A 72089-nucleotide genomic window follows, 5' to 3' on the forward strand; every position below is an offset into this window, starting at 1 on the left:
CATGGTCAAGCCCGCCTCACCTTTGTTCGTGCTGTTCAAGTTCCACAACGCCGGTTTGCCAAAAGGGCAGGTTTCACACATCTTCTCCATGACGATAGAGCTCAATGTAACGTTAATGTGTATTATTATGAAACTAAATATTAAAACTGGTGGTGCATGGAGGGGATTGCTGAGATGAAAGCGAAGCTGCAGGGGGCCATTTTTGGATGGATTTCAACGGGGAGGGCTCAGAAGTGCCAGGGAGCCCTGGGACGTCCCGGGAGTCTCCAGCGTCCCAGCCTGCCCCCAGTAGCCACCCCTTGCCTGGTGCTGACAGTTTCGAGCATTTCTTCCTGCAGAATCCTCTTTTGTTCCTTGGCCTTTCGTTTGCACAGATCTTCAGAAGTTAAACATCAATCTGCTGTCTTTGTATATATACCACTTACAAAAATTAGGGGATACTTCAAAAATGAATATAAAGCAATAAAATATCCCCAGAGACGGATTTAATGGCGGGCGCACAGGGCACGTACCCTGGGCCCCGACTTCTGAAAGGCCCCGCAAACCCCAACTTGACACTTTTTTCTAATGACAAGGGGCCAGTATTTTCTTCTGCGCCCATGGCCTCAACCAACCTTAATCCACCTCTGAGTATCCTCTAATGTTTGTGAGCAGTATATCTGAGCGGGATACTCTGCATCTGAAGCCATCAGATCCTGATGTTTATGATACCTCTGTTGTTTGTCCCCAGGTTCTTGGGGCTTAAAATGATTCTTTTATAGAATAAGGACACTTTTTTTCAAAGTTTTGAAATTTGTGGTGTTTCAGACTGAGGTTCCCAGAGGCAGCCTGTAGGTACCCGAATGTGTGTGGATCCTGTTATGGAAATGTCCCGGGGGAAGAGGGGCTTGGTGGGATGGGTGTGACTGGAAGCTATGAGACTGCAGCACAGCCGGCTCTGACAGGGACTCCGCTAGGCCTCCACTCACTCAGCCTCCCTCCCTGCAGTCTCTTTTCTCTAGCAGTAGCACAGGAACCACTGCCTCTACCTCCTACCGGTGCTGGGAATCAGGCACCACATGTCTATTCAGGCACAGACCAAAGGACTGAGAGGAGAGAGGTGGATGTGATCAGTGCCTCCAAGCAGATTTTATGAAGTGCTTGCTGTGTTTGTTCTAGGCACTGTTGTGGATGAGTCTATTTAACCTAGAAAACTATCCAGTGAAGCAGGTACTCTTATTACCCCCTTTTAACAGATGAGAAAAATGAGACACTGAGAAGCCAAAGAAGTTGACACAAGCCGGCAAGGGTTGGAGCCAGAATTCCAAAGCCAGCCGATCCTACCAGTATGATCCCACACTTGCTGCCCAGCAAGCTGGTGGGCAGAGGAGGCTAATTACAAGTTCCTCAGAACAAGGGCCCAAGCTGACACCACTGGGAAATTTGGGGTGTTGGTGCCAGAGTGAGGCCAGGGATACAGCAGTGTGTGGGAGAGATGGTCATACAAACAGCAGGGAAGCATGGGACCCTGAGCCTCCCGGGCTGTGACCAGGGAAGGATGGGGCCCCCTTATATATATATAGCATAGTGGCTATGAGTATGCACTCGGTAGGTTTGACTGTATCGCCGCAACTTGCTAGCTAGCTAGCTAGTGAAATGGAATGATGACAGCCGACCTCCTAAGCTTTATACGAGCACTCAGTAAGTGTTTGTTGTTATTATTGGTTCCCCTTTTTCTCGCTCTCACCAGAATCTTATTGGAATAGTGCTCTCCACCATCCACATGAAGGTGGTATGGACTGACCAGAGCTTCTCAAACTTTAATATTGTATGTGAATGACCTGGCGAGCCTAGTGAAATAAAGGTTCTGATCAGGAGGCCTGAGCCGAAGCCTGAGATTCTGCATTTCTAACAAGCTCCCAGCGACATCACTATGTCACGATGCTGGTCCATGAACCTCGTGCTTTGAGACATGAGGGTGAAGATAAGTTAATATCCTTTTATGACTTCCTGGAACAAAGTACTCGAAAATGTGTTCAGATAATACCTGTCATGTGGATTCTCTTCTCTCTTGGGCAGTATGATGCCATCCTGTTAATCAGTAAACATAAACACCTACCTCTGTGTAGGTTCGGGGAACTCAAGGCTCTGTGCTAATTCAGGGCGCCTGCCCTGAAGGAGCTTATGCTCAACAGCTAACCATAATTAGGTAGACAGCCACGGAAAGAACCGACCCTGGCTGCTAAATGCGGGCTACCCACAGTGAATGGGAGCAAACCAGCAGGGTGTATTTCACATTCTACGGAGAACTAACATCCACATACTTCCTTTGAAATGTTGAGGATTAACACATGCTCCAGATGGAGGATGGCATTAATAAGTCTTGACTTTTAATAAGAGAGTCATGTCTCTCTCTATAACGATATTCTCCCATAGGATATGTGAGGCTGGGCTGTGTTGTTTTCATAGTTGAAAGTCTCCTGCATTCCTCGGTAATGGAGGAACCACGCACTGAGATGTGGAAGTCATCTGGAACAGAAACTCACAGGCTTGCGGTCACACCACACCATTGTGGCCATTGTTTCAGGAACATGTTGGTTTCATTTGGCTGCATTTTGTGGGGCTTTCAGCTCCTGCTTTATTCCATTTGAAGATTATTATTTCCTATGGAAACAGTGATGTCAAGTAGATATATGGGTGGGGCTCTAGGCCATGAATCAACACGAGATAATTCATCACATGGGGTGCGAGTTATTAGGTTTAGGAATTGCCAGTTTGTGCAGGCCACCCGCCCCCAGCCCTGTGTTTTGGGTGGAGCGGTCTGGCAGGCTGTGGGTGGCACACTTGGGAGAAAGTGTCCATTTAAAATATATATTTTGAGCATCTTCTTGGAATAGATATATCGGCCTTGCTGACACAGGGCATGGTCTGCCCACAAGAGCAGTGGGGGAGAAGAGAGGGCTGACTTGATGGGGCACGCTGAGATAGGTGGTAGAATGTTGAAATGTTTTCTTGGCCCTGGCCAGTTGGCTCAATGAATAGAACGTCCACCCAACATATGAACATTCTGGGTTCTATTCCCAGTGAGGGTACACAAGAGAAGCTACCATCTGTTTCTCTCCCACTCCCTCTCCCCTTCTCACTCTTGTCCTCTTCTGTAACCAGTGGCTCAACTGGTTTGAGTGTCGGTCCTGGGCGCTGAGGATAGTTTGGTTGGTACGAGTACATCAGCCTCAGGCCCTAAAAATAGCTCTGTTGATTCAAGCATCAGCTCTATATGGGGGTTGTCGGATGGATCCTGGTCAGGGCACATGCGGGAGTCTGTCTCACTACCTCCCCTCCTCTCACTTAAAAAAAAAGAAATGTTTTCTTGAGTGGGTATTGCCCTAATGAGCAAAAACTTTTTTAAGAGATGAGGAATTTTTATCAGGTAGGGACACTTGGGAAAGGGAACTCCTAGGAAATGAAGCTTTCTGGGGGAAGGGGGTCCTTGGCCTTGAGCAGACACGGAGTTGGCAGGAGCTGTTATCGAAAGTCATGGGACCAGGAAGAGGCTCTTTAGGCCTGGCTCATGGGGAGGGGAGGTGTAGAAAGGACAGCCCAATATAAGCTTTTTTTTTTTTTTTTAACACGAGGTCCTAATTATGTTCCAGGCAATGTCTCCTTTCATTCTCCCAAATAAACTTTAGGGCATGAATAGTAGTGTTACTTCCATCTCACAGACTTGGAAACTGAGACTCAGGGAGGGTGAGAACTTGCTAAAGATCATAACAGAATGATGGAGCCAGAGGAAGCCATTTGAGTCCAGAACCTAATTTTTTAAATACCATCTGTGTCCTTAAAGAGAAAGATCGAACCAGAACCTTAGAATTCAAATGTATTCTGCTAAAAGTGTTCATCACTAGACTCATGAAACACACACCATGCCATGGTGACAGAGGGCCCATCTGGGCAGGGCAGAGGGACCTGGAGGGTGACCAGGTGTCCCCGCCAGCTTTCGCTGGTAGACCTGGAGCCCAGGAGAAAGCTCCACGACCACCACTTACAAAGCTCCTACCAGGGTTCCCTGCCTGGGCTACCGTCGAGCTGAGCCTCACAGCAACAGTGAGCAGCCCCAGATTATTCCATCTGACAGATAAAAGAGACAGAGGCGGGACAATTTTCAGTGATGTTATCAAAGTCACTCAGCCATGAAGGGGCTGTCCTTTGCTACAGAAGTTAGCTCTTGATTGCTAGGCTATACTGCGTGTGAGTCAGAGACCTGGTGGCTGCCGCCGAGCACCTGGTTCACTTGCGGACCAGGACTGTGACCTGGGCCTGCACACTGGCTCGCCAGGACAGCATAGGAGGCCCCTTTGACCATTGTCTTGGACAAGGTTGAGGGCAGACCGAGACCAGGAGAAACCCCAGCCAAATTCACACTGTTTGATAAAACATAGCTCGTTCCTTCTCCAGGGCCAGTTTCCCTCTCTGCACCCAGAGCCTCCGTTCTCACCCATGGCCTCCCAGCGCGGTCTGCTGCTGTACTGATCACCAAAACACATTCCCTGTGTAGGCGCTTCCCCGGTTCCAAACAGCGGGCCTTCATGGGGGGGGGGGGGGGTCGGCAGAGCCATTTATTTGACTTGAAGCTTGAGGGTGAAGTTTAGCGAGGATGAGGCTACTTCACAAATGCTGGTTTTGTTCTTAAACTCTATTCTCTTAAGTCTTTCCATGGGAATTGAAAACTTAGAGAAAAAGACAGGAAAGAAAAACAATCCCAGCAGAAAGCACACATGGAAACCCAACCCTCTGGTTCTCAGGCAACCGGACCTGAGAGGAAGGAGCTCAGAAGCCACAGACGGGAGCAGAGGCCCCGGGAGCCGTGCAGCCTGGTGAGGACGATGGGTGTGGGAAACGTGCTTTGCATGCTCTGAAGCAATACTTTACTGTGAAGTGTGGGGTGCTGGTTTCAATACGTAAAATACATGTCTTAGAAAATATCCAAAAGTAACATTCCAGAACTGGGGTGGGTCAAAAGTGAAATTTGGGATCGTGTAAGCTGATCAGCAGCACCCCGAAATCATACACTCTGAATTTTCAACCCCCGGCATGGGTGGCTGGTTGGAGGCCCAATTTCTAGATTTGCTTTTGAATGATTTTCTCTCAGGAAAGACATCTCCCACTGTCCTCTGCCACCTCTTTGCTTCTCCATCCCCACCCAGGGCTGTGACATATGTCTGTGCAGGTTGTCCCCTGCTCAGCGGGAGGGGAAGTCACTCACATCGAAGTCTATGTAAGTCAGACCATTGGTTCTTCAACCTGCTGTACACTGGAATCCCTCAGGGGACTTTAAACAGTACTAATGTCTTGTCCCCTCTCCAGAGAGCCTGACTTAATTGGTATGAGGGGCAGCCTGGGCATTAGGCTTTTTAAAGTTGCCCAGGTGATTCTAATGTGCAGACATGTTTGAGAACCACTGAACGAGACTGTGCTGTGGACGGTGTCCACTAGGGATGTGTGGTAGACAACATGCTAGCCCTTCACACTGGCCCTGCTCACCCTCAGACGTGATCTTCAATGACCTGAAACTGCTAGGAGGAGAGATCGCAAATGCAATACAGACTTCTCTGCCTTCTGAGTCATTTTTTCACCGGGGTTGAGCTTGAGGTTAAGGAGAGCACAGGTACTGACTCCTGAGTCTTTGAAGACTCCCCTGCACTTCCGGCACCCTTCCAAGGGACACAGGAGAGGCAGGGGTCTGATCCTGCTGAAAATTGGGAATATTTTAAGCCTGGTTTTGGAGGTTTCCCAAGTTTGGTGCTCTGCCCCGGGTGAGCATGCTGTTTTGATCCCTGGGCTAAGAGAATGATTTAGGCCTTCAGAAGAATCTGGCTTATTTCCCTTGGTGCCTAGGTCATTCTCTGGTTATAAATCAGCCACCATTAGCAGATGCATATTACTCTCTCTCAGGCTGCAAGGGAACTATGCAGTTTGTTACTGAATTAGCAACTTAATTGCACTAAATATAGCTCCAATGCCCCAAAGAAGTTATGGCAGCTCCCAAAGGTGTCTGGCTTTCCACAGCCTCCCCCACTTCCTCTGCCCCAAACTCAGGGAGCAAATTAAACCCTGAACAATTAAGTCTTATGAAAGCACAGCTTCTGGAATAAACTTACTTTGCTTTGCATATGTCAGTATCATCAAATCCGGCCATATGAATTTAATGTCACTGTTTCAATAACAACTAATATCCTTCAAATGGGAAGATGGGGGAGACCAAAAATCCCACAAAAACCAGAGAAATGAGACAAATATGTGACACATGCAAGTCTGTGGTGTTGTGGTTCAGTCAAAAGGTTGCCTGTTTTACAACTTAGATGCTCTGTAACTCATTGACGATCCCCTGCTGCGAGTACATGTCATTCTAAAATTACAAGTCCAGTTTCTTTGGCTGAAACCTTGCATCTGGTGTGTGTATTTATACTTGGCATTTCAAAGTTAATATTTTTGGTTCAGCAGAGGGATTCAAAAAAAACATTTTCTGAAAAGTTCCAAATTCTTGGGCAGAAAGTTGCATCTATACTGAGTGAGAGAGAGAACCAGTTATGGAAGAGGCCCCGAGTTGCTCAGCCAATATCTATTCTACTCTCTTTCCTTTGTAATAGAACAGCAGCAAAAGCAACTACATTTCCCAGGCTGCTTTGCAACTTGGTATGGGCACAGAACCAAAATCTGCTTGATAGGTGAAAAGTGGAAGTATCAATATAACCTAGAATTTCCAAGAAGGTTTTCTTTACAAGAGTTAATCAGATGTGAGGTGTGCCCTTTCTTCTCTTTGTTTTTCCTTCTGGCTTGTAGAATGTAGACATAATGGGGCCTCAGCAGCCATCCTGGAGCATGAGATGACTTTGAAGAGGAAAATGTGCTAAATGAAGACTGCAGAAAGGTAGGAGTCTGGGACGCTGGTGGCAGGGGATCAGCTCTGTACTGCCTACCTCTCAACTTTCCACATGTGAGAGATAAACAAACTTGTTTAAGTTAAAGTGATTTGGGTCTTTTAGTTGTATGAAAGTAAATCTAATTCTCAATGATAGATTAGAAGAGTAAAAATAATAGAAAGGTCATCTCTCCCTCTATGCCAGTAGATTTTTCCCATGTTAGTCACATTATTTAATGAGTGAACAGCATTGTTTGGGAAAAATGTAGGTAACTATTTCTTGAGCTCAGCAAAGTTAAGCAACTTGACTAAAGTCACCCAGCTAGTAAGTGACAGCCAGTATTCTAAGTTAGCCTCTGCTTTACTGGAACCTGCTTTCCCTATAAGGGGAGCAGGAGTTAACTACAGTGTGGTAGTGTTTGCAGTTCTTAATTAACAATATTTCATGTTGAATCCTCAAAAGGCTGTGCAGTGGTCAGGTCTGGCCTGAATCCATCCCAAACCCAAGGAACCTGTGAGAGATTTGTTTAGTCCAAAGATGCTACCCCTTCTGGGATTTGCTGGGCTTTGTAAGGCTTGTGTTCCTCTCTCCTTCATCCAAACGCCACCTCTGATGCCCCCAATAAATGGTAATAGACTCTATAACAGGAGAGAAGGGATAGCTCAAGTTTCCACAGAAAGTTACCTGTGCTTAGAGGTTATTAGTCAGGGGTGGTCCCACGGACAAGATTGTTGGCCTCCCACAACTGGGTTTTCCACTCAGTCAGTTACTATGTTGATAATGTAGCAGGACAGAGCACTCCACAGCTGAGGCAAGTAATTGGAGAAATGAGATACATCAACCCATCAAAACAAGGAGAGGGGTGAAGGAAGCCTCTTTGTTTACTTAGGCCAATCTTGTTCATTAAGTGTGGATGACAATAAAATTTACTGAAGAGAATTTAATTCCTGCTCTGGAAATACCAATTACATGGTCAGCTGTCTGCTTCTCTCTCTATACCAATCATAGTCTGCTATCCTAAAGCAGGGCCCGCAGCGTGAGGACAATGTTAGGCCCTGGAGGAGGCGAGTCCCTCCCTGGACGCACGGGCTCTGAGGGCATGTGTGCCCAGTGCCTGGCTCGTGGCCTGCCGACACGGTGAGCTTCCTGTGTGTTGCTCAGAGAGCTGAACAAATTTCTCAGTGTCTTTAATACTAACCCTGAATAATGTTTTTTCATCATCCCATCTTAAGATAGTGGCTGACATAAGAACTAAGCCCAACCTTAGAAATACATATGAAATAATTTACATAATTCACATGAAGCTGGGTCCTGTGTGGTTTGTCTTAGCATATTATCATACTTAAAGGAGGAAAAATAGGATTCTGCTATGTACACATAACAGAAAATAATAATAATAATAATAATAATAATGGTTTATACAAGATTGAAAAGTTTATTCCTCATTTGGAAGAAGTCTGGAGTCAAGCAGCATCACATTCATTGAGGATCCAGCCTTTATCCTTTTGCCCCATTCTTGTAACCAGTAGCCTTAATCCTCAAGGTCACTTCATAGTTCAAAGTCGCTGTTGGGACTTCTGCAATCACATACAAGTTATAGTGTTCGGGGATGAGAAGAAGCAGAAAGTCAAAAAAAGGAATTCACTCCCAGCTATCTCTTCTCCAGGTAGTCTTTCAGAAAGCCCCTTTGAAAATTGCTGCTTATATCCAATGAGCCAGAACTTAATCACATGGCCAAACTTAGCTGCAAAGGAGACTGGGAAATACAGTCTATTAACTGGGCACCTTGCCCCTCCCTGGACCCCTCAATAATATAGGCTAGCAGTTCTCAATCTTTCTAGTCTTGGGAACCCTTTAGACCCTTACAATTTATTGAGTAACCCAAAGAGCTATTGTTTGGGTAATATCTATTAGTATTTATCATATTAGGAATTAAAACTAAATAAAATATGTATTCATTACACTTTAAATATCTTACAGTTTTATTTGTCAACTATATACATCAGTAAAACTGGAATCAGCTCCAAGACCTCCAGAAAATGTTAAAATAAAAATAAAATTACAACTGTAAATCATTTACATATTAAATAACATGTATTTTCCAAAGCAAAAAATTAAAGTGAGAAGGGTATTATCAATTTCCATTTTTTGCAAACTTCTTTAATATTTGATTTAACAAAACACAGCCAGATTCTCATATTTGCTTCTGCATTTACTCTGTTGCAATATGTCGTTTTGTTTGAATTAAATAAAGACAATCTGGCCTCACATAGATATATGGTTGAAAATATAGAGCTATTTTAAAAGCTTTGCAGATAATTGTAGATATTATCCTTTAATGCTGCACCAAACTCACATGGTAGTTTCTGAAAGGCTAGTTGCAATGTGATATCTGAAATTGCATCAGTGAATACGTTGCACTCTCTTGCAGTAAAATCCATTGGTTTATCTTGCATGGTGAATGTATTTTTTTTTACCTGAGCATGATTTTTGTAATATCATATGGAAAATGTATATTACAGTTATGCAGACCTTTCTTTCAAATGTTGACATATTTCATTATATAAAACTTTTAAAATCACAATTTTTAAAATATCATTACTGATCTCAAAAGAAAAGTCCCCTTTGGGGGATGTTGTCAAGCTCATGGTGACAAATAAATGTTCTCAATAATTTTAATTTTCACTAGAAAGGTTGAATGTTATCATTGGCGACAAATATTGTCTGTTATTTCCCTTGGAGTGGCAGGCTGACTTTGTTCAGTTTTGAGAAAATGTCTGCCAGATGCAATAGTCTTAGCAACCATGGTGCCTGCTGCCACGGGCATTCAAGGCCCATAGAGTAAGCTAGGAAGTCAGGGTATGACTTCAGCACAGGGACCAGAAAAGTGCCCCCCCAAGAGTGAGTCTCCAGTGGCCTCCCAAGGGCACGAATGAGGTGCGGACACACTCTCGTCTAAACCTGTCCAGTTGAGCTTTGTAGACAGACTTTTGTTTTCCCTCCGCAATCTATTTTCCTTCTGAAGAATTCCAAGCATGTTTCTGTGGCTCCTGTTCTGGCCGATGAGGGATCGGGCTCCTTCCTGGCTGAAGTAGGGTCAGACCAGCCCCCGAGGTCCAAGGGAGGAGCCCAGCCTGACAGCAGAAAGAACAGGAGTGAAAGGGGCCCTGACTCCGTCTCACAGCCAGTCAGTGGGGGAAACTGGGCACAGCTCTCCCTGTGGTTCCTCTGACAGGGAACCAGTTTACTTAGGCTCTCCAAGTTTCACCTCTGAAGGTTCAAAGGTGGTAGCTCTTTGGTAAGCTAATTGCTGTGAACTGTTTTCCAGTTGTGAAGGTGGGGGCTGGGTTAAGAAAAACTATCAAAAAAGAAAAAAATAAATAAAGAACCGTGTGGAATCTGCTTCATGATGGTTGCATGCTGCTCAGTCAGTGTTTACCTAGTGTCAGGCATCAGCCAGCAGAGGACTTTAGCAACAACATATATATGTGAAGAATCTTCCAAACTCTGTTCTCTCCCCCGGAGACCTTACATGTGTGTGTCCATGTAAAAGTGCCGTTCCCATGGCACTGTGTCTGTCCACACAGATGAGTGTCTACATACCACACTAGTCCCTGTGTGTCTTCTGTGTCTATCCGTTACAGACATAAGCAGCAGTGGCAATGAAAATTATTTACTCTAGGACCAAGAAGATGATATTAACAGTCAAAGTACATGAAGTAAGATCATTTCTTTCTCTGCTCCCTCTATTCTAAACATAATTTTATGAGCAGGTACTTATGAACATGGTAAAAAAAAAATTATGAAATAGCATGGAGTAAAGTAAAAAATAAGTCTTTTCTCCTCTGCCCCGGAAATGATTATGATCAGTTCTTATGTATTCTTCAAGAGATATTTTGTATGTTAAAAAAGAATATACATGGGCATCCTCCTTTTTAAAAACATATTCTTTTGAACAAATGAACGGGAGGATTAAACAGGAAAACCTCTATCTTCTTACTCCGGTTTCATATTCAGCCCCTTGTGTGTAAGCACAGGCTCCAGCACATGTCTGTATCTGTGATTTACACACGTGTAGATTTTATGCTGGAGGACCAGTTCTTTGTTATAAAAAAAAACCCACTTCTGGAACCTAGAAAACGGATTTCCTTCCCATTTCATCTGGTTATTAATCTTTCTAAAAGCTCAAGACAAATAAAATTCCCATATCTGGGACCTTTGTGGTATCCCAGAGGCAGGTGAGAACCATTTCTGTGGAGTTGTCTTCACTTTCTGATTTGTCATCAATTCTGAAGAGTGATCTGGTAAAGGTTTATTTAGTACAGCTCTCTGTTGATTTTATAACCAACTGCTGACTGCTTGGGACATAAAACTCTTGCTGATTTACAAGTAGTAACTGGACAAGAAACCCATAAATCATATACTGTACTAAAAGAATATAGGGGAACACAAATGCACACGCACACATATCCACTTCCTTTTTTTTATATATTCACTGAGAGGAGGGGAGACAGAGATACAGACTCCCACATGCACCCCAACCAGGATCCACTAGGCAAGCCCACTTGGGGGCAATGCTCTGCCCATCTGGGGTTGTTTCTCGGTTGCTCAGCAACTGAGCTCTTCTTCGTGCCTGAGGTAGAGGCCATGGAGCCATTCTCAGTGCTTAGAGCCAACTTGCTCTAATAGAGCCATGGCTGCAGGAGAGGAAGAGAGAGAGAGCCCCAACTGGGGCTCTCAGTATCCCAGGCTGACATTCAATCCACTCAACCAGCCAGGCCCACATATTCACTTTCAAAGCAAAAGTTGTAGGCATGTGCAGAAAATATATTAATTTTTATTTTTTTTTTATTTTGTTTTAAATTTTAGACAGAGACAGGCAGACAGACAGACAGACAGAAGGGAGAGGAGGGGGAAGAGAGAGATGAGAAGCATCAAATCATAGTTGCTTCACTTTGGTTGTTTATTGACTGCTTCTCATATGTGACTTGATGGGAGGAGGGTGGGGGTGGGATCAAGCTGAGCAGTGACCCTTTGCTCAAGCCAGTGACCCTGGACTCAAGCCAGACACCTTTGGGCTTCAAGCCAGAGACCTTGGGCTCAAGCCAGTGATCTTAGGCTTCAAGCCAGTGACCACTGGGCTCTTGCCAGTGACCCCTCAGGATCATGTTGATGATCCCGTGCCTGAGCCTGCAACCAACCCCACGCTTAAGCTGGTAAGCCCATGCTCAAGACAACAAACCTGCGCTCTAGCCAGCAACCTCAGGGTCCCCAACTGGGGCTCTCAGTATCCCAGGCTGACATTCAATCCACTGCGCCACCACCAGTCAGGCTATATTCATTTTTAGTTTGAGACGAGTTAAGAACTCATTGGTAAGAGGCCCACAGTCAATATCCTCTGAAAGTTAAATTGTATCAGGTAATATTTTAATATAGAGCAAGAGGCTTTGATCTTTTTTTCTTAAGGAGGAGACTCCAGTTCCCATTTAGATATGTTCCAAGAAGTTTTTCTGGTCTCTAAAGGAAAAAAATCTCTTTTTTTTTCTAAAAACTTTTACTGATCAAGCCCAAAATGTTAAATGTTCTCAGTGTTTTCTGAAACTTTTGAAAGTAATCTGCAACAGATATTTCTCAACTAAGTACTCACTTAAAGGTCTTTTTCTTTTCATGTATAAATATATTTTTTCTGGGCCTGTGTTTACAAAGATCTCTAATAATATGCTAAAAATAGAAAAAAAAGGTTTCCAATTCCAATGATACCTAGAATTTCAGGGAACTGACAGAGAAGGAGATATAAAGTAAAAATCTTGAAAACCATTTTTGTTTGGAAAGTGAAATTTTATAAATATGAATCTGCTACCATGAATAGTGTGCCAACTGTTTATCTCCCAAATAATAGTGTACTGTAGCTAGAAATTTAGGATGCATTTAGCAAAAAGCTAACCTTGTTTGGATCATGATTCAAACAAAACAAGAGGTAAAAATAAAATAAAAAATAGAAAATTGGGGAAAGTTTAACACTGACTAGATATTTAATGACTTTAAGGAATTTTATAATTTTTAGGTATTATAATGGTGGTGTATTTTTTTAGTCTTTTTTTTTTTTAATACACAATGAAATATTTTGGGATGAAATGATTTATTTGATGGTTTGGATTTGCTTTTTAAAACTCCAGTTGGGAGATTGTGGGTAGGGCTATAAATGAAACAAGATTGGCCATGAGTTGAGGTTTGGTAATGGCTACATAAGGTTTCATATACTATTCTCCCTACGCTTGTGTTTATTTGAAAATTTCATAATGTAGAAAACAATTAAACAGCTAAATTGAGCTAGAGTGGTCCTTACCTCTTTGAAAAGTTTTTAATTTTTCATTTCACACTTGTGATTCAGCAGGACCCAAGAATGTGGTGGTGTAGAGCAGTGGTCCCCAACCCCCGGGCCGTGGACCAGTACCGGTCCGTGGGCCATTTGGTACAGGTCCGCAGAGAAAGAATAAATAACTTACATTATTTCTGTTTTATTTATATTTAAGTCTGAACGATGCTTTATTTTAAAAAAATGACCTGATTCCCTCTGTTACATCCTTCTAAGACTCACTCTTGATGCTTGTCTCATAAGCTCGACAATTATATTTTAAAATACCACAGTTTTTACGCTGGTCGCATAATTTTATTTTGTGCATTTATCCATCCACCCTAAAGGCCAGTCTGTGAAAATATTTTCTGACATTAAACTAGTCCGTGGCCCAAAAAAGGTTGGGACCACTGGTCTAGAGGGCTCTGAGGCCGCTGGGAACTGCTGCTTGGGGGCGCTGCAGACAGCACCCTGGTCACCTGGACAGATGAGGACTCCTGAGCACGAGGCCACAGTCACCTCTGTGATGTTTGTGGGAACCTCTCTTCTCCCAGTTGGTAAGGAAGCCTCTGCCCCACAGTCACTGTGAGGAGTTTGTTTGGAGGAGAAACACCAGCTACCCAGGGGTGTGGGGCTTCATCACAACCCTTCTCCTCTGATCTAACAATAAACAAGGCCACAGGGAGACCTGGAGGTCAGAAGCTGAAAACAGACACTCAGGGCCAGCTCTTCACAAACAAGAGGCTTTATTTTTATACTGTAAGCTCCTCCCCCCCCCAAAAAAAAAAAGAAAAGTAGGGAGAGCATTTAAAGGCCTGGCTTTATAGCAGCGAACCATTTGGTGCATTTGAAATTTAGACCCGCGCCTGGCTCAGTGAAGTGAAGGAGAAGGTGACCGACACCTCTGGGAAGTTCCCCAGCCCTGAAAGACACCTCCCAGAGCTCTGCCCAAGGGAGTGAGCACAGGTCCACATTGCGCGGCCCCCTGGTGGTCCCAGGGGAGGAAGGAAGTCCTAAGAATTTTGTGAAAGCTCCTTCTTCTTGGTGTCTGGACTCATTACTCAGGCCTGGATGACCCCTTCCTGTTCCATCAAGATTGTCAGTCTCTCTAGCCAAAAAGAGCCCAAAGGGGCTTGAGGAGGTGTTTCCAGATTACCCCAAGTTCTTAAGAACCTGTTTCCTTTGATTTATAAGATCTTTTAGCTTCATTTTGAATTCCATGTGGTGCACCGAATGTGTCTACCCGCCTGGCCCCATGGGGGCCGAGATGGAGAAGAGGGGTGTCTCCTGGTTTTCTGGTCATTTCGATCTGAGCTTTGCCAGCAAGATCAATATTAGACCTTATGTGCCTCTGGGTCTTGCTCTAACAGTTACTGTTTGGAATCAGGTCACAGATATTATTAAAACACTTGAACAGCTTCCCAATTGCTCTGCAAACACATACCAAAATGTTTGACAAGGCTGATAAGGCCCCGCAGGCCCTGGCCTGGACGCTGAGCCTTGGAGCACATGCACAGAAGCAGGCAGGCCACTTCCCACACCAATCATCTCAAAGTGAGTAGCATGGCCAGGGCCAGGTAAACTCTAATTCACTGACCCCAGGTCACGGTTCTCCATTCATCCCAATAAGATACTGAGAGAGAGAGAAAATGGCAAATGCCCAGACAACAAACCAGAAGCTCTGCCAAGAATGTGTCCTCAATGGTCGAAGAGACCAAGCAAAGACCTGGTGTCAGAGTCCAGGGGCCACTCACTGGGCTTCCTGTCACGTTGGCCTCTGCAACCCCCAAATTAAGTAACAGAAGGAGAGCATTGTGGGATTGTCCCGAGGAAGAACACTGGTGGGTGGAGTTTGTGGGGTCCTGGAAGGCAGCTCTCTCTCAGGACTGCAGCAACAGTGAAATAAAAAGGTTAGCACAGCCGGCGAGGCACCTCCTAACACTGTCTCCCACTCAGGGGATGTGCCAGGCATCTGCCTCCTCTTCTTTGTATAAGTATCGGCTACTTAGTTCCCAGGACAGTCGTTAGAACCTGAGAACACTAGTTGCCAGGCTGTCCATGTAAACAGTGCTCCCTGTCCTTGTTATGCATGACAAGGGCCTTTAAGTCACTTGCCCCAGCCAAACGATGTGACTCTCCAGACTAGTTCAAGTGCCTCTTAGAGCCCACAACCCCTCACTGGTGTCAGAGAATAATTGATCAGTATCTGTCTCCCCCTCTAGGCTGGAAGCTCTGCAGGGGCAAAGCCAGAGCTGCTCTTTTGTTGGTTTGGTCGTTCACTGTCACCTCCCCTCCCCCCCCCCATGGCCCCAGTCCTGACACAGAGTAGATGCTCAATCAGTAAATATTGACTGAATAAACAAATTCGCATTTTCTGATGCCCTGGCTGTTGTAGGCCAGTCTCCCAGCTTGAGCTCCTAAAGCTGTTAGCTCTCTGATGCGTTGTCCTCAGAAGTATTGGTTACCTCTATGGTTAGCAGTGTTTCACTGTCAGAATGGGGACAGTTACCTTGCTGCCGCCTGAAGCTAGAAACTTCCCAAGGCCACTTCCTTGCATCACATCAGCCAAATTGGCTGTCCTACCCTCCCAGCTCCCACACAGAGACATCTTTCCTAACATTCTTTTTCCCATTTGAGCCTCCCTCTATACCAAACCCAAGCACAGGAATATAAAGTTGTAGGGTGGGTGAGGAAGAGGAGGGAATAGGGTGAGGGAGGCAGGTATACAGGACTCCAAGTGTCACAGCTGTGGGCACATGCCACTGGTGATGTTCAACCGCATCCCTGTCACTCAATTTCCTGCTCAGAACCAATGGCCCTCAACTAGGAATCCAGTATTTTATGAATAAGTTGAGTAAAAGCTAGTTTCTGTGAACGGAATTATAATTTTCCAACACCTATTGAATGAAATGAATTCTCACATGAAAAGATTTTGATCTAGAGATACAAATCACAATAATAATATACCAGGCTTATATAATCATATCCTTGGAAAAGTAGATATTTCTGACAAAAATGAGTAAAAACCACTCCATATATAAACATGCTGCCAAAACTTTAAAGAATTATTAACTCCTGTCTTGCTTTGCGTAAGCCTCCCTTTGTAGCCTTGAGTGACCTTATCTTTGTAACCTAAGAAAAATATATTTCTTTTAAAACCTGATGCTTTTAATCGTTTCTTCCAAAGTCTATAAGTCTGTTCTGGTTGTTCGTTACACAGTCTAGATGCAGGACAATTAAGGGCACCAAGTTTTTGTTGTTGTTTTTATATAAAGGAGGTAAATTTGTCTTGGCTATAAAGATTGTTTCCATGATTCATGATTTTCCAGGTATTGACATGACAGCTCTATTCTGTCTAATTCACAGGACCCTTCTGTGGATGCTGAGAGAAGTCCCAGGGTTCCCACTAGGCCCAGGTAGTTCCTACTCAGCCCAGATCCCAACCTAGGGCGGACATATCAAGCTTCCACCTTGCCAACAAAAACATCAGCAGCCAGGAGTCACTGTGACCCAATGATAACTTAAGGATTTAGTGGCATCCTTGTTCTATTATTAGTTATTTTGTATGGTTTGGCCATGTATCTAATATTCTAACAGATATTCTTTATTTTATTTTATTCCATTTATTTATTTGTTTGTTTGTTTTGTGCAGCCTTTAAAATACCCCGAGTCCTCAGAAGACAACTTACAGCAACCACGTTGTTTGAGATATGCAAATCTACTTTGGAAGCCGAGAACAGGTGCTGGGAAAGCTGCAGTTCATCCTGTATTCTCCTCCCTGCCTCCTTCCCACCAGGACTCGCACTGCTGTGGAAACTCCCAAAGTCGCAGCAGGACTGATTTTCCCCTTGGCGGCTGGTGTGAGCATGGAGACACCCGTAGGAAAGGAGTGGGTGATGGATAAACAGGTAAGATTCCTGCTTCTGCTTCTGAACTGTATCCAGGGGATTTCTACCTGTATCAGAAGAGGTCATTTCTCCATCCCAGCCTAATTTTTACCAATTTGAGACATTTTACCTCCCATCCCCCCCTTAAAAGGTATCTGTCAGGCTGCCTGGGCTGCTCTGCAGTCTAACGTCTGAAGGTTACATACAGCATAAAACACTTCATCTGTCAGCAACAATGACTTAAATATATCCTCTCGACATTATAGTCTCTACCGGGGGTCGGAGAATATTTCCTCATAGGGAGGAGGAGAGACGCGGACAGCCTCCTCCTCTCTCGGCTGTGTCTCTCGTGGCTGCTCAGCATCAGAGCTGGACCTGAAACATGAGTGAAAACACAGATGTGTTACAGCCCACAGCACCGCTCCCAGAACCAGTGCCTCTGACCTGGCCATGGCCACACAGAGGCTGAAGTCGCCCACCACCTTCCTCACAGACCGAACATTGCCCAGATGCTGAGCGTGACTGCTGGGAGGGAAGGAGCCCACCACACACACCTACCTGTCGTTTCCCTCATCCACGAAGGAAGGGGGGTCCTGGTCGTCGACAAAGGCAGAGTTTTCTGAAGGGTAGATGGTGTGGTACAGAGGAGGGCTTGGCACGGCAACAGCCACCACTCTCGACGGGGTGAGACAACAAGGGTTCAGCACTGGCTGCAGGTAGGCGGTGTTCACCCCAATGGGCTCTTGAGGGCCAGGAGAGGGAGGGATGTACTGCACCACAGTAGCCCCATGGAAGGTGATGGGTTGGTTGATACCAGTGAACACAAACGATTGTCCTCCTGCCATCTGCTCCGAGTCAAGGACCCTTTCCTCATTTTCTTTGCACAACTGACAGGAAAGCATTTTGAACTTGCACACAGCAATCAGGATGAATGTCACCCCGACTGACAGCAGGATGGGCCCAAGGAGCTGGGTCCATTCAAAGTGGGAGACCCCTTGGTATTTGATCCAGCCCATGACGGTGAACGTGAGCCCCACCAGTCCCAGAAAGATGCCTGAGAAGAGTAAGGTGGCCCCTGCCTTGTCATCATCGGACACCTGGATGTCTGCGGTACTGGGTGTGTAAGGCGTGACGGAAAACACGTTGACAGGGAAGTCCTCCACGGGGCTGCTGCCCTGAGCCATCGTCTTCACGCAATTACCTGCTTCTTAGAAGGGAAAGGGATTATGAGAGCTTAGAGCAAAGGAATCGCAGGGTGAGATTAGTTTAGGAAGAACTTTGGGCTTTTGTGGTTAACAGAGTAGAACAGGGAGAGGCCTGAACTTTGTTTAGAAGAATAAAGGTCTGAGAAATGAAGCCTGAAGTTTTCTCATATGCTGTCAGCAATTGAAGGGCTCTATTTTGCAATTCAATAACAAGCTCTTTCTCTCATTCACATTCATTCATTCATTCATTCATTCAAAAAGTATTTATTTACCTGCCTTACGGCACTGTTCCAAGGCCCTGTTTGTGTCTTAACAAAACCAGAATTGTAGAAATGGCAAGGTGACCATCAGGGCCTCTGACCGTGCAGGGGCCATTGATATATCAAACCACATGCTCAGACACCTAACCCAGTTTACCTGCTGGATCAGCTCATCAGAAAGAGGCAGACTTGACTGTGTGTGTATTCCTTCCCACTTCTCACGGGCCATTTGCTTTCAGCATTTGGGGAGTAATTCCAGGTGCGAGACAGGAGAGTCCCCCCAGGAAACTTTCCCATGCACTGCACCACTGCCAGGTGTTGAGTGGGCATCAGGCATGACCTAGCGTGCTCCAGACCCTCCCTCAATGGTGGCAGCACAGTTCCCGGTCTGCAAGATGAAACAAAGAGCTGCTTTTTCAAGCCTACTGTGTTTTGCAATTAAACCCAAGCTGATTTAGAGAAGAAAGCTCCATCTTCAGTGCCCTTATCCGTCATTCATATCTAGGGACCCTCTTAAAAGCAACCTCACAAATTTCCTTCTCCACCCAACAGTAACTGTAGCCATCTTTCTTCCCTAGACAGACCTTAGGTAAACAGATGTTTCTCTTCATTGGTTAAATATTTATATTATATCAGCTCCTTTTTTGTAGCACCAAGCAGAAGGAAAACTGTTGCTCTCTTGCCCTAAATCAGGGCTTCCCATACTTCTCTGATGATAAAAATCGTCCAGGTCACCTTATAAAAAAGCAAAAATCAGAGCTCCCAACTCAGAAAAACAAAACAGAACCAGAATTTTCAAGGGAGAATAAGTGTCCCAGGTGGCTCTTGTCATCAGAAATCTTTGGAAACCCTACTCCAAGTTAATCCCAAGTGCTCCTGGGAAACCAGGAAACATTTTTCTCCACTACAATGCCTCTCCCTGCTCCAGCCTGTAATCTCCAACTTCATTGGCAACCCCCTCAGGTATCTTCCCAGATGTGACCTTGAGCAGCAAGGATAGAGTGTGTTGTAGTCGGAGCGGTCTACCCCATTTCAATCTGTTGCTCAAGCAAGTCACTAAGCTAACCCAGATACGAAAGGAAGGAAATTTGATTCTCCCTCTCTGGGAAGAATGTCAACGTCACTGTGCAGAAGAACACATGGGATAGAAAACATTATTGCCATTCTCTAGAAAATACAATCTTCCACAGAGGAATATTAACTTGTCACTGTTTAGTCTGTGATGCTACTTGAATTTTTGTCCATGTAGACATCAAGGGTATTCCAAGATTTTAGGTCAACCATGTTGTATCCTCACTCATTCATGATTGGTTAGAAACCTCATTCTTACTTACTGACAAGTTCTTGATGGGACCCATAGGGCCAACACTCCATCACAGTCATCAGTAATATCAAGTTCTGAATTTTCCCAAGTTTCTTGTATGCTTTCACTGTTTTGCAGACTTACACATCTCAAAACCCCTATTTTTAACCACCAATCCACATTCCTAAAGACTGTAATTTTGAAATGATTTTGTTTAAAGAGATGAAGGAAAAGTGACACTAAACCCACAAAAACAGTTTTCAGAGCTTGTTGGAGAACTCTCAGGAAATGAAACTAGCATGGTCATGTATTTGTTAACAAAACAGTAGCTTGACTATATCCTGGTGGAAAGTAAATTGCTTTGTGAAAGTGTGTGTGTGTGTGTGTGTGTGTGTGTGTGTGTGATTAGTTGGCTTTTTTGAAAAGTCAAAAATCTAGCTGCTCAGAGCATGATCCTGCAGGATAATCTGTTTTCACGGCAGCGTGGGTCATCATCACTTGATCTGACCAAAGATGAAATACCACCAGGTCTCTAATTACAAAATATCAAATATTTCAACTACCCAAAGCACATAAAAAGCAAAACGAAATAAAACAAAACCATGATAACAAAACCATGTTGGATAACATGGAAAAACAGTGATCTGTTAGTTTTGTTTTCAAATATGTGGATCAAAACCGTTCAAGATTTCCAAAATTCAAAAAGAATTTCTTCCCAAACATTTGGATACAAATGTCATTGTTTGGCTTCCCTTCTCCCTAACATGCTGTGGGAAGGAAAACTCAATAGGAGGGGTTGGGGGAGAAGAATAAAGCAGCCAGAAGGGGCTGGATGCTCTGCTCTGCACGGTAGAACCCTGACACTGGCCACCATCCTTCCACAATGACGAGAGAATCAACAAAAGCAGAAAAGGTCTGGAGGGTATGATTGGGTGGGGGAGAGCGGTCCTCGGATTCAACTCTGAATCCAGTCACTGTGAGGGGAAAACAGAATGCACAGTTCCTGACTCTGCTTGGAAAGCCAGGAGCCAGACTGATCCTGATGTCCCACACTGGGCAGGAACTTCCTCCATAACATGGCTGGTCATTAAGGCTAAAGCAGTAACCGTGGGCAGCTGTCATGGAGAGAGGCGGCTAGGGACTGAAAGCCATGCCCTGACCAGCTCTGCCTCGGAAAACCAAGGTTGCAGACTTGCGGGGAACATGCACAAGGCCACATATGCCACTCAGCCACCCCCGTATAGGACTTGTGGTGAGAGGATCAGTGAATAGAGTCAGGGCCCTGGATGGAACAGATGTGGAACCTCCACTCTGAGAGACCAAGCTGCACATCAGTGCATGTCAGGTGTCTGTTAGCCAATTGGAGGGAGGTGTTTGGGGGAAGTCTTGATAGTAGGGATCACCCACTAGTTGACCTGTTCCACTTACTTGAATTGTGTCTGACTATAGCGGCAGGTAGTTATTATAAGTCACCTTTTACAATAAAAAGACACGGTGGTTGAACCATAGCTATACTATGGCCATGCTGGAAACCAAAACTGTCCCCACACATTTTGCTTTGATACAAGAATCATAAGAATATTGGGGGATCAGGATCGTGGCTGTAGCGACCCTGCATGCATATCCCATCCTCTTGCTGGAGTGTCTCCATATCCTGGGGAGGGACGGCGTGTCAGCTCTGGAGATGATTAATCTCAAAAACAGGAAAGGATGTTATGTGATAGAGTAGCAGCCGAGGAGGACAGTCTGTTTTGCAAATCTGTTTTTAAACTGCTCTTCCATGAAGGGCACACGCTTGCTGACAAGTGATCTGTCTGCAGTTCTGAGCCAGCCTATGTCTGCCGAGGGGCTGGCGGTTCTCAACGTGTTCTCTACGACAACCATTAGATTTTTTTTCCCCAGCTAAACTGAATGTTACTTTGATGGAGTTGAAACTTAGGTCACAACCACTGACATTTTCAGCAAACAACAAGGTAAGCCTCCCAGGGGCACAGCTTGCGCTCTGAGAATCTTCTGGGTGGGGTAGGTCTGCATTGGGCAGTAGCTCCCTTCTGAACCCACCAATTTAGGTACTTGTGTATTTGATTTCTGTTGTGATTCTATAATGAGGTTAAATGACCCTCATTTAGTAGCTCGCAGTTCTATAGATCAGACTTTTGACTTCGCTGGAGGTTCTAGGGAAGACCGTTCCTCAGCTCGTTCCAGTTGTTGACAAATCCAGTCCCATGCAGATATAGGACTGGAGACCCCTTTCCACGGCAGGGATTCCTTTCGCTTCTAGCCATCACCTGCTGACCTTCTCTTGTGGCCCCTTCTATCTTCCCAATGGCTGTGACACTTCAAGTCATTCTCAAAATTCAGATTTCCTTGACTTACCATTATTTCCTTGACTTCTCCTTCTGGTTTATTTTCCTCCTGCGACTGTAGCTATAGAAAGTTCTCTGCTTTTAAGGACCCCTATGATTAAACTATACCCACCCAGAATATTCCCCTCTATAGATCTACTGTGTCCTATAACAACACAATCATGGGAATGATATGCTTATCACGTTCACGGGTTCTGGGGCAATGAGGAGTATGGAATCGTTTTTGGAGGAGGGCGTTTTTCAAATTCTGCCCACCACATTCTAGTTCTGTTGCTGGGACCCAAAGACAGAGTTATTTAAGAACAAGTTATTTAGATAAGAAAGACCCTACTGGGAATGTGTTTGTCCAGGCTTTTCCGAGAACATTGAAGTAATAGCACTGAGGTGGGTCTCGTGGGCCTTAATATGCCCAATTTACTGTCACAGTGGTTCTCACAGTGACGTCCCAGGACCAGCAGCAGCAGCAGCAGCAGCCCCTGGGATCTTCTCAGAATGCAAATCTGGGGCCCCATCAGACCTACTGAAATAGATGCTCTGTTGTCAGTCGAGAGATCGATGTTATAACTGGGGGGTTCTGAAACTGGCTCAGTTGAGAACTTTATCTAAGGCAAGTCCTCAGATTTTTGTTTTTGAGAAATCAAAAGTGAAGAAGGGATCAGGTAGGTCATCTCTAAGGTTACTTCTACTCCCAACCATCTGATTCTGTCACTATTGTAAAAAATAATTGCACCATATAAACCAAAGAGCACATGGACACCTTCAAGTGTATATGGGTGTGTGTGAGTGTGTGAGCTTGTACACGCATAATAGTTGAGAGCTCAGGCTCTGGAATCTTTCCTGCCATCAAATCCTGGCTTTGCCAATTAATATGATAGCTATGTGCCTCAGTCAGCGCCTTTGACTCTCTGAGCCTCAGTTTCCTCATTTATAAATAACACTGCTAATAGCACCTACTTCATGAGAGTGTGAAGAACAAGCAGGACGATGCAGAGAACACACGGCCTGGTAAGCTCAGTGACTATCATTTCTCTTTTCTGTGTTTTAAAGCTTTCTCTTTGGGTACTTACGAAACTGGTCCCTGGTAAGGATCAAGAACCAGGCCCTTGTCAGGAGGCCCCTCAAGCCGTTGCCCTGGGTTCCGAGGAGCAGTGCCACTAGGCCCGAAGGCCAAGGTGACCCTTCACTGATCCTTAGGGTCAGCCTAAGTTCGGTCACTGCAAAGGAAGATATCTAGGCGAAGCATACCTAATCCTGTAAATGCACTTGTCTCCTCCTCTGGGAGACTAAAAAAATACAAAGTGGAGGCCCTGGCCAGTTGGCTCAACGGTAGAGCATCAGCTGGTGTGTGGAAGTCCTGGGTTCGATTCCCGGCCAGGGCACACAGGAGAAGCGCCCATCTGCTTCTCCACCCTTCCCTCTCTCCTTTCTCTCTGTCTCTCTCTTCCCCTCCCACAGCCAAGTCTCCACTGGAGCAAAGTTGGCCCCAGGTGCTGACGATGGCTCCATGGCCTCCACCTCAGGCACTAAAATGGCTCCAGTTGCAATAGAGCAACACCCCAGATGGGTACAGCATTGCCCCCTAGTGGGCATGCTGGGTGGATCCAGGTCGGGCACATGCAGAAGTTTGTCTCTCTGCCTCCTTGCTTCTCCCTTCAGAAAAATACAAAAAAACAAAATAAAACACACACACAAGGTAGAAACCATAGGCCTTTGCTGTGTGTGTGTGTGTGTTTTCTTTCTGTTTGTTTTGCATTTTCAAAGAAAAAAAAAAGGTTCAGGCCTGGAACAGTGTCAAGATGTGCCTAGGTGTGAAGTTGAAGTGAGAAAGTATGTCCCTTGGGGGTAACTAAAGCCCCCCACGCCCACTCTGATTCCATTGGACCTCACCAGTTGGACTTTGAGGATCTTACCTGAGCTTGCTCAGAGGCCTGCATGGATATTAAGATTTGTTGAGCCAGATACGTGGGCAAGAAGAGAGGCTCTGCAGCAGGGCCTGTCCCCAAGGGGAGCCCGCCCTTCTCAACCTTCTGGTTAGTTCTCAGTGGCGATGACATAGGAGGGAAGGCAGAGGCCTCCCAGCGTGAATCATGGCTGCCTGAAATGAAATCCATTCTCCCCGGCATAGGCAGGCAGTGACATGAGGGCCAGGCCCCACAGCTGCTCCCCACCCACAGCCTGTTCCCAGACACCACATGGCTCCTTTAGCCTCAATGCGACCGAGCGTATTTCAGCCTGAGACACACTGCTCTGCTAATACCCACTAATAACCACAGGAGCTGTCTGGGCGGGATGCCGGCCGGCTCCTACTCAGCCTGGGAAGAGGAGTTAAAGCTCGCAGAAATGCACTACTTGAGGTCCATCTCAGGCTGAGGCCTTAAACTGCTGCCATGCTTTTCTGTGCTTGGTAAAATAAGAGTCAGAGCCAGGGCATGCGTCTCCTACCTCCCCTGGAACAATGTCTGTGGCCTTATGCCGGAGCTGGGCTCCTCCAGGGAGAGCACACAGGACTGCAGCTCTGGGAGGCTCTGGGCAGAGTTCAAGTTCAGGGAGTTAGAGACCCAAAGATGCATTCATAACTGCTCTTGCCATCCAACACTTCATTTATTCCCCATTAATGTGCTGGGCATATTAATCCATTTGGTCCTCTTCATGAAGACTGATGTGATACAATTTGGGGGGATAATTAAAGGTACTTTCTTCTCCCCTCTGCCACTCTAGAAAGACCACCAATAATTTGATTCCAGGTAGCTAGAACTCTGAATGACGGCATGCTGCAATCCTAAAACAATGTTCTTAAAATGTCACTATGGAAGGAATCTTAGAGACCAATGTCCAGCATCATGGAGACATTTTTTAAATAATGCTTAGTAAAAGCAGGAAGCGAGGAGGGAAGGTTAGGAGGGGAAAGGAGGGGAGCAGAGGGGAGAAACTTGCTCTAAGGGTACTAGTGGACCTCGACTTGAGAAGTATGAGTGACTCTATCTTCTAGAACAGTGCTGGTCAACCTGGTCCCTACCGCCCACTAGTGGGCATTCCAGCTTCATGGTGGGCGGTAGCAGAGCAACTAAAGTATAAATAAAAAGATAGATTTAACTATAGTAAGTTGTTTTATAAAGATTTATTCTGCCAAACTTAGTGAAAATCAGGCATAAAGTACTTGGTAAGTAATTATTATTATATGCTTTAACTTGCTGTAACTCTGCTTTACAAATTTCATAAAGTAAAGTTAGTTCCCTACTTTATAAATCACCATTACTGTGGAACCGGTGGGCGGTTAGGAAATTTTACTACTAACAGAGATACAAAAGTGGGCGGTAGGTATAAAAAGGTTGACTACCCCTGTTCTAGAATGACATTCCAAGACAAAAAGAAAAAGCAAGCAAAGCAAACCCTATTCTAATCCTTTTATTTTACAGATGGGAAAACTGAGGCTCAGGAAGCTGGACTCTTTGTCTCTGAGGTTTTATCGCCATTTGGTGGCAGAAACAAGGTATTTTGACTTCTACTTTACTACTCTTTCTACAATGGCCAACTGCTGTGCATGTATTTATAATACCTTGATTCCTTCCCTTCTAATGAATAATTCATTTAGATACAGGTTTTTTTGTGTATTTTTCTGAAGTTAGAAGCGGGGAGGCAGTCAGACAGACTTCTACATGTGCCCCACCGGTATCCACCTGGCATGCCCACCAGGGGGCGATGCTCTGCCCATCTGAGGCACTGCCCTGTTGTGTCCAGAGCCATTCTAGCACCTGAGGCAGAGGCCATGGAGCCATCCTCAGCGCTCGGGCCAACTTTTGCTCCAATGGAGCCTTGGCTGCGGGAGAGGAAGAGAGGGAGAGAGAGAGAGAAAGGAAAAGGGGAAGGGTGAAGAAGCAGATGGGCACTTTTCCCGTGTGCCCTGACCAGGGATCAAACCTGGGACTTCCACATGCCAGGTCGATTCTCTACCACTGAGTCAACCAGCAGGGGCTAAATATAGTTTTAACTAGAGACATTGATCATCGCTGTCCTAATTCATACCCCATCCTCAAAGAAGCTACTCCACGCTACTGAAAGACAGTGGCCCCGCTGGACGCCTGGTGACCGCCTTTTGAGGTAGGAATCTGGTACAAGAGCAGCCCTTTTACAAAGAGGGGAGGGTAGTCAGCCATCATGGTTTGCCTGGGACGGAGGGGCTTCTGAGGACATGGGACAAGTTAGTCACTCTAACAGGAAGGGACTGACTAATGGCCTGTGCAGCCAGTTTGAAAACCATAACATGGGAAATTAGATTCTCAGATAGAAGGTAGAAAACTAAAAGATTGAGACTGGTGGTTGAAATGGAAGGGCCATGATATGGACAGAGGGCAAGGAGAGCTGGGGAGCTACTGTCCCGGTCACATGTAAACAAAACTCAAGAGCAGAAACTAAGAACAAGTAGAGGACACTAATTACTTTTTAAAACTGACTTTCAGTAGCTTCTTCCTTACAAGCCACCGTGACCAATTGCAGACCCATGTGGAGACTCTTTCCAGATGCTTCTGTTTGTTGCGGCTACTGTCTCTGCTTTCACGGCCGAGGAGAGAGCACAACAGAGGGCTCTTCTCTTCTGTATGAAAGTGAGTTCTCTCCAGGCCAATGCTGCTTATTAAAAAGAAATTAAAAGAAATAAGCAAAATCTAGCACATCTAGACATTTGAATTTGAGAAACCCAAGAGTATCCCTTAGCGACACCCCCACTTGCCCCACCCTCTCCCTCTTCTGCAGTTCGGCTCCTACCGCAGCCAAAGCTGAGGTAGGAGACTGTTTTCCCCAGGATGGCTGTCACAGCATTCCTCGTTCCTCATTCTTGTCTTTGTACTTTGACGCTGCTTTCATTAAGACATGAGGTTTATCTCCCCTGCCCCTGAAACTGGTGGGCTTTTGTGACTGTCTCCATGAGTATGGTGGAAGCAACATTCTATGACCTCCAAAGCTAAGTCTTCAAACACAACTTGCAACATGCTCTCTGGAGCACTCTCTCTGGAAGCATTTAGTCACCAGGACTGCCTGGGGCAGCCATTTTATGGGGAAGCCTGAGCTCTTCCTCGGGGGAAAACCACGTGGACACATACTGAGACTACAGGAAAAGAGAGAGACAGATACCCGGTCAGTGCCCAGTGCCCAGCACCCTCACACCTCCTCTCTTCCAGCTCCACCGGCATGTGATTACAACTGCGTGAGGGACCTGGAGCTGGATATGCCAGCCAAGCCCATCCTTAATTCCTAAACCGCAGACCCATAGTTTATAAGAGTTAATAAAATGATTGTTGTTGCTTCAAGCCACTAAGTTTGGAGGTGACTTTTATACAAAAATAGCTACTAGAAGGAGCTGGCCTTGAGAGATAATAAACCCCGTGACCTCAGCACCACAGCCGCCACAGTGGGACCAGGAGGACCTAGCCAAGCGCAGTAGGCACCCCACACCATACTAAGAATATGACTTCACATTTATATGAGAAACAGATTAGAGTGGCCATTATCTTAAAATTTCACCAAATGATTTATAAAAATATTCTTTCATATATATGATATAAGTATTTCAAATAACTTGTAGAAAATTATTTTTATTCACATGAATTGTTTTAGACTCAACCTTTTGGGACCATGCATGGCCCACCAGCAGCAGCTGTTTCCTGTGTCTTCAGGCATGGGAACCCCAGGCAGCCAGCCCTGATGTCGGCGGACACATGAAGACATACAGAGCCTAGATGAAGAAGAATGTACACAGGAACAGAGTTTCTTGGAGGATGAAAGGGAGAGTGGGGGGTATATCAGGACTGCGCATTTCCCTTTAACAAGGGAAGTTTCAGCTGGGCATATCATTGTCTGGGTAGAGAATACATTTAATCCCAATTTCCCTTCTGGACAGTTGTAGCCCTATATCTATCCTTTCTGGATAACAGGAGGTGAGTGGAAGTGATAGAATCCACCTTTGGATCATGCCCACAAAAGAAATGAGCAAAGATCTAGAGATGGATGGTGACAGTGGTGGCACAACAGTGTGGATGTACTTAATGTCACTGCACTGTACACTTAAAAGTGGCCAAAATGGTAAGTGGTTTTTTACGTATATTTGCCACAATATGAATGAATAAGCAAGCAAATAAAAGAAATGAGCCTTTCTGGCCCTCTCCCCCTCCTGGCTGCAGTGCAGGTATAACGGCAAGAGCTCAGGCAGCTGTCACAGTGACGATGCAGCTCCACACTGGGGATGGCAGTGCGACCATACAGACCAGTCTTGTTCCCGATCCCTGGTCCCTGGACTACCTTGTGGAGCAGAACCACCTTTCTAGCCCACAGCCACCTACCTCCAGCCTGTGAAAGACAAATACACGTCTGTCTTGTTCAGTGAACACTTTGGGGTCTGTTTGCTATAGCAGCTTAGGCTGAACCCTAACCAGTGTCACAGGTTGCAGGAGTGACCATCATTTCTACCAAGTAAAGGAAAGTCTCAGGTGGTGTCTTTACATGGGTGACAGTAGGGTTTGCTGGTCTCCTCTGTTCCCTGCATTCTCTGTCCTCCTCGCATTGGTGGGAAGAGACTTTTCAGCTGAAAGACACTTCAAGGTTATAGTGTGACAGGTGAATATTATTAGTTGCTGGAATGTTGGTTTCTCTGTGGGCATGTCTTTCCACAGAACTTGACCTGAGCCATAAGGGACCGCCAGCTTGCGTGAATGCCCTGTGTCCCTTTCAGTGGCACCAGTCATCGTACCAGCTGGTTGGACCTGAAGCCCTGTAGGGCTGGCTGAGAGGGAGGAAAGGGAAGAAAAAGGGAGACTAGGGGAGGGGAGCACCTGCGGACCATCAAAGATGAATTCCAAATGGACTGAGAACCCCAGCCTGGAGTTCCTTAACCAAGCCCTGGCACCCACACACTGACTACGCTGCTAATGGCCCACAGCTGTCCCAACCCAGATCATCGTCCTGGGCCGATGGGAGCTTTCTCTCCTAGAGAATTACGCCCACCCCCAAGGGAACCCCAGCCAAAGTCAAGCTGACATAGGGGTACAAAAAGCCAGTCTCCTTGCTTCACAGAGTACCAGCTAGTGGCACCATTCATGCTCCAGGGCTCTGTGGGATCAGGCTGACGCTGGGAACACATCCTTGCTTGCTGTACCCATCCCCTTCTTCCTTCCTCGCTGGTTTTCCTGAGAGCACTTCCTCCACATATCACATGGACAAGGATCTCCCATCCAAGGCTGTTTCCGGGAACCTCCAACCTAGGACAGACTTCTCCTGGGGTAAGTGAGTAACTATTTATTGATGGAAATCTATGTGTGATTTTATGTAATCGGCTACTAGTCAGAGTGCATTCTTTCTGGTAATGTGCTGTAAAGGTCTGGGATCGGCTTCCAGACCTTTCAGTGCATAGTCAGGAGTTATCTCACACTCATTCATTTACTCAGTCTCTTATATAACATTTCTTGACACATGATATGCATAGAGTATGGAATAAGACCTGGTTCTTGTCATCAAGGAGTTTATATTGAAGTAGGCAGGACAAACTCTACTCCAGGACAGAAGAAAATAGGAATGACAACAAAGTTAAACGCACACTTTTAGAATGTAGAGAAAGGAGTGTTGATTTTTGACTGAGAGGATCAGGAAAGAAAAGTACATGGAGTGGTATGGTAGCATTTTAACTGAGTCTCCAAAGGTGGCAGCATTTTGTTCTCTCATTTCCGATGGCTTTAGGCGACCCTGTGTTTTGGTCGTTCGACCCCTGCCAGGGTTGCGACCCACAGGTTGAGAACCGCTGCTCTAGAGGATGTGCGGAAAGGCATTCCAGCAGAGGGAACAACATGTAGAAGGCACACACTTTTAAGGTTTTGTGTCTGTTCTCTGACATACCTAGAAACCATCCTTTCTCCTTTGCTTAGCTCTGTTCTGTCCATTATGTGTTGAATTGATTTTATTTAGGATTAACTCTCAGAAGACAATATTTTTCCCTTACTGATGTATTTTGGGAAGGAAGCCCTGTTACAGCCCCAAAAACTGATAACAAAACCATTCATTACATGTGACCAGCGGCAGCCACCACAGGGACATGCTAATGGTAAATGGCTTTAGGAATGACAAGAAACCTCTTTGGCCTCTTTATTCTTAAGATGGCACCATCTTCAGGCAGAAATAACCCATTCTGATATCCAGCCCCTCCCTCCAGCTACTCACTACCCCTGAGCCCCCAGACCCACACAGCCGGCCCTACCCCTGAGCGCAGTCTCACTGCGCAGCCAGCCGCTTTGCAGGCCGCACCCTGAACCCTTTGCCTCAGGAACAGAGCCTCTCACTCACTTTGGCATCTGTATGGGAACTAAGACAATGCTTTGCACATAGTAGGTCAATCAGTGTTTACAAAACAGAATTTGATCTAACTTCTTTGTCAGTCTCTTCCCAATGAGAATGGATTCCAATCAAGTTAGAAACTTTTTTTTTTTTTTTTTTTACAGAGACAGAGAGAGAGTCAGAGAGAGGGATAGACAGGGACAGACAGACAGGAACGGAGAGATGAGAAGCATTAATCATCAGTTTTTCGTTGCGACACCTTAGTTGTTCATTGATTGCTTTCTCATATGTGCCTTGACCGTGAGTCTTCAGCAGACCAAGTAACCCTTTGCTCGAGCTAGTGACCTTGGGTCCAAGCTGGTGAGCTTTTGCTCAAACCAAATGAGCCCGCGCTCAAGCTGGCGACCTCAGGGTCTCGAACCTGGGTCCTTGGCATCCCAGTTCGACGCTCTATCCACTGCGCCACTGCCCGGTCAGGCAAGTTAGAAACATTTTTATTTTTTTATTTTTTTTATTTAATTAATTAATTTATTTATTTATTTGGTATTTTTCCAAAGCTGGAAACGGGGAGAGACAGTCAGACAGACTCCCACATGCGCCCGACCGGGATCCACCCGGCATGCCCACCAGGGGCGATGCTCTGCCCACCAGGGTGATGCTCTGCCCCTCCAGGGCGTCGCTCTGCCGCGACCAGAGCCACTCTAGCACCTGGGGCAGAGGCCAAGGAGCCATCCCCAGCGCCCGGGCCATCCCTGCTCCAATGGAGCCTCAGCTGCGGGAGGGAAAGAGAGAGACAGAGAGGAAGGAGTGGGGGGGTGGAGAAGCAAATGGGCGCCTCTCCTATGTGCCCTGGCCGGGAATCGAACCCGGGTCCCCCGCACGCCAGGCCGAGGCTCTACCGCTGAGCCAACCGGCCAGGGCCTGGTTAGAAACATTTTTAAAACAGATGTATAGGATTGAAATAATTGAATTCCACCTGACCTGTGGTGGCGCAGTGGATAAAGCGTCAACCTGGAAATGCTGAGGTTGCCGGTTCGAAACCCTGGGCTTGCCTGGTCAAGGCACATATGGGAGTTGATGCTTCCAGCTCCTCCCCCCTTCTCTCTCTCTGTCTCTCTCTCCTCTCTCTTCCTCTCTGTCTCTCTCCTCTCTAAAAATGAATAAATAAAAAAAAAAATTTTTAAAAAAAAGAAAAAGAAATAATTGAATTGGGTGTAATGGCTACAGACCATGTGACTTTTCCATAGGGATGCCAAAAACAGGCAGCAACGAACTGAAAAGACTGTCAAGAAGGGTGTAGCCCTATGAAAGTCAATGATTCACCCAGGGGTCACTTCAAACCTGCTTTCCCATGAAGGGTTCTCTGTGTGTGACCTAATTATCCATCTCTTGATGGGCTTTTATGTGATTTCTTTATTCCCCTCCCTTCTGACTCTCTTCCTGAATTAACCATGATTAGAAGTAGGCCTAGATCTACATCTACATAAAATAAGGTTCTTTATTTATTTTTTTAGGTATAATTGACAAAACATTATATTAGTTTCAGGTGTACAACATAATGCTTTGATATTTGTCTATATCATGAAATAACACGGTAAGTCTAGTTAACATCTGTTATTAGATATGATTACAAAATTTTTTTTCTTATGATGAGAACTTTTAAGATTTACAGTGATGCCTTGGTTTTTGTCGATAATCAGTCCAAAAACAATTGGCAAAACCCGAAACAGAGAAAACAGAGGCAATTATTTCCATGTGATTCAATGTAAATCCAATTACTGTACACAATAATTACTTACATGTAATTGTAGTATTAGCACTCGCAATCAATAAAAAAACCACAAAAACACTGGAAAGCAATGGAATTGTTTGGCTAGATGCATGGGATGATGCTCAGACAATGAGAAACAACGCCACACTGAGTAGGACAGGGGTCCCCAAACTTTTTACACAGGGGGCCAGTTCACTGTCCCTCAGACCGTTGGAGGGCTGGAATATAAAAAAAACTATAAACAAATCCCTATGCACATTGCACATATCTTATTTTAAAGTAAAAAAACAAAACGGGAACAAATACAATATTTAAAATAAAGAACAAGTAAATTTAAATCAACAAACTGACCAGTATTTCAATGGGAACTATGGGCCTGCTTTTGGCTAATGAGATGGTCAATGTCCGGTTCCATATTTGTCACTGCTAGCCGTAACAAGTGATATGACGCGCTTCCAGAGCCGTGACACATGCATCCTGCATCACTGGAAGTAGTACTGTACGTGAGTGACACTGCCACATACAGTACTCCAGGAGCACAGGATGTGGATGCATCCCCATCCTGTGCTCCTCTTACTGACCACCAATGAAAGAGGTTCCCCTTCCGGAAGTGCGGTGGGGGCGGATAAATGGCCTCAGGGGGCCATAGTTTGAGGACCTCTGGAGTAGAGGAACATGTGGGTCACCCTTTGTCTTCACAAAATTAGCAGCAAGGTCAAGTGGGCACTACAGCAAAATCTGAGGCAAATTTTTCGAGGAAACAATCGATGAAAACCAAAATCTTCGATAACTGAAGTCAATGAAAACCGAGGTATTACTGTACTCTCTTGGCCCTGGCCAGGTGGCTCAGTGGATAAATCATAGTCCCGGCGCCCCAAGGTTGCGGGTTCAATCCTCAGTCAGAGTTCATATGACAAGAAACCAATGAGTGTACAACTAAATGGAACAACTAAGTGAAACGGGTTAATGCTTCTCTCTCTCTATCTCTCTCTCTTTCTCTCAAGTCAATAAAAAAAAATTTTAAAAAGCTTTACTCTCTTAGCAACTTTTTTTTTTTTTTTTTTTTTTTTTTTTTACAGAGACAGAGAGTGAGTCAGAGAGAGGGATAGACAGGGACAGGCAGGAATGGAGAGAGATGAGAAGCATCAATCATTAGTTTTTCACTGCGCGTTGCAACACCTTAGTTGTTCATTGATTGCTTTCTCATGTGCCTTGACCGCGGGCCTTCAGCAGACCAAGTAACCCCTTGCTAGAGCCAGCGACCTTGGTTTCAAGCTGGTGGGCTTTTGCTCAAACCAGATGAGCCCGCGCTCAAGCTGGTGACCTCGGGGTCTCGAACCTGGGTCTTCCACATCCCAGTCCGACGCTCTATCCACTGCGCCACTGCCTGGTCAGGCTCTCTTAGCAACTTTTAAATATGCAATACGATTGTAAATATAGTCACTCTTATTTCTAAAGATGTGAAAGGTGAATGTGCCCTGAGAAAACTAGCTGAGTGGCACTAGTATCTCACCCAGGACTTCAGAACACCGTCTGTTAGCACTGCCCTTTCGCTCCCTCCATATCAGACAAGTCTCTTCTTGCCAAACTGTGGGAGTATGAGCATACCCCTCCCCTTTCCTTGCAAAGCGAGCCTGTGTCCCAGGTCCTGGCCTCCCTAGACCGTCGCCTGAATGCTCAGGTCTCTAGACACTGCAAGCCTCTTCTCCTTTCCCTGCTTCCACAGCCATCGCAGTGTGGCACCAAACTTCCAGAAAAATAGTTTGCACCTGTGTCTCCATTCCTTCCCCTCCTGTGCGGTTCCTAAGCCCTCCCACCCTCCCTAGGACATCACTGTGGTCCTGAGCCCCAAGTCCACGAGCAGCCATGTCTAGTGAACTTTTTCTCATCCCTTCACTTCAGGGACATTTCTGTAACATTTCACATGGTCTTGAACTCAGTTCCCGCCCCAATCAAAGTGAGGACTTACTGTGTCTCTTTCTTCTCCCCCACTGGGACTCTACACCACCTCCCCTCACTGGCTGGCCCGCCCGGACTTGCTAACCGTGGCCCTTCCGGAGGCCACACTAAGGATTCCCTCCCCTTCCTGCCTCATCTCCAATGCCTCACCTGCCCCAGGCCTCGGGCAGTGTCTCCCAGGGTCAGTGTGTCTGGGAGACATGTATGCAAAAATGTAACCTTTTGTAAGGTGCCCCTGTAAACCTGGTTTTTACTCTAGCAAACAGGGCCACCTTGGCTGGCAGAATTCAGCCAGGATGTGACCTGAGCAGGCTCAGAAAACATGCACAGTGGGCAACTAATTAACATGCTTCAACATGCACGGTGGGCAACTAATTAACCACTTACCTCCCTCCTACCAAGGGCAGCAGAGAAGTGGCCTCAACCCTTGTGTTCCAGACACAATGTGTTTTGAGAGCCCCCACCCCTTACCCCAGTGAGCGGCCATGGAAGCCAGATCAGCAGAGCTACAACCAGATAATGCTCTGTGTTCCTGGGAGTCTGTTCAAAAGCACACACTTAGAAGAATTAGGAGAAAGGAACTCTAGCCTTGTCTTAATAAGGGTCCTCTTCTATGGAAGAATTTGTAAACTTCAGGGTAAGCCATTAACACCTCAACATTAACTTTTTCTCCCCAATTATTATTACAGAAAGTTGTTGGGAAATGTTGATAAGTCAGGAAAGTTGAAAGTACAATGAAAATCTATGTACTCGCTGCTTTCAACAGTTATTAGTATCTGCCAGATTTGTTTTGTCTCTGTATTTGTATACATGTTTTTGTTCATAGTGAACTATTTAAAAGTAAGCTGCAGATATCATGACATTTGAGTTCTAAATCCTGCAGTTCATATCTCCTAAGAATAAGGACATGCTTCTACCCAAATACGATAGCATCATTATCCAGTGGTGAGATTCAGCCAGTTTGCACCAGTTCAGCAGAACTGATACCTAATCTTTCATTGAGTTCAGTTAAAATGGCACTTGTTTTTTGTTTGTTTGTTTTAATTTTATTTAGAAAATGAACTTTAACAGAGTGACATTGAATGATAAGAGTACATAGATTTTAGATGAACCTTTCCATAGCATTTGAACTGTTGATTATGTTGTATACCCATCACCCAAAGTCAAATCATTTTCCATCACCTTATATTTGTCCTTCTTTACACCCTTCCCACCACCCCTCCCCTGTTTCCCTCCACCATATCCCCTCCCCCCTGGTAACCACTCCACTTTTATCTATGTCCATAAGTCTCAGTTTTATATCCCACCTATGTGTGAAATCATACAGTTCTTAGCTTTTTCTGATTTACTTATTTCATTCAGTATAATGTTCTCATGGTCCATCCCTGTTGTTGTAGATGGCAATATGTCATCATTTCTTGTAGCTGAGTAGTACAGTTAGTGCTCGACTTACGACCATGATTGGTTCAGACAGACGGGTCATAACACAATTTGGTCGTAAGTTGAGTAGGCTATATGTACAGTACTGTGAAATGATGTTATAAAAATCATTGTCATATTTTATCATAATTTTCTTTCATTATTGTTATATATCATAATTTTCTTTGTTCATTTTATGCCACTTGTATCATCTCTACACCATTTTGTTTCTTATTTTTATATTTGTCAGGTTTAAGTAAAACACTGCATTACCAGTTTAATATTTGCAAAACATACAAAATTACAAAATACAGGTGCATACAAAAATACAAAACACAGGTGTAAAAAATACCATAGGAAATATTTTTCCAATTGCAAAACATATCAAAATTATAAACATGTACAAAAAATTTTGTTGGCCAGCACTGTTGTATGCCTAGCTGGGCAACACTTGCACTGCCAGACGTGGAGCAGTCGTGGCTAGCAATTGTGGTTGTAAAGTCGAATGGTCATAAGTTGCATAGGTCGTAAGTTGGTCAATACCTGTATTCCATTGTATATATGTACCACATCTTTATCCAATCCTCTGGGTCATATGATAATTCTATTCTTTTTTCTTTCTTTTTTTTTATATTGATAATTCAATTGTTAATTTTTTTTTTTTTTTTTTTGAGACAGAGAGAGTCAGAGAGAGGGATAGATAGGGACAGACAGGAACGGAGAGAGATGAGAAGCATCAATCATCAGTTTTTCCTTGTGCATTGCGACACCTTAGTAGTTCATTGATTGCTTTCTCATATGTGCCTTGACCGCAGGCCTTCAGTCGACCAAGTAACTCCTTGCTCGAGCCAGTGACCTTGGGTCCAAGCTGGTGAGTTTTTTGCTCAAGCCAGATGAGCCCGCGCTCAAGCTAGTGACCTCAGGATCTCGAACCTGGGTCTTCCACTTCCCAGTCTGATGCTCTATCCACTGCACCACCACCTGGTCAGGCTATTCTTAATTTCTTGAGGAACCACCATACTTTTTTCCAAAATGGTTGTACTAATTTGCATTCCCACCAGCAGTGAATGAGGGTTCCTTTTTCTCCATCCACAGCCTCTCCAACACTTGTATTATCTGTCTTGTTGATAATAGATAATCTAACAGATGTGAGGTGCTATCTCATTGTAGTTTTGATTTGCATTTCTCGAATAGCTTGTGAAGATGAGCATCTTTACATATACCGTATTTCCCCATGTATAAGAGGTACCTTAATTTGGGGGCCCAAAATTTGAAAAAATGTATATTACAAAAAATTATTGAACTCAAGTTTTATTTATCATAAAATTCATATAACTCCTCATCACTGTCAAAACTCCCATTAGCTTGTCCTCATCTGTGTCTGATGACAAATCACTGTTTTCAACAATGAGTGCAAAAACAAGCGTGAAAAAGTGAAAAATGCAAGTAAAAAAATCTACAACCACAATATATGATGCACCCAGTTTTAAGACCCCAAATTTTTTGAAAAAGGGTGCATCTTATACATAAGGAAATATGGTACCTGTTGGCCATCTGAATATCTTCTTGGGAGAAGTGTTTGTTCAGGTCCTCTCCCATTTTTTAATTGGATTGTTTGCTCTTTTGTTGCTGAGCTTTATGAGTTTTTTATATATGTATTTTGGATATTAACCCCTTATTGGAGCTGTTGTTTGTAAATATCATCTCCTATTTAGTTGGCTGCCTATTTCTTTTGTTGTCAATTTCTTTTGCAGTGCAGAAGCTTTTTAGTTTGATATAGTCCCATTCATTTATTTTTGCCTTTTATTCGCTTACCTTTGGGGTCAAATTCATAAACTGTTCTTATGGCCATGGGCCATGAGCTTAGTACCTATGTTTTCTTCTATGTCATTCATAGTATCAGATCTTATATTTGGGTCTTTGATCCATTTTGAATTAATTTTTGTGCAAGGTATCAAACTGTAGTCAAGTTTCATTCTCTTGCATTGGTTTTCCAACTTTCCCAGCATCATTTATTGAAGAGACTTTCTTTTCTCCATTTTGTGTTTGTGGCTCCTTTGTCGAAGAAGATTTATCCATATACAGTGGTCCCTTGTCTATTGCGGGGGTTAGGTTCCAGAACCACCCCCCACCTGCAATAGGTGAAAATACATGAAGTAGTGACCTTATATTTATTTTATTATTTATATATATTTTAAGGCTTTATAAACCCTCCCCCACATTCTTATAAACCTTTCCCACAGTGTTATTAACCTTTTCCACACTCTTATAAACACTTCCTATGCTTTTAAACACTTTCTACACTCTTAAACCTACGTAAAATCCCACGATATAATGAAAAAATCCACAATACAAAATTAGATATATACAATTTAAAAATCCACAATACAGTAAGACCATGAAAAGTGAACTGCAATATGGCGAGGAACGACTGTATATGTGGTTTTATTTTTGCGCTCTCAATTCTGTTCCATTGATCTGTATGTCTGTTTTTAATACCATGCTGCTTTGATTATTGTGGCTCTATAGTATAATTTGAAGTCAAGTAGTGCAATGCCTCCAGCTCCATTCTTTATTCTCAGGATTGCTTTGGCTATTTGGGGTTTATTATGATTCCATACAAACCTGGTGATTTTTTGTTCTATTTCTTTAAAAAATGACATTGGGATTTTGATGGGGATTGTATTAAATCTATATATTGCTTTGGGTAATATGGCCATTTTAATTATGTTGATTCTTCAAATCTATAAACATAGAATATTTTTCCATTTCATTGTTTCTTTTCCAATTTATTTATTTTTATGTTTATTTTATTGATTTTAGAGAAAGGAAGGGAGAGAATGAAAGAGAGACAGAAACATCCATCTGTTCCTGTATGTGCCCTGACCAGGGATCGAACCAGCAACCTCTGTGCTTCAGGATGATGCTCTAACCAACCAACCTACCTGGCCAGGGCAATGTTGTCTTTTCCAATTTCTTTCAATAATGTTTTGTAGGTTTTAGTATATAGATCCTTCACATCCTTTGTTAAGTTTATTTCTAGGTACTTTAATTTATTTTGTTGCAATTGTAAAAGGAATTTTTTGGAGGGTTTTTTAGTTTGTTTTCTGAAGTTTCATTGTTGGCATATAAAAAACTAGAAAGCCCGGCGGTCATACGAAATGACCGCTGTTCTAGATATTATAAATTGTAATTAAAATGATTTGTGCAAAGGTGTCTGCTAATTCAAACTGAATTACCCAGGGCAGGCGGCGAGGACACCCCTTTGCTTACTGCCCCACGGGGTTTCCCCCTTCTACTTGCTTAATTGCTTAAAGTAGAGTGCAATGAAGGAAACCACTGGTGGTACATTTATTAAGAGCCACCGCTAGCTCAATAAATAAAGGTGATTTAAATAATAAAATGTTAATTCACATGTCAAAGATCTCTTTGTACACAACATTTCTTGTGTAGATCTTTCCATCATTTTTAAGCTTGCCTTGCAGAGGACCATCAATTATTTTTAATTTTACGTCCGTTCTTTCACGAACTCTTGAACAGGCAACATAAAGTTGACTGTGTCCAAATGCAGACTCAGGTAAAAAAATGCCAACACGCTTAAGTGTTTGGCCCTGAGACTTATTGATGGTCATAGCAAAGGCAAGTTTTACAGGAAATTGTCTACGTGGATAATTCTCAATTAGTGGAACTACACTGTTTCTGTACTTGCAACATTGAGAAAATCCTTTCTTGCCACGGTCAAATCGATTAGTTTCTATCTTGAAGTTTAAGGACTGACAGTGTTCACATTTAATATTCATGTCACCAGAGGAATGCTCAAAAGTTAAAGTTTTTCCGTTTGAAACTGTTTTAATCCTTTTCGCGTTTCGGTCAGCATTACTCTGTCATTTTTTTGCATTTCTCTCCTGCCTTTGTTCAAGGGACTCATTTTGTCGAGACAGGCTTTTTGTCTTGCATCTGAGGCAAGCCTTGTTTCTCTATGCTCATCAGTCTCATTTTGCCAAGAAAGACGCATTTGCTCTGCAACTGAAGCAAGCCTTGTTTTTCTCTGCTCAGTGGTTTATTTTTGTCGAGAAAGCCGTTTTTGTGCAGCTTTAGCTCCTTTTCTCTCCTCTTCTGTGCTGTATTTTCTAGGAGGCATTCTTAAAAGAAATTACGTTAAGACGTAGTTTTTATGTAAAACAGATGATTGCCAATGCAAACAAATATTCACCTTCCCCCTGACCCGCTCAATTTGCATTCAGCCGTGGCAACTTCACCCCATTGGCTAGTACAGTTACGCAAGCAACCAATAAGCTATCGGCGACAAACAGACACTTAAGCCACATATAATAAAGATGTTTGTGGTAATTCCTCCTCTTTCATTTTGGATTTTGTTTATATGAGTCCTTCCTTTTTTTCCCTTAATTCCCTTAATGAGTCTAGCCTGTGGTTTGTTGATTTTTTTTATCTTTTCAAAGAACCAGCTTTTTGTTATATTACTTTTTTCTATAGTTTTTTGTTCCCTATTTCATTTAGTTCTGCTCTAATTTTTACTATTTCCTTTCTTCTGCTGACTTTGGGTTGCCTTTGTGCTTCTTTTCTAGTTCTTTAAGATGTGATGTTAGATTGTTTACTTGGGATCTCTCTTGTTTCTTAATATGTTTGTAATGATATAAACTTCCTTTATTACTGCTTTTGCTGCATCTGAGAAATTTTGATATGTTGTGTTGTCATTTTCATTTGTCTGTAGAAATCTTTTGATCTCTGCTTTTATTTCTTCTTTGACCCAGTCATTTTTTTTTTTTTTTACAGAGTCAGAGAGAGAGAGAGAGATAGGGACAGGCAGACAGGAATGGAGAGAAACAAGAAGCATCAATCATTAGTTTTTCGTTGTGACACCTTAGTTGTTCATTGATTGCTTTCTCATATGTGCCTTGACCGTGGAGCTACAGCAGACCAAGTAACCCCTTGCTTGAGCCAGCGAACTTGGGTTCAAGCTGGTGAGCTTTGCTCAAACCAGATGAGCCTGCGCTCAAGCTGGTGACCTCGGGGTCTTGAACCTGGGTCCTCTGCATTCCAGTCCAGTCCAACACTCTATCCACTGTGCCACCGCCTGGTCAGGTGACCCAGTCATTTTTTAGAAGAATGTTTTGTTGTTGTTGTTGTTTGGTTTTTTTGGGTTTTTTCCAAGTGAGAAGCGAGAGGTGGCAGATAGACAGACTCCCACATGCCCCCGACCAGGATCCACCTAGCATGCCCACCAGGGGCTGATGCTCTGCCCATCTGGGGCATTGCTGCTTTGCAGCTGGAGCCATTCTAGCACCTGAGGTTTAGACCATGAAGCCGTCCTCAGCACCCGGGCCAACTTTACTCCAATGGAGCCTTGGCTACAGGAGGGGAAGAGAGAGATAGAGAAAATGGAGAGGGGAAAGGATGGAGAAGCAGATGGACTCTTCTCCTGTGTGCCCTGGCCAGGAATCGAACCCAGGACTTCCACACACTGGGCTGACTCTCTATCACTGAGCCACTGGCCAGGTCCCAGAAGAATGTTGTTTAATTTCCACATTTTTATGAGTTTCTTTACTTCCTTTTTACAATTGTCAATTCTAATTTCAAAGCCTTATGGTCAGAAAATATACTTGGTATAATTTTAATCTTCTTGTATTTGTTAATGTTAGTTTTGTGGCCCAACATATGGTCTATCCTTAAGAATGTTCCATGAAAAAAAAAAAAGAATGTTCCATGAGCCTGACCAGGCGGTGGCGCAGTGGATAAAGCATCGGACTGGGACATGGAGGACCCAGGTTTGAAACCCCGAGGTTGTCGGCATGAGCAAGGGGTCACTCACTCTGCTGGAGCCTCCTGGTCAAGGCACATGTGAGAAAGCAATCAACGAACAACTAAGGAGCTGCAATGAAGAATTGATGCTTCTCATCTCTCTCCCTTCCAGTCTGTCTGTCCCTCTCTCTGTATAAAAAAAAGAAAGAATGTTCCATGCACACTGGAGAAGAATGTATAATCTGATATTTTGAGGTCAAATGTCCTATAAATGTGTAGTATGTCCATTTGGTCCAGAGTCTCATTTAAGGCTGATATTTCTTTATTGATTTTTCTGTTTGGATGATCTATCTAAAGCCATCAATGGTGTGTTAAAATCTCCAAGTCTGATCATATTTTTGTCTGCTTCTATATTTAGATCAGTTAGTAGATGTCTTGTATATTTTGGTGCTCCCTGGTTCGGTGCATATATATTAAGAAGTGTTATGTCTTCTTAAAACAATGTCCCCTTTATCATTATGAAATGTCCATCTTTGTCTCTTGTTACCTTTGTTGTCTTGAAGTCTGCATTGTCTGATATGAGTATGGCTACACCTGCTTTTCTTTGTATATTATTTGCTTGGAGAATCATTTTCCAACCTTTACCTTTGAGTCTACTTTTGTCCTTGTATCTTAGATGTGTCTCTTGAAGTCAGCATATGGTTGGGTTTTGCTTTTTAATCCAATCTGCTACTCTGTGCCTCTTTATTGGTGAGTTCAATCCATTTACATTTAGGGTAATCATTGATACTTGAGGATTTCCTATTGCCATTTTATGTTTTGTTTTCTGATAACTCTGTGTCTTGTTTGGTTTTTCTCTTTTTGATTTCTGCCAGTTGTTTTTGTTTGGTGGTATTCTATACTTCTTTCCCCAGTTTCTTCTTTTCTTAACCTGTGTGTTTTAGTAGTGGCTTTTTCGTGGGTGGTTACCATTAGGTTAAGAAAAAATGTTCATATGTATTAGAGTCTTTTGTCTTATCAGACCTTTTGCACTCCATCCTCCTTTGCTACTGCAGATCTTTATCCTCTCCCTTTTATGTTATTGTTATTACAGATTATCCTTGTTTTTATTGTGACCTTGTTGGAACTTTTACTTGTAATTTTTATTTGTTTTGTTCTTTGTGTCTGGTTGAATAACCCCCTTGAGTATTTCCTGCAGTAGGGGTTTTCTGATGATAAATTCTGCCAGCTTTTGTATGTCTGTAAATTTTTTATTTCTCCTTCATATTTGAAGGATAACTTTGATGGATATAGTATTCTTGGCTGGTAATTCCTCTTTTTCAGTACTTTGAATGTTTGGATCCACTCTCTTCTGGTTTGTAGAGTTTCTGCTGAGAAGTCTGATGATAATCTAATGGGTTTTCCTTTATATGTTATGTTCTTCTTTTCCCTAGCTGCCTTGAGGATTCTTTCTTGGCACTGATTTTTGACAATTTTATTACAATGGGTCATGGAGTAGGTCTTTTTGGGTTGCAGTAACTCAGTGTTCTGTTTGCTTCTTAGATTCAAGGCTCTAACTCCACAGGTCTGGGAAATTCTCATCAATTATTTGTTTGAATAGGCTCTCCATTACCTTCTCCCTCTCTTCTTCTTCTGATATACCCATTATTCTTATATTGCTCTTTCTGATGGAAGTCAGACAATTCTTGTAGAGCTCTCTCAGTTTTTTAATTCATGAATCTCTCTCCTCTTCTCTCTGTAGCATCACCAGTTGCCTGTCTTTGATGTAACTTATTCTTTTCTCTATCTAGCTAGTTCTATTAGCTAAACTTGCTACCTCAGTCTTCAGTTCACATATTGAGTTCTTCATCTCTGTTTTTAAAGTTTCAACATCCTTGGTGAGGTATTCATTTTGTTCATTAATTTTTTTTCTGAGCTCTTTGGTGTCTTCTCACATCTCATTAAGTATTTTCAGAACTTCAATTTTTAATTCTCTATCATATAACTCCAAGGCTTCCATGTGATTGAGATTTTTTTTCTGGAGATTTTTTTACTTTCTTCCTGAAATACATCTGTCTTGTATAGCCATAGTATTCAATTTCTTCTTCCTTTATGGCATTGGAAAGTGGTATTGTTAAGAACCTTAACAAAAAAAAACACTAAAAATGGAATAATTAAGAAGATACAATAAAAAATATAGTTTTTAAAAAAATTATGACAAGAAAAACCACAGGAAAAAAAAAGATCAAAAACAAACAAACAAAAAGCACCCACAAAAAAAAACAAGAATAAAAATTTTAAAAGTAAAATTCAAAAATGAAAAAGGAAAAATGAATAAGAAAGGAAAAAAGCAAAAAAGGGGGGAAAAAGAAAAAATAAATTTTAATTTTGAGAGATTTCTTCCAGTAGGTGTCACTGAATTACAACTTTTTGCTCTGTAAGTTTCCTGAGCTGTCCACTAAGGTGTTGCTGTTGCAATGATATAGGCAGGGCCACCGTCGCAGTGGTAGGTGGGGCATGTTGTGAGGGCTTTACAGCTTTCCCCACGTTTCAACTGACCTGAAGACTGGACATAGAACACCTCTGTTCTTCAGGGAGAGAGAGGCTGTGGAGAGCTAGCTGTGGGGTTTGTCTCTGCCACTTTCCATACCACAAGACAAGGGAGGCGGAATCTGGGAGGCTGGGGGCCACACTTTAGTGGTCTCTGTCTGTGCCAAGTGCAGGCTGCAGGCAGACCATGGAGTACTGGCCGTGACCCCAAGCCCTGGCCACTTTGGTTTATCTCCCCTTCTGCACCTCTGTCTCACCGCCTCTCCTGGCAGAAGGAGACCCAGTCACTCCAAGTTTCCCTCTTTGTACCCCTCAGACAAATCCAGAGAGCCTAAGCTTCCCTCCTCTCCATAGTCAAGCAGAGAGAAAAAAATCAGTCACTCCAGGTTTGTGTCTTCTCTCTAAAACCCACCGCAGTTGCATTTTATCTTCTGATCCCCTTTCCGCCCCACCTCACCTTTAGTTCATTTGGTATGTGGATCTTTCAAATATGCCTGTGAGCCCAGCTGGGGTTCCTTCACTGTGTTATAGTTGTTTAATTTGTTGAAATTTCAAGGGGAGGGATTAGGAGTATCTCTCATGCCACCATTACTCTGATGTCATTCCTAAAATGGCACTTGTAATCAGGGTTCTCTCTAAGGTGGATGCCTGGGCAGCCACCCAATGTGGAAATCACAAATTTACATTCCTTACTCTTTTTTAATGTTTATCTGTGCAAGAGCATATTCTAAGTATACGTAGTAATGTTGATCCCATCCATAAGTGAAAAAAAAATTGACAGAACTATGCTTGTAATATTTATTAATTTCATAAAACTCACTATACCTTTGATGAAATTCTATATTTTGACTCCCTCATGTTTGTTACTTCAGTAAACAAACATATAACGTAAAGAGAAAAAGTGCCAAACAATCAGGGGGTGACAGTCTGTCATTGGGAAGTATCTTTTTTTATTTTTTTATTTTTATTAATTTTAATTTATTGTGTTTACATGGATTCAAGTGTCCCACTGAATATACTGGAAGTATCTTTAATAACAGTTTTCTTGTTTTTTTTTGTCAGGTGTTATTTAATATTTTTCATGAATATTTTAAAACTTTCTTATAATCTAGTTTTGTGTAGCTCCTTTATTGTTCTTATTTAAGTATTAAATGCATGAAATAATAAACTATCGTTTGGTATATCATTTTTTAATACTTAAAACAATTATTAGGACAGAGAATCAGTTGTTAAGTTACATATTTGAATCCCACCATTGGCATTATCACACCAAAAACTATCAGCAGTAATTCTATAATATTATCTAATAGCCAGGCCATATTCAAAACTTCTTAATCATCTAAAGAATATATTTTATACTTTTGTTTTCACAAATCAGGATGCAACTGGGATTCACACATTGCATTTGGTTATTATTTCTCTTTAGTCTATTTAAAATATTTTTCCTAAAGTAAAATTAACATTCTCTTTTAATCCTCACCAGGAATATATGAGAGAGATTAGGACTCTCATATAATGGTGAGGTCACATCCTCACCAATGCTTAATATTATCAGTCTTTTTACTGTTTGTCATTTTACTGGGTATGTAGTGGTATCTCATTGTGGTCTGAAATTGCAGGTCACTGATAACTTTTTATGTACTTATTGCTCATATGTATATATATTTATATATGGACTTTGTTAACATGTTTGTTTAAATATTTGTTCTTTTAAGAATTGGGTCATATTTTTATTATTGATTTATACATTTGAGTCCTTTGCCAGCTTTACATATTATGAATATATTTGTAATACATAATTAAAAACACATTTTAAAAAAATATTTTATTAAAGGTCTTTATAGAGCAACATCCAAACCCCACATCCAGCTGCCAAGGAGACCCTGCTGTGCTGTGGGTACTGGCTAGAACAGGACAGGCAGCTCTGGCTTCCCACCTTGCTGTTCCAAGATGGGGGTGGTGGGCAATATCTCATCTTTGGGCTCCACAATGCTCACGTGGTGAGGCACGGGATTCTTAGGTCCTGTATCACCATTTGGGTCCCAAGGAAGCATGGTCTGCACTTAGAAGCCCAGCACACCCTGCCTGAGCCACGCATGGTGCATGGTGGTGTCAGTGTAGTGGTTAGCAGGGTCCCCACTGTGGATCATCAGACCATCAACAAACTTCATGAATTTAACCCTCTATCTTTGGAGTTACCCAGACACCACAACCCCACAGCCTTTGGCCCCTCTCTCCATGATAAATGCCAGCACGCCACAGTAGGCTCTCTGCACAGCAAGGCCTCCTAGCGGTCTGCAACGCAGGCTGTCCCTGGACAATGACACACAGGCCTCTTGTGGCCACCTTTCCAGCATGACACTCCCATTGCCCTCAGAGAAACCAAATCTCTTCTGAAACACAGCAGTCAATTTCTGCATCTGACGGCCCTTCTCACCAAGAGTATTCTGTGTTTTGAAGGCCAAAATATGTAACCATTTCTGTCCTGGTTGGTGTAACTTAGACCTCAACCCCAGAGTAGCCATCTTCAGCCAGCTCCCGAGTAAGAAACTCATCCAGTTCAGCTTTGAGGATGCCATCAGCAAAAAATGTCCTATTCTTGGAAATGTGCACTGCCATCCTACTGCCGTGCACTGCTGAAATGAAAGGCACAGATGTGTTCTTCTAATCAGTGACTTGGTTTTTCATTTTCTTAAATGGTGTCTTTTAAAGAGCAGTTTTTAATTTTGATAAAAATACAATTTATTTATATTTTCTTTTAGGATTGGTGCTTCTTGTATCCTGTGTAAGAAATCTTTGCCTATCATAAGGTTAGAAAAATTTTCTTCTATGTTTTATTCTAGAAGTTTTATTGTTTAGCTTTTACATATAGGCCTATAATTCATCAAGGGTTGGGTTTTTTTTTTCCTTTTTTTTTTTTTTTTTTTTTTTTTTGCATTTTTCTGAAGCTGGAAACAGGGAGAGACAGTCAGACAGACTCCCGCATGCGCCCGACCGGGATCCACCCGGCACGCCCACCAGGGGTGAAGCTCTGCCCACCAGGAGGCGATGCTCTGCCCATCCTGGGCGTCGCCATGTTGCGACCAGAGCCACTCTAGCGCCTGAGGCAGAGGCCACAGAGCCATCCCCAGCGCCCGGGCCATCTTTGTTCCAATGGAGCCTTGGCTGCAGGAGGGGAAGAGAGAGACAGAGAGGAAGGCGCGGCGGAGGGGTGGAGAAGCAAATGGGCGCTTCTCCTGTGTGCCCTGGCCGGGAATCGAACCCGGGTCCTCCGCACGCTAGGCCGACGCTCTACCGCTGAGCCAACCGGCCAGGGCTCATCAAGGGTTGATTTTTATATATAGTGTGACATAGGAGTTAAGGGGTTTTTTTTAATGCATATATCCAGTTCTTCTGGAACCATTTGTTGAAAAGACAATATTCTTTTCCCCATTGAATTACCTTGGCATCTTTGTTTAAAAAAAAAAATCAACTGACCATAAATGGATCTACTTCTGGACTCTAGTTTATTGTTCATACTATTCCAGTATAATAATGTCTTGATTACCATAGTTTTATAGTAGGTCTTGAAATCTGTAAGCCCTCCTCCAAATTTATTCTTCTTTTCCAAAATAATTTCATCTTCTGGTCCTTTACATTTTCATAATACATTTTAAATAAGCTTCCTCGTTTCTATTTTTTAAATGTCTGTTGAGATTTTGATTGGGATTGCATTGACTCTATAAATCTGTTAGGTAGAACTGACATTTTAACAATATTGAACTTTTTAATCCATGAACAAGGTAAATTTGTCCATTCATTTGGAGCTTAATTTCTTTCAAAAATGTTTTGCAGTTTTCAGTACCCAGTTAATATAAGAATATTTATATATAAACTTATATGAAAACATTAATTTTTAATATTATAAATAATATTTTATATTCTAATTATTTGTACTGAATATAGATATACAATTAATTTCTACATATTGACCTATGTTCTGCATTCTTGTGAGAGTTACTTTTTGGTTTTAGTTAGTGGCTTTTTTTGTAGGATCCTTAGGATTTTTCTAGGGTCATAACTTTACTTCTTCATTTCCAATATGTATGCTTTGGGTTTTTTTTTTTTCTTTGCCTTTTTGTTCTGGCTAGGACCACAGCAAAATGTTAAATAGAAATGTTGAAAGAAAATTTCCTTCCTTGTCTCTGAACTTAGGGGGAAATATTCAGTCTTTTACCAAAAAGCATAATGCTAATTACAGATTAGTACATGCACAAAAAGTGTTTTTACAAAACTCAGAATCCATTTATGGTAAAATAAATAAATAAATAAATAAATACCTCTTAGTAAACTTGGAATCAAAAGTCAAAGGTATCTATGTTGTTGTCTTCCTTTCAAGACTTGAGTGTTGTTTTCACAGGTAGTTAATTTATGTGTGGATTAACTTGTTGTTTTTTTTTAAGGCATACTTTTAAGCTTTATGGAGGCAGATTAGGGCTAGTTTGATCAGCCCTAATCATGAGGCACAAACTCTCTGGTAGTCTACTCAAAACCCTAAATGTCCCATGAGGCCTTTTCACAGTGGTTGGTCAGAACTCAAGCATCTCCCAACTCTGTGTGAGTTCCCCTTACACATGCAGAATTTAGTATTTACCCAAAGACTCAGAGGGAACGCCATGGCCTGGAACTCCTCTCTGTAGTTTCTTCCTCTAAAAGGTTCTGCCCTGCAAATTCCAGCTGCCTAAGCCTCCTAGCAGTCTAATATCTGTCTTGTCAGTTCAGTAAGGACTCTGCATCCTGTTTTCACCCTCTTTCCTGGGTTGGGATCCAGCAGATGACTGTGGTAAAAAGGCTAGATGATTGTAAAGCTCACCTTGTTTATAGCCTTTCCCTCAGAGGGTCCAGTACCTTGCTGCCAACTATTTCATGTCTGAAAACAATTATTTAATCTATTTTATCCAGTGTTCTAATCATGTATGGGAGAATGGCTAGCCAGTATTACTCATTCTGTCATCAATGGAAACAGAAGTGTCACTGATCTCTTTTAATTTTTCTTTTCTTTTCTTTCTTTTTTTTTTTTTTTTTTTTTTTTTTTTGAGAGGAAGGGTGATAGTGAGACAGATGCCCACATGCACCCAGACTGGGATCCACCTGGCAACCCCTATCTGGGGCCAATGGTCAGACCAACTGAGCTGTCCTCAGTGCCTGGGGCCAATGCTCGAACCAGTCAAGCCACTGGCTTCAGGAGGAGAAGAGGGAAAGTGGGGGAGAGGGAGGGTTAGAGAAGCAGATGCTTCTCTTGTTTGACCTGACCAGGATTTGAACCTGGGACTTATGCATGCTGGGCGGACACTCTATCCTCTGAGCAAACCAGCCAGGGCTATCTCTTTTAATTTAGAACAGGGGTCAGTAAATATTTTTTCTGAAAGGGCAGAATATTAAATACTTCAGGTTTGCAGGCCATCCTTTTTTCGCTGCAGTCTCCCAACTATGACATCATAGAACAAAAGCCCACCATAGACAATAGGTAAGCTAATAAACATCACTATGTTCCAATAACATTTTATTTACACAAATAGACAACTGACCTGCAGGTCAGTTGGTGACCTTTGATCTAGGACAGTACCTCTGCCTGTTCCTTCCCCACCCACTGACACAATGACATAAGCTCGTTCAAGAGTCCAATCTGCTCAAATTATTAAAGTCCCCAAGTTCTAGATTCATTTGGTTATTTTCTCAAGGTATTGTGTAATGTATTTCTTCATTCTTGATATTTTTTATGAACTGTTAATTAGGTCAAAAGGCTTCATGAGAGTCAGATTAAATGTTTCTTGGCAAGAATAATGTGTTAGGCAATGTCGGGATGCATCATCTCGCATTCGATGCAACTGTGCTTCAATCATTGGTGAATTTGCCCACCCAGCCACCCATCATGTACAGTGCAGAGTGCTCTGAGGGGTACAGTGGTGTGACCCAACCTGCCTGTGGAGCGAAAGGAAAGCACAATGCTGGAAAAAAACACTGCCTTGCTCTGTCGTTCTGGACCAGTGCCAAAGGGCTCACTTTATCTGAAATATACTGCTCACAAAAATTAGGGTATATTTTATCGCTTCATATTCATATTTTTGAATTATCCTCTAATTTTTGTGAGCAGTATAGTTGTGAAAATGCAGGTTCATCTTCAGACCCAATGAAATAAAATCTTTTGGGGAGTTCCACGAATCTGCATTTTAACCAGATCCATTGTTACAATAAGGTTAAAGGAAAGCAGATGTGGTGACCATCAGTTCCTAAGGGGAAAGCCACACCCTGGGAGGAGGCTGATTCCTCTGATTTACCATTGGGTCTACCAGTCTACCAGACAGGTCAACATGCTTCTCAGCCCTTCAGATGAAGAGAAAAAGCATCCTGGCCTCAGAAACTGTGGTTATCTTTAAATGTGTCCACAAATTATTTAAGGCACTTCCCTTCCAAAGGTAGAAGTTAATTCTTCTCCCCTTGAGTGTGGGCCAGACTTAGTGACTTGTTTGCAACAGATAGACTACAGCAGAAATGATGATGTGTGACTGCAAGATTCTATCCTGAAAAGCACTGCAGCTTCCCCCTCGCTTTCTGTTCAATCCCTTGCTCTGAGGGAAGCCAGGCATCATATTGTAAAGTACTCCAGCAGCCCTATGGCTGTCCCCATGGGAAGGAACTGAAGCTTCCTGCCAACAGCCAGCATCAGCTTGCCAGCCCTGTGAGTGAGCATCTTGGACATGGGCCCCGTCACGTCCAGCCAGAGACCTTGACTGCAGCCTCATGAGAGACCATAAGCCAAAACCACACAACTGAGCTGCTCCTGAGTTCCCGCCCCACAGAAACACGTGAGAAACACGTGTATGTTCATTGTTGTTTTAAGCTCCTCATTTTGGAGTAGTTTGTTATGCAGCAATGGGCAACTAATCCAGGGACTTTGCATATCGCTTTAGGATGACTGCTGGGTGGCGCCAGTGAGCCCCGTCTGCCACTCCTGAGAGAGCAGTACTTGTCTACGGCCATACCACCCTGAACGCGCCCGATCTCGTCTGAGAGAGCAGTACTATGCCAGGCTCTGCACACTGTCCTGTGTGACACATGGGTTCTCACTTGGCTGCTGACCTCACAGTGAAATTCCCAAGCAGAAGCCTACACTAGGCCTCCAAAGAATCTGGGGTTGGGCAAACTATGTTTGGAGATGACTCCATTGCTCCTTCCTTACCCACAGAGTGTTCTTTTGAGACAGGTATGAATGGAAGACAGCTGGGCAGCCCCATGTTGGTCTTGGGAACAACTTTTCTCAATGTAGAGCCAACAGCACACATGGGTATCAAAACTGCACCTTTGATTCATTAACACCATGTTCTAACAAAAGCAGTTGACCAGCCCTGATATTGAACAATAACAAAACAATACTTTGGTGCCAAAACAATCCAGTCAACTCAATGGGGCTTATGATGAAAAGTTAAAATTGAAGGGATCACCAATACTTTTTGGTTTAGAGTGAGTTTGGGGGTGAGGGAGCAAGGTGCAGTATTATGATGTTTCCTTGTTGATTTGACTTTTGAATTATATGAAAAGTGACTTCGCTTGCATCAAGTAAGATTTAGGTAAATTAAAAAAACAATATGACCCAGTAAATAACAGGCAAAGAAAATAAACATATAGTTCACAGAAAAGAAGATTCAAAAGGTTCTTAATATTTGAAAAGATTCTCAATATTACTCTTAGGAGAAATGTACATTAAAACTGCCCTGAAGTATGATCTCTTACCTATCAGTCTGGCAAAAATCCAAAACTTGGGTTTGGATAACACACTCTAACAATGAAGCTGTAAGGAAATAGTCACCTTTCTATGTTACTAGTGGGAGTACAAACTGGCACATATCTTATGAAGGAACACTTAGTAATATGTAAAAAATTACATATGCACTTACCTTTTAAAGTAGCAATGTCACTCCTAGATGTTTGCACTGAAGACATCTCAAATAACATAAGTACAATGAATTTATTGTAATTATTTGTAATATTAGAAGATTAGAAACAATCTAGATGTCCATAATTAAAGGAATAGTTAAACAAAAGATGGTATATTCACAGAGTGGGGTACTATATAACTGTACAAGAAAAATGAGAAAGATCTTTACATAGGGAGTGATTGCCAAGAGGCTATTAGATGAAAAAGCAAGGTGCAGAACAGCATATATTAGTGTGTGTGTATTATATACTATACCCTATACTACCAGTATAGTACATATTCTATAGATTATTATATATATATAATATACTACTATAGAATGTATGCTATATAGTATATACTATACTAATAAATTATACTATATACTGTATACTACGTGTTTGTATATATTAGTGGGTATATTTATGTATTATACATATTACAAACATATAGAGAGAGAATAAAAAAAACACAAGAAGGGCACACGAGAAACTAAAAGAATAATGATGGCTTACAGGGTGGGACAGAGTAGATTAGAAAGGGCTAGAGTCCTGGCTGGATGGCTTACTTGGCTGGAGCATTGCCTTGCAATGCAGAGGTGACTGGTTCAGTCCTTGGCTGGGGCACATACAGAAACAGATTAATGCTTCTGTCTCCCCCTTACTCCCTTACTCTCTTTGTATTCAATAAAAATAAAACATTTAAAAAAAAAAAAAGAAAGGGCTAGAACCAAGAGTTGTCTATGTACAACTTTTTATATAGCTTGTTTTATGTACTCAAAAATAAAATTAAATTAGACCTGGTCAGGATGGTGGAGTAAATAAATGCTGTGCTCAGCTTTTCCCACAACACAACAAAATTACAACTAAGCTACAAAACAACCATTATTGAGGACCACTGAGAGGGTTTCAGGTGGGGGCCATGACCCCCTCCTCCCTTAAGTGGACTGTACGGCCAGTAGCCACAGCCACCATCACGGCCGCCTGGTCCGTGCAGGTTCGCATTAGATTCAGACAGATGATAATGAAACAAAGGAGCCAAGAACTGGTGGGCCATCTTCTTTAATCCTAGCTTGCACCCGGCGGGCAAGAAATTCACACAGTCAGAAAACACTTCCTTTTCCATTGAGGGCTCCCAAAGCCACTGACTTATCCGAGTTTCCTAGGATCAAAGGTTTCTAGCTCACCAAACTTATTCACCTCTGTTCCCCATCTCCTTCCTTCTCCCTGCACAAACTGGCTTCTCCCTCAGCACTCCACCATCTTGGCTGCTTCTCCTGGCCTCCTCCACATGGCCTTTCTATGCTCTCTACTCTAATGTTAATTTCAAGAACTAAGAGCGCAAGCTCCTGGTCTGCCCCCACTTTATAGTGTAGAAATCAAAACCTTTAATCCAATATACAAACAAGGAAGTCTCTGATACAAAGTCACTTATCTGAGGCATAATGGGATTCCTCATGAGAGTGCACCGCCCCACATCAAAAGAGTGGGAAAGGCTTAGTCCCAAAACCAAGCCCGAGGCCACAATGATCCTGCCTGCACACAGCCTGCCCCCAACACACATTAATATAAACACGCCCATCCCAAGCAAGAAGGGCAACCAATACCATCACCTGGGCGACAGGCTTCCACGTGGGCAGCGCCATTTTTAACAAAGTGAGCATAATATATCTTATCTGCCCAACATGGACAAAGGGACACTGACAAACTGGATGTCCCAGGACACTACCCCCTGGGCATCTGGGTGACTAACCGGGGTATGGAAGGTCCTCTAGCTTATTTACAGTTAATCTTACATAAATCGCTGACAGATACATTCTTCCTTAATGACTCCCAGCCCCCACCCTCAAATCCCCTATTTAACCCTATCTGTTAGAGAACTGGGGGCTGCTCTCCTTTAGGAGACAGCCCGGCAGGTTTCCTTTCATTAAAGCCTGTTACACTGGTCTTTCAGACTCCGAGTGATTCTATCATTTGGTGCCAAAGCCCAGACGGGGCTCCAGTTGCCTGGACGATACCCCTGCTCTCACCCAAGCTTACTACCAGGGCAGCAGCAGACAGCAGCAGCAGGTTCTGGGCTTACTCCCTGATTCTGCTTGGTCCTGGGAGCGGGGGTAGATTGGCCGGCTCCGTGACCCTGTTCCGAACCCCTGCTGGACCAGGATTAGGGCTCCCTCTTGACCTTCCCTTCTTCCGGTAGGCACTCTTCCAAATTTTTCACCCTAAATATCTGGGGAGGTAGACCTCGGGGTTTCTTGTCTACTCAGACTATGTTTTCAGAAGCCCAGGTGCCTGGCCAAGAAACCTCCTTACTCCTCAGACTGGGACTGAATTCTCGTGGGTGATGACCCCGACAATCCTTCCCCTTCCTTTCTCTATGGTTGGAAGAGGAAAAAGGGCAATGCTCCTCCTTCCTCCCCAACTCTCATCTACCTTCTTTACCTATCATGGAGACCTACTGCGTGGCCCCAATATAAACTACTTTCGATTACAATACACTCAAAGATCTCAATAATTTTTGCCACCGGACAGGGAAGGCCTCAGAAATTCCCTGTGTACAGGCTTTCTTCTTCCTCCAATCTTGGTCCTCCCTCTGTTCCTCTTGCTCGACCTACCAAATACTTTTAGCAAAAAACCCTTCTCCTTCATCTTCCTCCAACTCTCCTCTAAGCTCTGATCTTTTTGACCCCTCTGACCACGTAGCGCCACCACCAGCACCTCAACCTCCTCCTCCTCCTCCTGCAGATTCTGACCCTCCTTCTTTCCATCCAGCTGTTCACACTGTCCGTCCGTCTGCTTCCTCTCTTCCTCCCCTCTATGCTGACAACTGTCTGCCATCTAGAGATCATACAAGCTCAGAGTCAGACACTGATGATCCCCTAAACCCCGTCCTCCCCCTCCAGGAGGTAGCAGGTGCTGAGAGGATTGTGAAAATCCATGTCCCGTTCTCCCTCTCAGACCTGACCCAAACAGAAAAGAGACTAGGCTCCTTCTCTACAGACCCAGACACCTACATAAAGGAATTTTTTTTTTTTTTTTCCTTTTTCTGAAGCTGGAAACAGGGAGAGACAGTCAGACAGACTCCCGCATGCGCCCGACCGGGATCCACCGGCACGCCCACCAGGGGCGACGCTCTGCCCACCAGGGGGCGATGCTCTGCCCATCCTGGGCGTCGCCATGTTGCAACCAGAGCCACTCTAGCGCCTGGGGCAGAGGCCACAGAGCCATCCCCAGCGCCCGGGCCATCTTTGCTCCAATGGAGCCTTGGCTGCGGGAGGGGAAGAGAGAGACAGAGAGGAAAGCGCGGCGGAGGGGTGGAGAAGCAAATGGGCGCTTCTCCTGTGTGCCCTGGCCGGGAATCGAACCCGGGTCCTCCGCATGCTAGGCCAACGCTCTACCGCTGAGCCAACCGGCCAGGGCCAGGAATTTAAATACCTAACCCAGTCATATGATCTGACCTGGCTTGACCTCTATATCATCCTCTCCTCCACTTTACTACCTGAGGAGGAGTGAGTCTGGTTGGCCACACAGGTGCATGCTGACGACCTCCATAGGACAATCAAAAACCCATAGAAGCCCTGGCCGGTTGGTTCAGTGGTAGAGCGTCAGCCTGGCGTGCAGAAGTCCCAGGTTCAATTCCTGGCCAGGGCACACAGGAGAAGCACCCATCTGCTTCTCCACTCCTCCCCCTCTCCTTCCTCTCTGTCTCCCTCTTCCCCTCCCGCAGTGAGGCTCCATTGGAGCAAAGATGGCCCGGGTGCTGGGGATGGCTCCTTCGCCTCTGCCCCAGGCGCTAGAGTGGCTCTGGTTGCAACAGAGCGACACCCCAGAGGGGCAGAGCATCGCCCCCTGGTGGGCAGAGCATCACCCCTAGTGGGCGTGCCAGGTGGATCCCGGTCGGGCGCATGTGGGAGTCTGTCTGACTGTCTCTCACCGTTTCCAGCTTCAGAAAAATACAAAAAAACAAAACAAAACAAAAAAAAAACATAGAAGCAGCAGCTGTTGCCAGGCAAGACCCTAATTGGGACTATCAAATTAGCAAACCTGGCAGAGATCTTCGTAACTGTATGGTTGCCTGCTTAATAGTGGACTCCAAAAGGCCACTCACAAGGCAGTTAATTATGAAAAACTCTGAGAAATTTCACAATGAGTGGATGAAAATCTGGCCCAATTCCTGTCCTGCCTACCAGAAGTACTCAAAAATATACTCAAATTGACCCTAATTCGGTTGAGGGCACCATTAGTTCTTAACACTCATTTCATCTCCTAGTCAGCCCCCAATTATGGAAAAAGATTAAAAAGGCAGAGGAGGGCCCTCAACCCCCTCAATGAGATCTCCTGAGCATGGCTTTTAAGGTCTATAATGACCTAGAAGGAACAAGAGAAGGCAGACAGAGCCCAAAGAGATCAGGCAAAATACCAGCTCTTGGTGGCTGCCCTTAAAAGCTCCAATGCCACTAAGGGGCCTCTCAGACTCTATCAGGGCCCTGCTTCAAGTGTGGAAAAGAAGGTCATTGGGCAAAAAGCCTGTCTGGCTCCTTGGCCCTGCCAGGGCCATGCCCTCACTGTGGGATAAAGGGACACTGGAAGGTAGGCTTCCCCCTCGCTCCTCCAAGAGAGGGTTTAGTCTCTTCCACCCTACTGACAGCTCACAACCTAACCTTGCCTAGCCTGCTGGGACTTGCCACTGAAGATTGAAGGTGCCCAGGGCTACTGACCCTATCTCATGTCACTATGGATGAGCCTAGGGTAACCATCCAAGTGGCAGGTAGCCAATCTCACTTCTTATAGACATAGGGGCCACTTACTCTGCCTTGCCCAAGTATTCAGGTCCTGCTCATCCCTTAAAGATATCTGTTGTGGGTGTTGATGGTCTTATTTCCTCCCTGTTGGTCACAGATCCACTGCCTTGTCTAATACATGGTGTTTCCTTCACACACTCTTTTTTTCTCCTACCTCGATGCCCTACACCTATTTTAGGCCAGGATCTACTCTCCAAATTCAGAGCCTCTCTCTCCTTTCACCGTCTATCCTCAGAATCAGCCTTGTTACTACTCTCAGCCAGCCAGATTTGCCCAATTCTGTTATAAATTCACCTCTACCACCCAGCATAGTGAATTCCAAGTGTATGTCCAGTAGCTGCAGCCACCATCACAGCTGCCTGGCCTGTGCAGGTTCACATTTGATTTGAACAGACAGTAATGAAACAATGAAACCAAGAACTGGTGAGCCATTACATTTAGTTCACACTTGGTGGGTGAGAAATACACACAGTGGAAAAACACTTCCTTTTCCATTCAGGGCTCCCAAAGTCACTGACTCATCCAAGTATTCCTAGAATCAAAGATTTCTACCTTAGCAGCTTTATTCACCTCTGTTCCCCATCTCCTTCTGTTGGGAAGATAAAATATATTATGCTCACTTTGTTAAAGATAGCAAAAGTCACTGACTCATCCGAGTATTACTAGAATCAAAGGTTTCTACCTCACCAGCCTTATTCACCTCTGTTCTCCATCTCCTTCTGTTGGGAAGATAAAATATATTATGCTCACTTTGTTAAAGATGGCACTGCCCACGTGGAAGCCATCACCCAGGTGATATTAATGTGTGTTGGGGGTGGTCTGTGGGCAGGCAGGATCCTTGTAGCCTGGGGTTTGGTTTTAGGACTAAGCTTTTCCCACTCTTTTTGATGTAGGGTGGTGCAATCCTATCATGCCTCAGATAAGTGACTTTGTATTAGAGACTTCCCTATTTTGTATATTGGATTAAAGGTTTTGATTTCTGCACTATAAAGTGGGGCAGACTGGGAGCTTGCTCTCAGTTCCTGAGATTAGCATTAGAGAGGAGAGCAGAGAAAGACCACATGGAGGAGGCCAGGAAAAGCAGCCAAGATGGTGGAGTGCTGAGTGAGAAGCCAGGTTGTGCAGTTTGTGCAGGGAGAATGAAGGACATGGGGAACAGAGGTGAATAAGTCTGGTGAGCTAGAAACCTTTGATTTTAGGAAACTCAGATAAAGTCAGTAGCTTTGTGAGCACTGAATGAGTGGGTTTTGGAGCCTACTGTGTGTTTTTACTTGCCCACTGGGTGCAAGCTAGGATTAAAGATAATGGCCCACCAGTTCATGGCTCCATTGTTTCATTACCATCTGTCTGAATCCAATGCAAACCTGCATGGGCCAGGCAGCTGTGATGGTGACCGTGGATACTGGCCATATATCTGCTCTCTGCACAAACTGGCTTTTCCTTCAGTGCTCCACCATCTTGTCTGCCGCTCTTACGCAATGCTAATTTCAGGAACCCAGAGCGAGAGAAAGCCCTAGTTCTGCCCCATTTCATAGTGTAGAAATCAAAACCTTTAAGCCAATATACAAATAATGAAGTCTCTGATACAAAGTCACTTATCTAAGGCATAAATGGAATTCCTCATAAGAGTGCACCACCCCACATTATACAACAGTCAAGGGTGTGGGGAAAAGCTTAGTTTTGAAAAGATCTTAGTATTAAAAGAGTGGGAAAGGCTTAGTCTTAAAACTGAGCCTTAGGCTATAATGACTTTGCCGGCTTACAGCCTGTCTCCCACACCCAATGCAAACTATAAGTGAGCAAACATATATATCATATTTACAAACTTATTTGACTGACACCAAGGTTCTCCTCACCACCCCCATGGTGGCAAAACTTTAGGGAAAGGCCTCCTAGTTTCATGTCTCCTAAAGAAAATGGAAGCTCCATCTCCACACACGCCTACGGATGACCTTTCTAGTCAACCTGAATCACCGTCCAGATAGGCCTGCTCCCCCTTAGGGCCCACCAAGGTTAGACTGATTAAAATCCCAGAAGAAGTACAGCCTGAGCCGTGAGTAACTATAATTACCCTCGACCCCTGACAACAGACAGGATGTAGATTCTATCTTGCTCTATTCTTCCTTATCTCCTTACCCTTAAAGGTATACTCTGTCCCCATAATCTCCCTCTTGGAATCCTCACATCTAGAAAGCTCTCTTAATCTTATTTAAAATTTCGTAAACAAGACTAGCTCCTCCTATGCAGCCGACTGGTTGATATGTCTATCCATGTCATCTACAGTTTACTCATCTCTCCCTATTCCTCTTAATAATAATCATCTCCTTTACACCACTCTTATGCACAAGATTCAGAAAGGGGCCACCTTCTTTGAGAGAACCAGCACTCTCATAGGAGATTACCCCACCTCACCTGCAAACTGAGCAAAGATATACTAAACCTATTATTCCCAGCTAGAGAAATTATAACCCCGAATCCCTCCTGCTCAAGGACCAGTCACTTTAAATACCCTACTCATTTCACATGCTTCCCTATGCTTCAAGGCTCAGGGTGACATCCCAGTTGATCACCTCCCCTCTAACCTCTGCAACACCATAATAACTATTCAATTTCCCAAATACCATCAGAACCATCGAGTTAACTATCAAGTCTCTACAGAAGCAAACAGATTATTTTTTAACCCCGTTCGATTCACAGGACCCCTACTCTTACAGCTTCACAACATAAATGCTCCTATCCCACCACTCAACTCTATCCCTGGCTCACTACCCCTTCCACATGGTTGCAATGTTCAAAGCAGGTCTCTGACCATGTCTCCCCCTTAGTTGAGGTGGCAGTTTCCTCCTTCTTGACCATCTGAAGTTGAGAGACAGATGGCCGAAACTGATCCCTTCTCCATCTATTCACTATTCACCTCTCAGCCTATCTCACCCAATCAGGGGCTTTCTATATGTGTGGGACCAACACCTAAATGTGCCTTCCACTAACTCGACTGGAACCTGTACCCTAGTCTGCCTCACCCGAATATCAACATAATCCAAGTCTTGATATCAGTGGCTCTGCACAAACTGGATGTCTTGGTGTAGCCATAGCCAGTAGCCACGGCCACCATCACAGCTGCCTGGCCCACGCAGGTTTGCATTTGACTTGGACAGATGGTAATGAAACAACAAAGCCAAGAACTGGTGGGTCATCACCTTCGTTGGGCAGATAAAATATATTATGCTTACTTTGTTAAAGATTGCACTGCCCACATGGAAGCCCGTGGCCCAGGTGATTGCTTGGGATAGGCATGATTATATTAATGTGTGTTGTGGGCGGGCTGTGGGCAGGCAGGATCCTTGTAGCCTGGGGCTTGGTTTTAGAATTAAGCCTTTCCCACCCTTTTTGATATGGGGTGGTACAATCCCATCTTGACTCAGATAAGTGACTTTGTATTAGAGACTTTCCTATTTTGTATATTGGATTAAAGGTTTTGATTTTTATACTATAAAATGGGGGCAGACCGGGAGCTTGCTCTCTCGGTTCCTGAGATTAGCGTTAGAGCAGTGGTCCCCAACCTTTTTGGGCCACGGACCGGTTTAATGTCAGAAAATATTTTCACGGAACAGCCTTTAGGGTGGGACAGATAAATGTATCACGTGACTGAGACAAGCATCAAGAGAGAGTCTTAGATGGATGTAACAGAGGGAATCTGGTCATTTTAAAAAAATAAAACATCGTTCAGACTTAAATATAAATAAAATGGAAATAATGTAAGTTATTTATTCTTACTCTGTGAACCAGTACCAAATGGCCCACGGACCGGTTCTGATCCGCGGCACAGGGGTTGGGGACCACTGCGTTAGAGGAGAGAGCAGAGAGCAGGGAAAAGCCACGTGGAGGAGGCCAGGAGAAGCAACCAAGATGGTGGAGTGCTGAAGGAAAAGCCAGTTTGTGCAGAGTTTGTGCAGAGAGAAGAAAGGAGAGGGGAAACAGAGGTGAATACGTCTGATGAGCTAGAAACCTTTGATTCTAGGAAACTCGGATAAGTCAATAGCTTTGTGAGCACTGAATGAGTGGGTTTTGGAGCCCAGTGTGTGTTTTAACTTGCCTGCCGGGTGCAAGCTAGGATTAAAGCTAATGGCCCACCAGTTCTGGGCTCCATTGTTTTATTACCGTCTGTCCGAATCTAATGTGAACCTGCATGGGCCAGGCAGCTGTGATGGTGGCTGTGGATACTGGCCTTACATCTTTATCCTAGCTTGCACCTCACGGGCAAGAAAAACACACAGTTGGAAAACACTTCCCTTTCCATTCAGGGCTCCCAAAGCCACTGACTTATCCAAGTTTCCTAGAATCAAAGTTTTTTACCTCACCAGCCTTATTCACCTCTGTTCCCCATCTCCTTCTCCCTGCACAAACTCTGCACAAACTGGCTTCTCTTTCAGCACCTCGTCATCTTGGCTGCTTCTCCTGTCCTCCACATGGCCTTTCTCTGCTCTCCTCTCTAATGCTAATCTCAGGAACCGAGAGAGAGCAAGCTCCCAGTCTGCCCCATTTTATAGTGTAGAAATCAAAACCTTTAATCCAATATACAAACAAAGAAGTCTCTGATACAAAGTCACTTATCTGAGGCATAATGGGATTCCTCATAAAAGTGCACCACCCCCTATCATGCAACAGTCAAGGGTGGGGAGAAAAGTTTAGTCTTAAAACTAAGCCTTGGGCTATAAGGACCCTGCCTGCTTACAGCCTGTCCCCCACACCCAATGCAAACTATAAGCGAGCAAACATATATATCATATTTACAAACTTACTTGACCAACACTTGGTTGTTACCATTTATTGGTCCACTCACTCTCATATTTGTCATTTTAGCTTTTGGGCCCTGTCTCCTACGCCTATTCTCTAGCTTCTTACAGAACCACATGCAGGCCTTCACCAACCAGAAAATTGGAGAAACCTAGCTCTCTACACACCAACCCTGAAACCTACACTCACCGGGCAGAAAAATTCGAGCTTCTATGACTACACCCCTAAACAGCAGGAAGAAGTTACAGAAGAGAGACCACTGCCCCTATAACCCTACAGGGAATACAGGGAACATACCTCAGCATGATAAAGGCCATCTATGACAAACCCACAGCCAATATCATACTCAATGGGAAAAAATTAAAAGCAATCCCCTTAAGATCAGGAACAAGGTAGGGGTGCCCCTTTTCACCACTCTGATTCAATATAGTTCTGGAAGTCCTAGCCACAGCAGTCACAGAAGAAGAAGAAATAAAAGGCATCCAAATTGAAAAATAAGGAATAAAACTATCATTATTTCCTGATGACATGATACTGTACATAGAAAACCCTGAAGTCTCAGTCAAAAAACTACTAGACATGATAAATGGATTCAGCAAGGTGGTAGAATATAAAATTAATATTCAGAAATCAGTGGCATTTTTATACAGCAACAATAAACTATCTGAAAAAAAAATTAAGAAAACAATTCCCTTTACTATTGCAAACAACCAAAAAAATAAAGTACCTAAGAGTAAATTTAACCAAGAAGGTAAAAGACTTAAACTCATAAAATTATAAAACATTGATAAAAGAAATCAAGGAAGATACAAACAAGTGGAAGCATATGCCATGTACATGAATAGGAAGAATAAACATCATTAAAATGTCTATATTACCCAAAGCAATCTATAAATTCAATGCAATTCCTATTCAAATACCAATGGCATACTTCAAAGATATAGAACAAATATTCCAAAAATTTATATGGAAAAGAACACGAATAGCCTCAGCAATTTTGAAAATGAAGAATAAAGTGGGAGGGATCACACTTTCTGATATCAAGTTATACTACAAGGCCATCATAATCAAAACAGCTTGGTACTGGCATAAGAACAGGCACATAGATCAATGGAACAGAACTGAGAAGCCAGAAATAAACCCATGCCTTTATGGTCAATTGATATTTGACAAAGGAGTTAAGAGCATACAATGAAGTAAAGACAGCCTCTTTAATAAATGCTGTTGGGAAAATTGGACAGGTACATGGAAAAAATAAAAGTAGACCACCAACTTACACCATTCACAAAAATAAACTCAAAGTGAATAAAAGACTTAAATGTAAGTTGTAAAACCATAAACATCTTAGAAGAAAACATAGGCAGTAAACTATCTGATCTCTCTCGTAACAATAATTTTGCTGATTTATCTCCACAGGCAAGTGAAATAAAGGACTGGATGAACAAATGGGGACTATATCAAACTAAAAAGCTTTTCAAAGCAAAAAACACCATGAGCAAAATAAAAAAAAACCCAGACTATGGAATAATATATTCACCAATATGTCTGATAAGGGGTTAATAACAAAAATTTATAAAGAACTTCTAAAACTCAACACCAGGTAGGTAAACAACCCAATTAAAAAATGGGCAAAAGAACTGAATAGACACTTCTCCAAAGAGGACATATAGATGGCCTATAGGTATCTGAAAAAATGTTCAACACCATTAGTTATCAGAGAAATGCAAATTAAAACCACAATAAGATACCACCTCACACCTGTCAGAATGACGCTCATTAACAAAACAACACACGGAGTGACGTCACGGAAATGGCGCTGTGAGCAGCGCGTCCGACAGATCTCCCCTAAATCACAACAAATTTATCAACTAGAAACAGAAAAATTTATCCTCGGAGCATTCCGGAGTTCCACACAAACTGAAAGTGAAAGGACTGTTATCACTTGAATCTGAGAGACGAGGGTGTGGAGGAAGCTACCGCAGCGACATTCATTCAAGCCGCAAGGGAGTGCGCCTGTGGTGAGTCAGCCCACACTCGGGAGCCGCGAGCAGCTGCAGGCGAGCACCCGGTACGGTTGCAGAGCGAGAACCGCCCACACTCCGGAGCGGCGAACAGCCGCTGGCGAGCACCCGGTACGGTTGCAGAGCGAGTACCGCTAACGTTCCCAGCGGCCGGCGCAGCACTGCGAGTGAGAGTCGCCAGCCACCGGTGCCCGGAGCACCCCATTCGCGCGCGTGCCCTGGGCATTCCACGCGCCCAGAGCGCCTTACTGGCCCGCACACCCAGGGTGCCCCATTATCCTGCGCCTGGTGCGATTCAGCCGCCAGCGGCAGGGCGAGGGGGAGAGGCACCAGGGTGGTCTTCTACTTGGGAGATTCTCTCCGTGGGCGGGGCACCTCACACAGCCATTCAAGCTAACAATCAAGCGTTGGGGGAGGGGCATGCGCAGGCAGCCTAAAATACCTTCGGGAGCACAGCTGCGACCCAATCACTGAAATTAGCTTAACCCATGAAATCTGCGCACCCTCGGTTCTAATTGATAAGATCTCTCTCAGTTCAGCGACCCAAGACAAGAGGCATGATATTTTTTAGTGCCTCTCGCTAAAGGGGCGGGGGCAACTTCTGATTGATAGAGCCTCCATATTCAGGGATAAACGCTAACAAGAGGGACTTGGCAGATAATAAGATCTATACTACACTAGTCGCAAGCAGAGACTAGTGCCTCTTCTTCCCAGCCAAAACAGGCTACAAAGTGTGGAAAGCCTGGGTTGAGAGGTCCAACTGAATGCTAGGCGCTGAACAGTCACCTTGACAACAATTGACTCCCACCCCCGCCTGATTACACTGGAGGCCCTGACTGCCAGAGCCTTTCCCAAAGCCTTGCACTGAGTGGGGATAGAGTGGGGATTTCCCAGCTCTTTGAGCCTCTTACTCCCCAGGCAGAAGCAGTTGCAGCCTTATAGCTGGATCACCAGGCTGCTAATTCAGGAAGGGGGGACTAGGAGAGAGACTCCAGGAAAGCAAACTCTTTCATCGTTGGACCCTGCAAACGCCAACAAGCCTTGACTACCAGCAAGACTAAAGCCAATTATATGACATTGCCATAGAATCCCATCAACTGCAAATCCCTACCTAAGTGTGACACAGGGGCAGAGCCTGGGGTACAGAGTCACCGACCAGGAAGAGGGAGAGAAAAGAAAAAGGAAGAAGTTAACCTCTCAAAATCAAGAAAAATCCACAGACTTTACAACTTGTTCCACTAATTTTTTTTTTGTTGTTGTTTGTTTCTTCTATCTTTTTGCCTTTATTTCCTCCACCTCGGTCCTTCTATTCTCTGCCCATCTTATGCTTCCCTTTTCTTGAACTACACTACCCATGAGTGTTACATTTTATTTCTCTTCTTCATCCTCACCCTCCTTTAAGGTTATACTCCAAAACACTTAACTCTCACTCTCTCCTCTTTTGTTTTTTTTTTTTATTTGCTTTATTTTGTTTTTTTCTCTTCCTTTTTTATTACTTCCTTTGTTTTTCTCTTTTTCTTATTTTTTCCTTTCTATTCATTTTTTCTTTTCTCGTTTTACTTTCCTTCCATTTAATCCTCAATCACGAACAAATTAGTTAATTTGGGACTCAAGGCTTTTTTTGGCTTTATTTTTCTTTTTTGCTTTTGTTTTTGTTTTTTTCTTGTTTGTTTATTTTTGTAGCATTTTGGGTCCTCCCAACCCAAGGTCTCCATTGTATTTAGTCTTCGCTCCACTTAATACAACAGATTTTTACTTATTATTTTTATTTTTTTCTTCTTTATTATTCTTTTTTTGGTCCTTTTTTCTGGTTTCCTCTTATCCCTCTCATTATATCTCTTAGTTGACCATCACTTACAAGCAAATCATCTTATGCTTGTCTAAAATTTTCTTCCTTTTTTTTTTTTTTTTTTTTTTTGCATTTAGTAGGTCCCTACTTCCTTTTTTTTGCCCCTTGAACTTTTCACCCCAAATCAGGCCCTCCATTATAGGCATGATATTTCCCTGAGGAGGGGAGAGGAGGGAAAGAGAAGAAAGAAAAAAAGGGGGAAATAATAAATTATTACTGTTTTTTTTTTGTGGGGTGTTTAACCTTTTTTTTTTTTTTTACTTTTTACTCTTTATTAATTCTAATTAGTGCTATCAACAAGACCACCCTCAAATGCCAATAAGAAAGAGGAAATCGAATATTATGGATACAAAAAAAAGAGAGGTAACACAAATAGATGTGGAAAAATCTATGGAGAAAAGACTTAACATATTGGAAGCCTTGGAGCTAAATGACAGAGAATTTAAAATAGAAATCTTAAAAATGCTCAGAGATATACAAGAAAACACAGAAAGGCAATATAGGGAGATCAGAAAACAACTCAATGAACACAAAGAATATATTACAAAGGAAATTGAAACTATTAAAACAAATCAAACAGAAATGAAAAACTCAATTCACGAGCTGAAAAACAAGGTAACAAGCTTAGCTAACAGAACAGCCCAGATTGAGGATAGGATTAGTGAAATAGAAGACAAACAACTTGAGGCACAACAGAGAGAAGAAGAAAGAGACTCAAAAATAATAAAAAACGAGAAAGCCCTACAGGAATTGTCTGACTCCATCAGAAAGAATAACATAAGAATAATAGGTATATCAGAGGGAGAAGAGAAAGAAAATGGAATGGAGAATATACTCAAACAAATAATAGACGAGAACTTCCCAAGCCTGTGGAAAGAACTAAAGCCTCAAATTCAAGAAGCAAACAGAACACCGAGTTTTCTTAACCCCAACAAACCCACTCCAAGGCACATCATAATAAAGATGACACAAACCAATGACAAAGAAAAAATTCTCAAGGCAGCCAGGGAAAAGAAGAGTACAACATATAAAGGAAGGCCTATTAGATTATCATCAGACTTCTCAGCAGAAACTCTACAAGCTAGAAGAGAGTGGACCTCAATATTTAAAGCCCTAAAAGAGAGAAACTTTCAGCCAAGAATACTATACCCATCAAAGCTATCCTTCAAGTATGAAGGAGATATAAAAACATTCACAAATACAGAAAAGATGAGAGAATTTATCAACAGAAAGCCCCCACTCCAGGAAATACTAAAGGGGGTTTTCCAACCAGATTCAAAGAACAAAAGAAAACAACACCACAAGTAACAGCTCCACCAAGAACACAATAAAACCAAACTTAAACTGTGACAACAAAGGAAAAAAAGGGGGGAGAGGATGGAGATTAACAGTAGCAAAGGACGATGAAGTGCAGAAATACTCATAAGATAGGGTACTACAATGAATATGGTAGGTACCCTTTTCATTACTTAATGGTAACCACCCTTGAAAAAACCACCACAAAAACACTTGACTTAAAAAAGGTAGCAACAGAGGAAAGAAGTATGGAACACAAACAAACAAAAACAAATGATAGAAAAACAAAAGAGAAGAATCAAACTAGATACAAAACTAACAGAAAGCAATTTATAAAATGGCAGTAGGGAACCCACAAGTGTCAATAATTACACTAAATGTAAATGGATTAAACTTACCAATAAAAAGACACAGAGTAGCAGAATGGATTAAAACAGAAAATCCAACTATATGCTGCCTACAAGAAACACATCTAAGCAACAAGGATAAAAACAAATTCAAAGTGAAAGGCTGGAAAACAATACTCCAAGCAAACAACACCCAAAAAAAAAGCAGGCGTAGCAATACTCATATCTAATAATGCTGACTACAAGACAGAAAAAGTACTCAGAGACAAAAATGGTCATTTCATAATGATTAAGGGGAAGTTGAATCAAGAAGACATAACAATCCTTAATATATATGCACCAAACCAAGGAGCACCAAAATATATAAGACAGCTACTTATTGACCTTAAAACAAAAACTAACAAAAATACAATCATACTTGGAGACCTCAATACACCGCTGACGGCTCTAGATCGGTCATCCAAACAGAGAATCAATAAAGATATAGTGGCCTTAAACGAAATACTAGAACACCTGGATATGATAGACATCTACAGGACACTTCATCCCAAAGCGACAGAGTATACATTTTTCTCTAGTGTACATGGAACATTCTCAAGAATTGACCATATGTTGGGCCACAAAGACAATATCAGCAAATTTAGAAAAATTGAAATTGTACCAAGCATATTTTCTGATCATAAAGCCTTGAAACTAGAATTCAACTGCAAAAAAGAGGGGGAAAAACCCACAAAAATGTGGAAACTAAACAACATACTTCTAAAAAATGAATGGGTCAAAGAAGAAATAAGCGCAGAGATCAAAGATATATACAGACAAATGAAAATGAAAATACGACATATCAGAATCTCTGGGATGCAGCAAAAGCAGTAATAAGAGGAAAGTTCATATCACTTCAGGCCTATATGAACAAACAAGAGAGAGCCGAAGTAAACCACTTAACTTCCCACCTTAAGGAACTAGAAAAAGAAGAACAAAGACAACCCAAAACCAGCCGAAGAAAGGAGATAATAAAAATCAGAGCAGAAATAAATGAAATAGAGAACAGAAAAACTATAGAAAAAATCAATAAAACAAGGAGCTGGTTCTTTGAAAAGATCAACAAAATTGACAAACCCTTGGCAAGACTCACCAAGGAAAAAAGGCACAGGACTCAAATAAATAAAATCCAAAATGAAAGAGGAGAGATCACCACAGATATCACAGATATACAAAGAATTATTGTAGAATACTATGAAAAATTATATGCCACCAAATACAACAATCTAGAAGAAATGGATAAATTCCTAGAACAATACAACCTTCCTAGACTGAGTCATGAAGAAGCAGAAAGCCTAAACAGACCAATCAGCAGGGAGGAAATAGAAAAAACTATTAAAAACCTCCCCAAAAATAAAAGTCCAGGCCCAGACGGTTATACTAGTGAATTCTATCAAACATTCAAAGAAGACTTGGTTCCTATTCTACTCAAAGTCTTCCAAAAAATTGAAGAAGAAGCAATACTTCCAAACACATTTTATGAGGCCAACATAACCCTCATACCAAAACCTGGCAAGGATGGCACAAAGAAAGAAAACTACAGACCAATATCTCTAATGAATACAGATGCTAAAATACTAAACAAAATACTGGCAAACCAAATACAACAACATATTAAAAAAATAATACATCATGATCAAGAATTCATCCCAGAATCTCAAGGATGGTTCAACATACGCAAAACGGTTAACGTAATACACCATATCAACAAAACAAAGAACAAAAACCACATGATCTTATCAATAGATGCAGAAAAGGCTTTTGATAAAATACAACACAATTTTATGTTTAAGACTCTCAACAAAATGGGTATAGAAGGAAAATATCTCAACATGATAAAGGCCATATATGATAAACCATCAGCCAACATCCTATTAAACGGCATAAAACTGAGGACTTTCTACCTTAAATCAGGAACAAGACAGGGTTGTCCACTCTCTCCACTCTTATTTAACGTGGTGCTAGAAGTTCTGGGCAGAGCAATCAGACAAGACAAAGAAATAAAAGGCATCCATATCGGAAAAGAAGAAGTAAAGCTATCACTTTTTGCTGATGATATGATCCTATACATCGAAAACCCGAAGGACTCCACAAAAAGATTATTAGAAACAATAAACCAATACAGTAAGGTCGCAGGATACAAAATTAACATACAAAAGTCCATAGCCTTTCTATATGCCAACAATGAAATATTAGAAAACGAACTCAAAAAAATAATCCCCTTCACGATTGCAACAAAAAAAATAAAATACCTAGGAATAAACATAACAAAGAATGTAAAGGACCTATATAATGAAAATTACAAAGCATTGTTAAGGGAAATCGAAAAAGATACAATGAGATGGAAAAATATTCCTTGTTCTTGGATAGGAAGAATAAATATAATCAAAATGGCCATATTACCCAAAGCAATATATAAATTTAATGCAATTCCCATCAAAATCCCTATGAGATTTTTTAAAGAAATGGAACAAAAAATCATCAGATTTATATGGAACTATAAAAAACCCCGAATAGCCAAAACAATCCTAAGGAAAAAGAATGAAGCTGGGGGCATTACAATACCTGACTTTAAACTATATTATAGGGCCACGATAATCAAAACAGCATGGTATTGGCAGAAAAATAGACACTCAGACCAATGGAACAGAATAGAAAGCCCAGAAATAAAACCACATATATATGGTCAAATAATCTTTGATAAAGGGGCCAACAACATACAATGGAGAAAAGAAAGCCTCTTCAACAAATGGTGTTGGGAAAACTGGAAAGCCACATGCAAAAGAATGAAACTCGACTATAGCCTGTCCCCGTGTACTAAAATTAATTCAAAATGGATCAAAGACCTAAATATAAGACCTGAAACAATAAAGTACATAGAAGAAGACATAGGTACTAAAATCATGGACCTGGGTTTTAAAGAACATTTTATGAACTTGACTCCAATGGCAAGAGAAGTGAAGGCAAAGATAAATGAATGGGACTACATCAGAATAAAAAGTTTTTGCTCAGCAAGAGAAACTGATATAAAAATAAACCGACAGCCAACTAAATGGGAAATGATATTTACAAACAACAGCTCAGATAAGGGCCTAATTTCCAAAATTTACAAAGAACTCATAAAACTCAACAACAAACAAACAATCCCATAAAAAAATGGGAAGAGGACATGAACAGACACTTCTCCCAGGAAGAAATACAAATGGCCAACAGATATATGAAAAGATGCTCAGCTTCATTAGTTATTAGAGAAATGCAAATCAAAACTACAATGAGATACCACCTCACCCCTGTTAGATTAGCTATTATCAACAAGACGGGTAATAGCAAATGTTGGAGAGGCTGTGGAGAAAAAGGAACCCTCATTCACTGTTGGTGGGACTGTAAAGTAGTACAACCATTATGGAGGAAAGTATGGTGGTTCCTCAAAAAACTGCAAATAGAACTACCTTATGACCCAGCAATCCCGCTACTGGGTATATACCCCAAAACCTCAGAAACATTGATACGTGAAGACACAGGTAGCCCCATGTTCATTGCAGCACTGTTCACAGTGGCCAAGACATGGAAACAACCAAAAAGCCCTTCAATAGAAGACTGGATAAAGAAGATGTGGCACATATACACTATGGAATACTACTCAGTCATAAGAAATGATGACATCAGATCATTTACAGCAAAATGGTGGGATCTTGATAACATTATAAGGAGTGAAATAAGTAAATCAGAAAAAAACAAGAACTACATGATTCCATACATTGGTGGAACATAAAAATGAGACTAAGAGACATGGACAAGAGTGTGGTGGTTACCAGGGGTGGGGTGAGGGAGGACATGGGAGGGAGGGAGGGAGAGAGTTAGGGGGAGGGGGAGGGGCACAGAGAACTAGATAGAGGGTGGCGGAGGACAATCTGACTTTGGGCGAGGGGTACGCAACATAATTTAATGACAAGATAACCTAGACATGTTTTCTTTGAATATATGTACCCTGATTTATTAATGTCATCCCATTACCATTAATAAAAATTTATTTAAAAAAAAAACAAAAAACAAAACAACACACAATAAGTGCTGGAGAGGATGTGGAGAAAAGGGAACCCTCCTGTATTGCTGTTGAGAATGCAGACTTGTGCAGCCACTGTGGAGAACTGTATGGGGTTTCCTTCAAAAAATTAAAAATGGAACTGCCTTTTGACCCAGCTATCCCACTTTTAGGAATATATCCTAAGTATACCAAATCACTGATTCAAAAAAAGATATGCACTCCCATGTTTATTGCAGCATTGTTTACAATAGTCAAGATCTGGAAACAGCCCAAGTGTCTGTCAGTGAGTGAGTGGATTAAAAAGTGGTGGTACATATACACAATGGAATACTATGCGTCTGTGAAAAAGAAGGAAATCTTTCCTTTTGCAACAACATGGATGGACCTGGAAACTATTTTGCTAAGTGAAATAAGCCAGGCAGAGAAAGAAAAATATCATGTGATCTCACTTATATGTGGAATCTAAGGAACAAAGTGAACTGAGGAATGGAATAGAGGCAGAGGTGTGGTCACAGGGACCAGAGGGACAGCAGCCAGAGGGAAGGAGAGTGAGGGGATGGGATCAGAGAAGGTGAAGGGATTAATGAAATTATATATATAATACATAACACAGAGATACAGATAACAGGACAGCAAATTCCAGAGGAAAGGGAGGAGGGAGTTAGAGGGATGGGGACAAATGGGTATAAATAGGGACATGGGGGTGAGGGATGAGGGTGTTATATTGAGTGAGACACCTGAATCCATGTAAACACAATAAAATAAAATTAATAAAAATTAAATGAAAAAAAAGGAAGCATCTGGCCTCTGAGTGCTTTATATATCTTGCTAAGAGGCCCCAAATCTAACAGTAGTGGTAGTCAGCCTTCTTTTTTGCAACGTAGCCTCTCCCAGATGCCTCTAAGCCCAGTATAAGC

General features: G+C 42.9%; 1 protein-coding gene, 1 long non-coding RNA gene and 1 pseudogene across 6 annotated transcripts; 1 reads left to right on the forward strand and 2 right to left on the reverse strand.

Annotated features, from left to right (window-relative positions):
- Positions 1–13435: 13435 nt before the first annotated feature.
- TMEM174 (transmembrane protein 174) lies at positions 13436–18412 on the reverse strand. Its single transcript, XM_066241418.1, has 2 exons — positions 17700–18412; positions 13436–17516 (listed from the first exon to the last, which is right to left on the reverse strand). The coding sequence occupies exons 1-2, from the start codon at positions 18323–18325 to the stop codon at positions 17411–17413; spliced, it is 732 nt and encodes a 243-aa protein (XP_066097515.1). The 5' UTR covers positions 18326–18412; the 3' UTR covers positions 13436–17410.
- Positions 18413–21710: 3298 nt separating this feature from the next.
- On the forward strand, positions 21711–45827 carry LOC136312033 (uncharacterized). Of its 5 annotated transcripts, none has more exons than XR_010726880.1 (7): positions 21711–21882; positions 25692–25765; positions 26214–26373; positions 26733–26876; positions 27945–29543; positions 36553–36608; positions 38561–45827. It is a non-coding gene; the product is annotated as an uncharacterized lncRNA (long non-coding RNA). The 5 variants fall into 5 exon arrangements; XR_010726878.1 differs by having other exon boundaries at positions 26312–26373; positions 27886–29543; XR_010726877.1 differs by having other exon boundaries at positions 26312–26373.
- A 37-nt stretch (positions 45828–45864) lies between these two features.
- Positions 45865–46645, reverse strand: LOC136319499 (small ribosomal subunit protein uS3-like; annotated as a pseudogene).
- Between the last annotated feature and the right edge of the window lie 25444 nt (positions 46646–72089).

Source organism: Saccopteryx bilineata, chromosome 1 (genome assembly GCF_036850765.1).
Source record: "Saccopteryx bilineata isolate mSacBil1 chromosome 1, mSacBil1_pri_phased_curated, whole genome shotgun sequence".
In the NCBI taxonomy this organism is placed as follows: domain Eukaryota; kingdom Metazoa; phylum Chordata; class Mammalia; order Chiroptera; family Emballonuridae; genus Saccopteryx; species Saccopteryx bilineata.

Coding starts and splice junctions, on each gene's coding strand:
- TMEM174 (XM_066241418.1), bottom strand. CDS start 18,325: ATGGCTCAGGGCAGCAGCCCCGTGGAGGACTTCCCTGTCAACGTGTTT. Junction 17,517..17,699: donor GTGGATGAGGGAAACGACAG/GTAGGTGTGTGT, acceptor CTCATGTTTCAG/GTCCAGCTCTGATGCTGAGC.